General features: G+C 35.3%; 1 protein-coding gene across 1 annotated transcript; it reads right to left on the bottom strand.

The window, feature by feature from the left end:
• Positions 1-50,410: 50,410 nt before the first annotated feature.
• Positions 50,411-53,999, bottom strand: LOC133334747 (conserved oligomeric Golgi complex subunit 8-like). The gene is made up of 5 exons (XM_061543075.1): positions 53,930-53,999; positions 53,392-53,864; positions 53,070-53,283; positions 51,268-51,449; positions 50,411-51,199 (listed from the first exon to the last, which is right to left on the bottom strand). The coding sequence occupies exons 1-5, from the start codon at positions 53,982-53,984 to the stop codon at positions 50,411-50,413; spliced, it is 1,713 nt and encodes a 570-aa protein (XP_061399059.1). The 5' UTR covers positions 53,985-53,999.
• Between the last annotated feature and the right edge of the window lie 18,090 nt (positions 54,000-72,089).

Raw genomic sequence — 72,089 nt, 5'->3', positions numbered from 1 at the left:
ATATCCAAATATGAACCGATTTCAACGAAACTTGCCACATGTTAGTTTATACTAAATACAGTACGTTTTGTTCCTAGCAACCATACATAGGGTCCTTGGTACATTTACTTATCATCGATAGATAATGTGGAAGCTATATCTAAATCTGATGTCGCTATGCCAAAATTCGTGCAAATCGAAGAATATGTAGGGTCTTTGGTGCACCATTTACATTAAATCGGACGCAAATATATATGGGAGCTATATCTAAATTTGAACCGATTTTCAGGAAACTTTACACACATCATTCCAGACTTAATTTAGTACGCTGTGCAAAATTTCGTGCAAATCGAAAGATGTATAGAGACGTTGGTGCACTATATATATATATATATATATATATGGGAGCTAATCAATTTGAACCGATTTTTAGGAAACGAACACATATATATGGGAAATGTTGTGCAAATATAAATCTGAACCGATTTTCACGGAATTTAGCACACAATATTCTAGAATCAATTCAGTACGCAATGCTCAATTTCGTGAAAATCGAATGATGTACATAATTTGGTACATAATTTTCATTGAATCGGACAAAAATATATATGAGAGCTATATCTAACTCTGAACCGATGTTTCCCAATTTCAATAGGGTTCGTCCTTGTGCCTAATAGATTAGCTGTGCCAAATTTCGGATCATAAATGCGACCTGTATTTTGTTTACAATTTAACATGGACTGACAGACGGACGGACATGCATAAATCGTCTTAGAAAGTGATTCTATGCATATTCCCAAAATGTAGACACGTTCGATAACTCAGATATGCTTCAGGCAAAATAATGACGACAAGATTTTGATCGATTTGGATCCTGACAGAGGTTCAAGGTAATAAAAGTTTAAGACAAAAATTAATAAAATGTTTTTTTTTTTTGCTAGCATTTTTAAAATGGGCAATGCGTTCTTATCGAGTATTTGAAAGTGGGACTACTGAGGATAAAATTAATGGATAAGGCATCTTATAGATAGAATTTTGACATTTAGTTATTGTGAAGGCGGATATGTTGGTCCCACAACCGCACATTCCCACCGATGTGGTTGAATTTTGTAATTAACCTTTCAATTGGTAATAGACCTTCGTGCAGATAATTGTTATCGTAGAGACACTTTTTAACATAACCTTGACATTTTTATGTATTTTTGAAGTCCTAGCCGATTTACTAATCGAAGTTACATTTCAATGTATTTTGCATTCCGAGTTCTTGAAAAGTTTAAATTATATTTTCGGAAAATTTGCTATAAATGATTATGTTTTGACCAGGCCCCTTTTAGGAACATTGAAGGTCCTTACGGCAATGTCTTACCAAATTGTCTGAATTTTGACATACCGGGTTTTAGTAGGTACGAAACTTATTCCAATAAAAAATAACACCCATTACACGGGTTATGAGGTGTTCCGAATGGTGTTTGACATTTATGTTTAGTCATTAAACATTGTCGCCATTTTTAACATTTAATAATTTTCATAATCTCAATAACACCCACAATATTACACATTTAGCTATGAGTTGAAACTGCGCAACAGCTTTATATATTTTTACCCCATAGATTCTAATATCACCTAATAGAATAACACGCCATTTTCCACCCTTATGATAACAAAATTTCATAATTCATAAACAGAGGAAATAAAAATATTAACCACAAAAATTGGTAACAACCACAATAGCACCAAAGTTTAGCTTTAACCGACCAATAGCCAACCAGAAAACATTTCAACACCAAGACATGAAACAAAGTTTTCCAAGTTCCACCCATTTTATGAATACATATGAATTTTTCATAGCATAAAGTTATGCCATCTCAACGTCATAATAAAACATAACAATTTCATATCTCCCCCACTCTCCTACCACTCTTAACCAAACTGCCAGTTAGAGTAAACTTTTTTATATTTGCCACGTAAACAGAAGTGAATGAGCCACCCACCACCACCACCATCATAATCACCACAATGTGGCCATGGGGGAATAAAAACGGAAATATTATGGGCAGGAAAAAAAGCTGACTCAAACACTCCACATGCAGTCAGCCAGCCAGCCAGGAATAACAAATACCAAAGGCAAAGGTTTCACTTTGCTCCCACACACACATTCATACATTCTGGCTGGAACAAAAACAGCAAAGAAAAATCGTGAAAAGGCGGAAGGAAATCGAGAAAAAATAGCTCACGTTAATGTTAGCCATAATGTTGCTCTCCCCCCTCCAGGACCACCACTACAAAATGTGAGGGTGAAAAAGATTATGAAAAAAAAAAGAGAAATGTGAAAAGAAAACATTCATTCCTTCATTCGTTCCCATTATATTCAGTGAAGAGGAAAATTTCCTAATGGTGGGTGGGGGGTAGTGGTTGAATAAAAAGGGGGCCAATATATAAATGTGATACAATCGCATTCACACACACACTCATTTATACTAAAATAACATTTGAAGACGGTTAAACAAACTGAAGGGTGATTTTTTTATTTTTTCTTTTTGCTCGTTCGTTCAAATGCTTTGGTGTCATATAGCTCCCCCTCGGCTTTCTATATTCTCGATTGTAGTATTAGCTTAGCCTCAACCCAAACAACCACCCACAATTATAACGTTATATTTCCTTTAATAACGGAAAAAGGTATATTTGAGGAGTATGAGAGCGGCCGCTGTTGCTGCTATTTGAGAACATTTGTGTGTGTGTGAATGTGTGTGGGTGTATTTTTGTGTGTCTGTAGAAAACGACGTGTGGTTATGTTATTGTTCAATTTTGTTGGATTCGAAGTTTATTCGTCTTCCTTGCCTTCCTTCTCTGATTAAGAATGTGACTATTTCATATGGTATTTAAGTTGCAAGGTTGCCCTATAAAATCCACGCCTATATATCTGGGAGAGTCCTTGAGAAAATATTCTTTTAAAAATCCACGCCTATATATGTCTGGGAGAGTCCTTAAGAAAATATTCTTTTAAACATCCATGCCTATATATGTCTGGGAGAGTCCTTAAGAAAATATTCTTTTAAAAATCCACGCCTATATATCTGGGAGAGTCCTTGAGAAAATATTCTTTTAAAAATCCACGCCTATATATCTGGGAGAGTCCTTGAGAAAATATTCTTTTAAAAATCCACGCCTATATATCTGGGAGAGTCCTTGAGAAAATATTCTTTTAAAAATCCACGCCTATATATGTCTGGGAGAGTCCTTGAGAAAATATTCTTTTAAAAATCCACGCCTATATATCTGGGAGAGTCCTTGAGAAAATATTCTTTTAAAAATCCACGCCTATATATCTGGGAGAGTCCTTGAGAAAATATTCTTTTAAAAATCCCCGCCTATATATCTGGGAGAGTCCTTGAGAAAATATTCTTTTAAAAATCCACGCCTATATATCTGGGAGAGTCCTTGAGAAAATATTCTTTTAAAAATCCACGCCTATATATCTGGGAGAGTCCTTGAGAAAATATTCTTTTAAAAATCCACGCCTATATATCTGGGAGAGTCCTTGAGAAAATATTCTTTTAAAAATCCACGCCTATATATCTGGGAGAGTCCTTGAGAAAATATTCTTTTAAAAATCCACGCCTATATATCTGGGAGAGTCCTTGAGAAAATATTCTTTTAAAAATCCACGCCTATATATCTGGGAGAGTCCTTGAGAAAATATTCTTTTAAAAATCCACGCCTATATATCTGGGAGAGTCCTTGAGAAAATATTCTTTTAAAAATCCACGCCTATATATCTGGAGTCCTTGAGTCCACGCCTATATATCCTTCCTTGAGAAAATATTCTTTTAAAAATCCACGCCTATATATCTGGGAGAGTCCTTGAGAAAATATTCTTTTAAAAATCCACGCCTATATATCTGGGAGAGTCCTTGAGAAAATATTCTTTTAAAAATCCACGCCTATATATCTGGGAGAGTCCTTGAGAAAATATTCTTTTAAAAATCCACGCCTATATATCTGGGAGAGTCCTTGAGAAAATATTCTTTTAAAAATCCACGCCTATATATCTGGGAGAGTCCTTGAGAAAATATTCTTTTAAAAATCCACGCCTATATATCTGGGAGAGTCCTTGAGAAAATATTCTTTTAAAAATCCACGCCTATATATCTGGGAGAGTCCTTGAGAAAGTATTCTTTTAAAACTCCACGCCCTTGAGACGCCTATATATCTGGGAGAGTTCTTGAGAAAATATTCTTTTAAAAATCCACGCCTATATATCTGGGAGAGTCCTTGAGAAAATATTCTTTTAAAAATCCACGCTTAAGGCCTTTGAGTCCTTGAGAAAATATTCTTTAAAAAATCCACGCCTTAAAGGTGAGCTTTGAGTCCTTGAGAAAATATTCTTTAAAAAATCCACGCTTATATGTCCTTTGAGAAAATATTCTTTAAAAAATCCACGCTTAAGGCCTTTGAGAAAAATATTCTTTAAAAAATCCACGCTTATATCTGTCAAAATATTCTTTAAAAAATCCAGTCCTTGAGAAAATATCCTTTAAAAAATCCACGCTTAAGGCCTTTGAGTCCTTGATATTCTTTAAAAAATCCACGCTTAAGGCCTTTGAGTCCTTGAGAAAATATTCTTTAAAAAATCCACGCTTAAGGCCTTTGAGTCCTTGAGAAAATATTCTTTAAAAAATCCACGCTTAAGGCCTTTGAGTCCTTGAGAAAATATTCTTTAAAAAATCCACGCTTAAGGCCTTTGAGTCCTTGAGAAAATATTCTTTAAAAAATCCACGCTTAAGGCCTTTGAGTCCTTGAGAAAATATTCTTTAAAAAATCCACGCTTAAGGCCTTTGAGAAAATATTCTTTAAAAAATCCACGCTTAAGGCCTTTGAGTCCTTGAGAAAATATTCTTTAAAAAATCCACGCTTAAGGCCTTTGAGTCCTTGAGAAAATATTCTTTAAAAAATCCACGCTTAAGGCCTTTGAGTCCTTGAGAAAATATTCTTTAAAAAATCCACGCTTAAGGCCTTTGAGTCCTTGAGAAAATATTCTTTAAAAAATCCACGCTTAAGGCCTTTGCTTAAGGCCTTTGAGTCCTTGAGAAAATATTCTTTAAAAAATCCACGCTTAAAGGTCTTTGAGTCCTTGAGGAAATATTCTTTAAAAATCCACGCCTTTATGTCTTCGAATCCTTGAGAAAATATTCTTTTAAAAATCCACGCCTTACAGAGGAGGAGCCTCAAGAAAAAATATTCTTTTAAAAATCCACGCCTATATCTCTCATGGTCCTTGGAAAAATATTCTTTTAAAAATCCACGCCTATATCTCTCATGGTCCTTGGAAAAATATTCTTTTAAAAATCCACGCCTATATATGTCTGGGAGAGTCCTTAAGAAAATATTCTTTTAAACATCCACGCCTATATATCTGGGAGAGTCCTTGGGAAAATATTCTTTTAAAAATCCACGCCTATATATATGGGAGAGTCCTTGAGAAATTATTCTTTTAAAAATCCACGCCTATATATATGGGAGAGTCCTTGAGAAAATATTCTTTTAAAAATCCATGCCTATATATCGGAGAGTCCTTGAGAAAATATTCTTTTAAAAATCTACGCCTATATATATGGGAGAGTCCTTGAGAAAATATTCTTTTAAAAATCCACACCTGTATATATGGGAGAGTCCTTGAGAAAATATTCTTTTAAAAATCCACGCCTATATATATGGGAGAGTTCTTGAGAAAAAAATTCTTTTAAAAATCCACGCCTATATATATGGGAGAGTCCTTGAGAAAATATTCATTTAAAAATCCACGCCTATATATACGGGAGAGTCCTTGAGAAAATATTCTTTTAAAAATCCACGCCTATATATATGGGAGAGTCCTTGAGAAAATATTCTTTTAAAAATCCATGCCTATATATCGGAGAGTCCTTGAGAAAATATTTTCAAGGACCACGCTTATATCTCAGAGAAAAATCGCCATCAAAATCTACTATTTTACCCTGTTAGTCCTTTCGAAAATAGCGTTTTCTAAAGTCGTTTTCCCTTGAAACATGATTCTCCATCTATTGTTATCTCTACTTTTCCACAAACCATCTTTTATCCATGAAAACGTGCCGTTCTTTTTGGTGTGGGACAACGTGAGCCGTTTCACATGTGTGGGTGTCCTATGTAATATGAACATGTTATATGCTTATCATAAAAAGGACAAAACAATAACAATAAAAATCATTCTGACCAAAAACTCTCCCACCACTCAGGTTTAATAGGAAAACTCACACATACCATGTATGGTCTGCAACACCCCACAATTATAACTGAAGGCACTCACACATGTGGAAAACTTGGATCCTTTTATGTGTGTTTTTTCGCCACGAGAAAAGATGGTGGCCACTCACTCACACACACACACACGAGTGCATATAAAAGATGATACAAAGTTATAGTTTATCTCTATTTTATTTAGTTGATTGTTGTTGTTGTCATTGTTGTTATTCCTTTCTGCTGCTTCTGGCGAGTGACCATCAGTTTCTATATTTTACTTTTTCTCTTCTTCCACATTTTTATATACATCTTTAGAGACGTTGTACACATGCACATATATATGTTTGGGCCATCCTTTTCGTCATACATGTATGTGTGTTTTGTATCGGGTCGTTGTCATTTTCTGTGTGCCATTTCTTCAATAATAAATAATGAACATAAAAGTCTACGAAATACGTTTATGAAATTCAATTTATTGAGCGAGCTTGTTGCCTCCTCCTCCCAGACAGCCAGCCTGCCTGCCATATATCCTTCAGAAATGGCAAATATAGTTAAAATACAAACATGGCGTTATCTGATGCAGAGAATACGTGCTCGCTTTATATTTGTTATGATTATATATAGCTGTTATAACTGTACATAAATACATATGTATGTACATATATTTGTGTATAAAGTTCAATTTATGTGGACAGTGTTCCATTTAGAGTTTATTGATATATTAGGGTAGAAAATATTCCGTAGTACATTAATATAAGCTATTATTCATATATAGAAGATATAAATTTTATATCTATAAAAGATCTTATATAACTACAATTTTTAGAATAGCCGCTGATGAAAGTTTACAGGAAAATTATAAATGTGCATAGAATCACTTTCTGAGTTGAATTATGCATGTCGGTTCATGTATTTTTGTGAACAAAGTACAGATCGTATTTATGATCCGATTTAGATGAAATTTGGCACAGCTCAACGCTATTGAAATTGGAGAAAATCGGTTCAGATTTAGATATATCTCCCATATATATATTTATCCGATTTTATCTAAATGGTGCACCAAACACCCAATATTTGTCCGATTGAAACAAATTTTTTACAGCGTACTGATTACAGCGAAGTTTACGAAGTTTTGTGGAAATCGGTTCAGATTTAGATATAGCTCCCATATATAGTTTCATCCGATTTTTGTTAAAGGGTGCAGCAAACTCTCAATATTTGTCCGATTAATACAAAATTGTACACAGCATGCTGAATTAAGTCCAGTTTTATGTCCGTGAAGTTTTGTTTAAATCGGTTCAGATTTAGATATAGTTCCCATATATAGTTTCGTCCGATTTTTGATAAATGGTGCACCAAACTCCCAATATTTGACCGATTAAACAAAATTTTGCACAGCATACAGACCGAATTGACTGTAATTTAGTACATCGAGTTCTTATTAACTAGCACATCTCTCCACTATATATTATAAATATAGGTTAATTTCTTTCGGGTAGCCCCCATATAAGGTACCCCTCAAATTTCGGTATTTTGGGGTTCTTGAACCAAATTCTTTTTTATACCCTTCACCACACTGTGGTACAGGTCTGAGTCGATTTGTTAATAAAATTGTTAACAAAGTACAGGGCGCAATTATCATCCGATTTGGATGAAATTTGGCACAGGTCACTTAATTGGCCCAAGGATGAACCCTATTGAAATTGGAGAAAATCGGTCCACGTTTAGGCATAGCTCCCATATAAGGGTACTTCCAAATTTTCGGTATTTTGAGGTTCTTGAGTGCGTTTTTAACTGAATTCGCTGAAATTCGGTACTTTGAGTTCTTATTGGGTAGCAAATCTCCCTACCAAAAATTTTATAAATAAAGGTCCATAGCCCCCATAAGGGTACCCCCAAATTTCGGTATTTTTGGGTTCTTGGGCTCGTTTTATAACTGAAATTTTGTACATTGGGTTCTTACTCCAAATTACTCCACTAAAAATTATAAATATAGGTCCAGTTTTTCTGGTAGTCCCCATATAACCGTACCCCCAAATTTTTGGTATTTTGGGGGTTCTGATCGTATTTTTCGACCGAATTGACTGTAATTTAGTGCGTCGAGTTCCTATTAGGTAGCAAATCTCTCCACTATTAATTATAAATATAGGTCATTTTTTCGGGTAGCACCCATATAAGGGTACCCCCAATTTTCGGTATTTTGGGGTTCTTGAACCAAATCCTTTTTATACCCTTCACCACACTGTGGTACAGGGTATTATGTCTTTGTGTATACGTTTGTAACAGGCAAAAGGAAACGATATAGAGACATGGTTCCTTTTGAGAATATGCATAGAATCACTTTCTGAATCGATTTATGCATGTCCGTCCGTCCGTCCGTCCGTCCGTCTGTCTGTCCATGTTAAATTGTATACAAAGTACAGGTCGCATTTATGATTCGAATTGGATGAAATTTGGCACAGCTCATTCATTTGGCCCAGGACGAACCCTATTAAAATCGGTTCAGATTTAGATATAGCTCCCATATATATTTTCGTCCGATTTATTGTAAATGTTGTACCAAAGTCCCTATATATCTTTCGGTTTGCACGAAATTTGGCATAGTGTACTGAATTACGTGTAGAATGATGTCTTTTAAGTTCCCTGGGAATCGGTCTAGATTAAGATATAGCTCGCATATATATTTTCGTCCGTACCAAAGTCCCTATATATCTTTCGATTTACACGAAATTTGACATAACGTAATAAATTAGTTCTAGGATGATATATATTTTCGTGTGTTGTACCAAGTTATATCTTTCTGCAAAATTTGGCATAGCGTAATGAATTAGGTCTAGGATGATGTGTGTTATGTTTCCTGAAAATCGGTCCAGATTTAGATATAGCTCCCATATATATTTTCGTCCGATTTAATGTCTATGGTGTACCAAAGTCCCTATATATGTTTCGATTTGCACGAAATTTGGCATAGTGTATAGAATGATGCGTGTTAAGTTTCGTGAAAATCGGTTCAGATTTAGATATAGCTCCTATATATTTTTTCTTCCGATTTCATGTAAATTGTGCACTACAGACCTAAAGTTTGTCCGATCGCCAAACAATTTTGTACAATGAACTTTAGTTAATATAAATGAATCTCTGACAAGTCTCATTGAAGTCGGTTCAAATTTTGATATAGCTCCTACATATATATTTTGGTCAGATTTTACACAAAATTGACACAAATTTTGCAAAACGTACTGAAGTTAGTATAACCTAGAAGTTGAATATAAATGTTTGACCAAGGTGGATTCAATTGGCACAAAATTTTGCATTCGACGTCTGTAAGGATTCATCTGTTGAATGTGCCCAAAGTGGTGAAGGATATCGTACAGTCGGCCCCGTCCGATCATCTGCATCAAATACCCAACGATTGTTCGATTGCAATGATATTTTCCATGGCGTAGCGACATAAGTCTTGAAAGAAGTATATTAAATTTCATTCCAATCAGTTTAGAATAAAATATATTTCTCATACATATTTTCGACTTTTTCTTTGCTTTTTTTAGTATACGTGTTTTCCGAGTGTGGAATGGTTTCCCAACCGTTATAAAGAAATTATTGGCTTAAATATGACGAAAATAAAATCATGCAGGTGTTGATTTTAATGCTCAAAATGACAAAACAATAGGTTGATATTTGCAGAATCCTCCAGCCATAGAAGAGCTTAAGAACTCGTGGAAACCATGTCTTCTATATATAAAATATATGTTTCTTTCTTTTTACCCCAAAAATCTACCCATCACCCTAATATCCGCCATTTAATTTCTCCCCCTTAATAAGACAGACACTAAGTTTCACCAAAGTTATAATGAAACATTATAGGAATTTTCTATAAGTTGATGTGTGGTCAGCCAGACGTCACTGTCTGTATGTGTGTTTGTGTATATTCGTTTTTGGCTCATTTTCTCATTATCTTCATTGCGCCCGTAAAGACAACATCATCAATGAAATGTTAGTTATTTTTGGTTCTACCAACTAACCAATTTGCCATGAAATCCTCCCAAATTATTCTTTCTTTTTGCAATTAATGATTTTGTGTGTGTGTGTGTGTTTGTGAGTCTGTTCTGTACAGTTATCTTTGTCTGTTTCTTTCATTTTTATCATAAAAATTTAATCATTATAAATATTTTACGTCTAGTCCATTTCAGGGGGTGTATATGTGCGGGGTAGGTAATTTTTTTCTCGTACTCTAACCGCCCCTTGATATCAGAAGTAAAATTATTTAGTTTTGTTTTTTTCTGTCAAATTAGTTTCTTATCATTGGAATCGAATGCCATTATTTGTCATCGACATTAGTTGATGATAGTGGTTAATAAATAAGTTCGGGAATGTCAACAAAAAGAGGAAGAAATGAATGAATCCAAAGTGTGCCTCAAAATAGTGATGGTGAATTTAATATATGATCGAATTTCTTTAAAGCAAACATTCGTATAAACAATTCTTCTGATTTTTGTAATTTTGCAAAGTTAGCCCTATATTGATTTCTGTTTCCGGGTAATTTCAATGTGTATATATATATTGAAATTTAGAGATCTATCTAAAATGTTGAGATCTCTAAAGAGAACTGACAGTGATAGGGACATATGCTAGACGTCTGTAATTTTTCGCTATGATATTGTCATATTATCCTTCGACAAATATATCATCAAATATTTATCATCCATTCGCTGACACTAACATATATTCAAACATTTTACTATTTCTTATTCGAACATTAGATGGTCATAAATTCGAATGTAATTGAATTAAAAGAAATATAACAAAGAAAACATACATCTTCTAATGGCTTTCATAAAAAAATAAATACATACATATAAACATACTTATATACTAATGTGAAGACATTTAACATTTTATATACATACATTATTGACGTTCACATAAATGCCAAGGATGATAAAAATACATACATACATACATACTTCCAACGAAAATATAATAAAAATTATACACTCTGTTGCACATGCCACAATTCACACAAAAATCACACTCTCAGCGTCAAGGAAAAAATCCAAAAACAAAAAAACTTTTGTTTGCTTTGAAAGCAAAAAAGAAACTTTAATAGAAATACACCTACAAGGGAACTTGTAAAGTCCAGTCTGACAACAAAAAACACATATAAAGATGTGAACTGACAAGGATAAAAATTGCTATGGGTGTATTTTGTGATGTATAAAGAAAAAGAAAAACTCACTAACACATCCATATGTATTAAAGTATATAGGAAGAAACAAAGATGGCATCATGATAGTAGCGATCCTCCAAGTTTCGGTACAATTGGATCAAAATAGGTGTCAGATCTCGGAATTCTAAAAAACTGAATAATTAAATTTCGTAAATGTTTTCATCACCCTTGGAAATAGTGAGCTGATATGTGCCGCGAGTTCACCCATAAGAACTATAAAAAATGTGTTGAGGCGTCGCGTTAGTTGCCCACACTCGGAAAACCCCACCTACTATGAAAAAGCAAAGAAAAAGAAAACCAAACCCCCCCTAATGTTGACGACCACGATCGGCGAATCTGCATTTGGAATGTATGCACGTTGTACAGAACAGTTTTCGCTTTGGCGGATGTACTCAAGAAGTACAAAGCCGCTATTATTGCCTTACAGGAAATGCGATGGAAAGGGACAGGCGTAAGTAAACCAGACGATTACGCCCTGTATTATAGCTGCCATGAAACGAGACATGAATTTGGCTGCAGATTTATGGTTAAGAGGAGAATAAAATACCTCGTCTCCCGATCGATATAATCCGCATAAAAGCGAAGTTCTTTTACAGCAGTCTTATTTGCATTGAGGATTTTGAAGGAGCATTTTGAAAAGCTTCTGGTATCAAATAGTGGCGGTGAAGAAGATACCCCAGAACCAATAAGAGATGACGGTATAGAGTGTATACCTCCTAGCCAAGATGAGGTCAGAGTAGCAATCAATCGGCTGAAGAGTAATAAAGCAGCAGGTTCTGATGGTTTACCAGCCGAACTATTCAAGACTGGTGGTCAGATCCTGTGTCCCGTGCACAAAAAAGGGACAAAACGATATGTGCAAACTATAGAGGAATTAGCCTTCTTACCATCGCATATAAAGTGCTATCCAGTGTGTTGTGTGAACGATTGAAGCCAATGGTCAATGACATTATTGGACCACACCAATGCGGCTTTGGACCTGGCAAATCCACCATTGACCAGATTCTCACTCTGCGCCAAATCATGGAAAAGACCCACGAAAAACACATCGACACATACCATCTATTCGTCGACTATAAATCCGCATTCGACAGCCCTATCCGGCAGGATTATACCATCAAACTATGATATATGTATGTGGTCTACATTTATACTGGCATTTGTATGCTACGTGTTTTAGGTCTACGGAGACAGTGTCCATGGCTCGGTAGACTTGATGGAAATAGTAAGTGATACGTTTACCTCAAATCGGACATTCACATTTTATGAGATTTACAATGAAATTTAGTATTCCCAAATGGTTTGAAAAAATTTGGAATGAAATTAATTTTTAAGGGTGCGTTTTTTGTCTCAATCCGACCAATATTGGCAGTATGGTGCTCTATTTACATAAAATCGGACGAAACTATATATGGGAGCTATATCTAAGTCTGAACCGATTTCAACAAAACTTGACATATATCAATCTAGACCTAATTCAGTACTCTGTGCAAAATGTTGTCTCAGTCGGACCAATATTGGGAGTTTGGTGCATTATTTACATAAAATCGGACGAAACTATATATGGGAGCTATATCTAAATCTGAACCAGTTTTCTCCAATTTCAATAGGGCTATTAAGTGACGTGTGCCAAATTTCATCCAAATCAGATCAGAAATGCGAACTGTACTTTGTTCACAAAAAAACATGGACACACAGACCGACATGCATAAATCGACTGAGAAAGTGATTCTATGCATATTCTCAAAAGGAATCATGGGTCTGTATCGATTCCTTTTGCCTGAAAAGTCTGTCGCCTGTCTTGCTGGATTGACGAAGTACCTGATTTGAATCTGTAACCCTTCTTAAAAAATAAGCTTTGTGACTTTTGGTTTTCGTCGTTTTAGATGATAAACGATTTCGTCTGTATTTTTCAAATGTTGACCATTTCTATAATGAAAGTACTGGAAGGAATGAACCTATGAATCCCATCTTCCGATTTGATTTAGATTTAATGTCCCATCTTCCGACTTGGATAACATGGAGTCTCTCACAACAATTCAGAGACTTTGATCTGCCTTCTCTCTCACAAAATATCCAACATATAGTCAAAATTAGAATATCAAGAAAACTAATGTCATGCTACAAGGTATATCAATTGAATACGATTACGAAAGCTTCTGCTATCTAGGGAGCACTGTAACAACAAAAGGTGGTGTATGGATAAACTCACATCTGTCAGGAAACCAAACTCAAAATATTCGAAGTATGAATAAAATCAATTATACGGCAGTGGCTTGGGTCTAACACCATCACACATTATAAACAAATGCCTGAGGAGCATATACAGAATATTCTATCTCAACGCCATAGAGCTGTGGAACCTAACGAACCATGAACCCATACAAAAGAAAATGTTCTTGCGTTTAAAATGTTTTTGTATCGGGTTCTGGGTTGAAAAAAGTTACCATAGCATAACTAGAATGACGCTTAAATGTAATCCCCCACAAGTAACGATTAACGTCGATGAAGAAACATGTGGTGACGAAAAGTAACCCAATATAATCTATCATGGGAAGATGCAATACAACGGGAGCTAACCGAGTAAGATGACGATGTTTTGCGGGCCCTAGCTACTAAGAGAAGAAGTCGGTCCAGTCCAACTTTTGTTTTTCTTTTCTTAAAAGTTAAAATTAATTCCCCTATTTCATTATACCCTCCACCATAGTATGGAGGGTATATTAATTTTGTCATTGCGTTTGTAACTCATCGAAATATTCATTTCCGACACTATAACGGTACCTCATAATTTTCAGTATTTTGGGGGTTTTGGTCTTATTTTTCCACCGAATTGGCTGTAATCTAGTATTCTGAGTTCTTAATAGGTAACAAATCTCTCCACAAAAAAATATGAATATAGTTCCATTTTTTCCGGTAGCCCCCATATAAGGGTACCCCAATTTTCGGTATTTTGGAGTCCTTGAGCGCGTTTTTCAACCGAATTCGCTGTAATTTGATATTTCGTAGTCGTATATGGTAAAACATCTCCTTACCAAAAATTATTAATATTCGCCCCCTTTTTGGGGTAGTCCCCATATAACCCCCTTTTTATTTATATGAAAATAGTTATCTGATTTTCCGCGTTTTGGATTTGGTTCTAAGACTCTGATAAAAACAAACTAGAACGTAAGGTTCAATAATGAACTATATATGAAATTTAGTCCGCATTTAGGCCTAGCCGTAGCCCCTTTGTGGGAGGTACCAGAATGTATGGACCGATATTCCCCAAAATCGAACTTGAACTAAGTTCGGAAGAAATAATAAGATGGGATGAAATCAAAATTTTCTGAAACGGATTTGGTCCAAAGAAACATGGGGTCTAGAACCAATATTTCGATGAGGCACTATTTCACCATGTCAAAGTGTATACACTCTAATTAGCCATAAGGATGAGGGTATAATTTTCTATTAAAAATGTATGGTTTACATAATCGGTTTGTAGAAATTTCGGTATAGGTCAACTTTTTGGTATGTTCCCTATATTTTCATTTCAAGTACCTGTGAGTATACTTTTTTGTTGGAGGGTATCCAAAGTTCGGACCGGAGGAACTTAACGCTTTTTCACTTGTTTATATTAAATCTCAGTTTGAAAAATTCTACTCCTCCATTGCTAAATTCTACTCCACCCTAAATTGCTAAGAACGAAATTTCCCTATGTGGGCTTAAATTTACATCAACAAAAATTTAACATTCATTATTAGCACTCATTTCACATCCAAGTGAATGGTATTCGAGTTATCATTCTATATCCCTCTCAACTTGTTGACTTCCATCTCTTCCCTAAGAGCTTTCAAAGTTGGTGGAATTAAATAGCTTTTCAACCAATGATGATAAGAAATACCTGTGGCTGCTGCCACCAAGGCAATGAAGATAAATGACAGGTAAACATAAACATTGAAATATAGTCTATACAAATACAAGTTTATTTACATATATACACACATATATAAAAGAAAACATATGTTTGTATATGTGTATATCCATAAGTGTATATAAAAATATGCTGCTGATAATCAAAATCGAAAAAAAATTTGAACAAAAATCGTGACGAACAAATATGAAAAGAAAATATTGAGAAAATGGCTAAATGGAAACATATCTGTGAGTATTTTCACATATGTATGTATATTTTCTGGAAATATGTATATGTACTTTTGTGTTTTTGTATTTTAAGTACATAAAATAAAATGAAAGAATATCATAAAATATAACCGAAGAGAGGGGAGAAAAGAAAAAAACTTTGTTTTTATGAAATAAATCATGATAAATGGTCCTACGATGAATACAAGGAGAAGAAGGAGACGAGTGTTATTGGCGACAGGGAACATAAAGGTACCTCTACTACTCCATCCTTTTCACCCAAAATGTACGTGCTAAAATATGTACATACATATATAATAAACATTCGTATATAAAAAAAACATGTGGAGATGTATGTTTTGTATATACGGTTATAAAAATGGTTATAAAATGTACAATGTATTCTCGTCTCAAAGAGGTGGAGGAAAACGGTAGTAAGAAGTTTTTTTATAGATTGTTTTCTTCGTTTTTTTTTTCATGGTAAATATCAAATGTGTAAATAAGAGGCACGTGCGTAAAAATAACAGACACCAATGATGTAGTCACTCCAAGGAAATGTCAATGCTATGAAACTACCAATAGGAGAACGGTTTATGAAAGAAATGTCACAGGACAAAAGAATAAAATAATATTTTTATAAGTTCCGAATACGACAAATATAATGGGGAACGAGAAGGGATATTAATGTAGTCCTTCATGAATGGCAGGGCTATATTTGTGGAATTTGTGAACAATATTTTCTGATGCGATGGCAGAGTCATAGGGAGTGCAACTTAAAACATGTTAAAACCAGTAAGGAAAGTAGTAAAGTCGGACAGGGCCGACTATATGACTATATATGATATATAGATCGAAACTTGGCAGACATCGCTCTACGCTCAATTCAATACGTCATGCCAAAATTCGTACAAATCGAAAGATATAGAGGGACTTTGGTGCACCATTTACATGAAATCGGAAGAAACAATATACGGTAGCTATATCTGCCAAATTTCATGCAAATCGAAAGATATAGAGGGACTTTGGTGCCCCATTTACCTTAAATCTATACGGTAGCTATATCTCGAAACTTGGTACACATCATTCTGGACCTAATTCAGTACTCTGTGCCAAATTTCATGCAAATCGAAAGTTATAGAGGAACTTTGGTGCCCCATTTACCTTAAATCGGACGAATCTGTATATAGGAGCTATATCTAAATCTGAACCGATTTTCTCGAAACTTGGCACACATCATTCTGGACCTAATTCAGTACTCTGTGCCAAATTTCATGCAAATCGAAAGATATAGAGGGACTTTGGTGCCCCATTTACCTTAAATCGGACGAAAATATATATGGGAGCTATATCTAAATCTGAACCGATTTTTCCCAATTTCAAATAAGTGACTTGTGCCAAATTTCATCCAAATCGGATTATAAATGCGACCTGTACTTTGTTTACAATTTAACATCTACAGACGGACAGACGGACGGACGGACGGACATGCATAAATCGACTCAGAAAGTGATTCTATACATATTCTCAAAAGGAACCATGTGCCTATCTCGTTTCCTTTTGCCTGTTACAAACATATGCACAAAGACATAATACCCTGTACCACAGTGTGGTGAAGGGTATAAAGATTTTAAGTTCAAGTTAAGATCGGGAGAGATTATGGTTTGTTTGTGTATTTAAATCCAAAGAATACCTGCATCTTTTGGATACAATTTAAAATAATCTGGATAACCTTCTGGATATTAAAGTTATCAATACCGCCGCACAGTGGGTTAGAATACCCTGTTTTCTTGGATTAATTAAAAAATAAAATTTTAAGTATCGTTAAAATTTTTTGCACCCGGTTACAGTATATAAAATTCTAGCACTTGTCGTTAAAATAAATGTCAAAAGTGGTCTGGTGTTTTTGTAGTGAAACTTCAAAGTCAAACTTTATAGAAATTTTATGCCAAAAAAGGCTGAAAAAAGTGAAAAAGTTCCCGTAGAAAATTTTATTTATTTTAAAAAGTATTGTAAAAGTTAAACATTTTTCAATGGAACCATGAAGTTCAGGTTATTTTGCAAATATTTCGTTAACATTTTAGTATCAAATTGTGTTTGGAAGTGATTTAAATGTAGTTATTTATATTGAAAATGCCAAAAAAATTAATATTTTTATATTTTAAATGGATAAATAGTTATTATTCGTCCACATTCGTTTCATAATTTTTGGTTTATCTTAAAGAGGACATAAATCTGTGTCATATTGCAAAATTTTACGCTGCCCTTTTGTGCCTTTTAGAAGCTACGCATTGTTTAATACAAGTGTTGCAGCAGTCAAATTAGCTAAAAGTCACATTGATCTCGTGACTGGTGCTGTTGTTGAGTGTTGTGTTTTCTTTTTTTTCATGTTATTTTTTCTAATTATTTTATTGGTGTTATTTTTGTTTCTTTTAATAATATTCTTTGTTACAATAATATTTTGTTTTTGTTTAATTTAATAATATTCTTTGTTTTGACAAATAGTGATAGTGTTGTGCAGTTTCAAGTAATCGGGTAAAAGGGTTTTTTATTAGCATTTTTTATAGATACAAGTTCGAAAGCTGTTTTTTATGATCGTCGAAGCTTATGGTGAATTCGAGGGCTCAAACAATGAATGACAAGATGACATTTTTAGCTAAAGAAATCAAAAAAAAAAAAAAAAAAAAAAAAAAAAAAAAACGCACCAAAACGCTAAAAAAATCTACCGAAATAACAAAAATAGATGTTAATTTAATAAACAATTCACGTGTCGGTTATAGCTGTATCCAGTGGCCATAAGATTAATAGTGAAAAATTTCAAATATAAGCACACAATACAGGACGACTTTTTATTGAAACGTATCCTTTGTATAATATGCCTACCACTTTGCACAAGTTTTTTATTCACGGATTCGAAATTGTGTCAAATGCCCTTTTACATATTGAGCAGTTATCAGAAGTTGGTGATGCTGCCGACATAGATGGCCTGTCAGAAACAGTGACGTAAATGACATACATTTCCGACGTATAATACATACGTCAGAAACGTCGGAAACCCACTCAAAACCATTAGGTTTTTGATAAAATAACTATTTACATTTATCGAATTCCAAAATTTTTTTCTTAAAAAAGTTCAGAATTTTTTATTAGTTCTAGTAAAGAATAGCCAGATATACAGTAAAAATAATATATGTTCTTGAAAATTACTGTATATGGTGATAATATTGAAATAAATGACGTTTACTACATTTTATACAGGTATATGACGTTTTCGACGTTTACACCTTTTTGACAGTCGAAAACCAGAAAATTCGTCATACGGACCATCCCTGGCTGCGTGGATGATGATGATGTGGATGATTAACTTTAAGATATATAAAATTCAATGTTTATGTATCATATTGTACTCCTTACACTATATACCTACACTGATATTTGGCATTACTTAATAAAACTATACTCAAATATACTTAGAAAACATTTTTTTAACTTATTTTAATGGTATTAACTGAAAAATAAAGAAAAATTATTCTAACATAGCTTCCCTGATTTGATCCAAGAAAACATGGTACTCTAACCCACTGTGCGCCGTACCGAACATATCATTAGAGAACAAGTTCATGATGACTTACCCTGGAACTTGTAGATACCCAGAGAGTTCGTGCCCGATGTTCTGTTTAAAGCCCATTACCCACCTATGTATACAATGGCAGGGTGTAATTAACAAGTCTTTGTCACAAATTCGGATATTCCAGACATTCGATTTGGTTTCTTATTACCTATGTTTAATTCTCATTGGGTAGAAAATCTTCCTACCAAAAATTAACCGTATTGGCAAATTCTTAGGGGTAGACCCCATATAACGATATTATTTGATATTTCAGTGACTTATAGCATGGAGTTTTAAAGATTTTTTTCAGGCAATGAAAAAAACATATATTTTATTCACTTCTCACAATTTTCAATTTCCTTCGTTTGCTACACTTTTATACGAGTTTCATTTTACTGCCACTTTTTGTGCTAAGGTCACCAACTCACATCATCTAACCTGACAGTATGAAAAAATGGCAACGGTCACTATTGATAACTGTCAGTTGGTTGCAATACAATCGAATAGATAGAGGAAATACTTTCATATAAATTCTCCACAGCATCAAAGTGTTTTTTTTTTTTATTTTTTATTTTCTCTATTTCTTTATTCACTTGGTGAACCAATCGCAGTTTACATTTTGCCCATGGCAATATGATGTGGTCAATAGTTATTGGTCCACAGGAATTTATTATTAAAGAGTGGTTAGAATGGTACTGGCATTTCACTTTGTTTAGCAAAAAAATCGATAACTTCATCCTACTTAGGTTAGGTGGCAATAAACATGGATTTAAAACAAATGGAAGGATTCATAAGGGATGATATGTGATATAAGCGTGGATTTTTAAAGAATATATTGGAATGGACTATCGGTACTATAATCGCCGAACTTAAAAAAGATTTCTAGGAGCGTCGATATTGTGCGTAGTTTTCCAGAATGAAAAACCATATTTTGATATCTTTCCATCAAATTCGTGGCCCTCCTTTCTGTGTGAACCATTAGTAGGCTCGCTTTTATATGCCTTTTGAGCTGGGTCATCCTCATCCATTCGCACAACATGACCTAGCCAACGTCGCTGCAGCTCGATACGTCAGTCGACGTCCGTGTATAGATGGTATATCTCGTGGTTAATTTGACGTCGATATTCACCGTCGACGCAGATCGGCCCGTAGATCTTTCGGAGAATTTTTCTCTCAAACACTCCAATAGCAGCATCATCTGCTTGCGCAAGTACCCATGCTTCAGATCCATACGCCAGTTTGAGTTTGGTCTGGTGAGAGGTGGCCTGATTTGATTACTTAGACCATTGTAGTATCTGTTGGTCAATACTGTCCTACTTCGAATTTAATACATATATCATTAGTTTTATTAATGGAGGTATCTAAGTATATAAAATCTTTGACAGCATCGATGCTGTAGTTTTCAATTTCCACAGTTCGTCCGAGTCTACTGTAAGTCTTGCGCGTTGATACCATCAACATGGTCTTCCCGCTATTTACTGTCAGACCCACTTTGGCAGACTCCTTTTCAGTTTGTTGAAAGGTTGTTGTTGTTGTAGCGGCCCTATTGTTTTTACACAATGGGCTGAGGTGACAGACGTGGAAAATATTTGTTGAAAGGTGGTTGTTGCCGCTCGCAATGTTCGACCCATTATATCTAGGTCATCGGCGTAGGCGAGTTACATGTGTTGTTTTATGTACAGAGTGTCATTTCAGTTCACCATTTCCCCTTGTATGACCTTTTCCAGCTAGATGTTAAACATATCACTCGAGAGGATGTCACCTTGTTTGATCCCCTATTCTGTACTGAAGGGCTCAGAGGGATCCTTTCGGACTTTAACTGCTGACCTTGTGTCATTTAAAGTTATCCTGTATTTTGCTGGAATGCCGAACACAGACATTGCTTTATACACCTCTGAACGAATAGAGCTGTCGAATGCGGCTTTCTAGTCGACGATTAGGTGATTTCATTTCAGTTTACCATTGCCCCTTGTACGACCTTTTCCAGCTAGATGTTAAACTTATCACTCGAGAGGATGTCACCTTGTTCTGTACTGAAGGGCTCAGAGGGGTCCTTTCCGACTTTAACTGCTGACCTTGTGTCATTTAAAGTTATCCTGTATTTTGCTGGAATGCCGAATGCAGACATTGCTTTATACATCTCTGAACGAATAGAGCTGCCGAATGCGGCATTCTAGTCGACGAATAGGTGAAATGTCGCATTAGTATTGTCCAATATTGTAACTGACCATTGGCTTCAGTCGTTCACACAGTACCACATGTAATGGAAAGGAGACTAATTCCTCTATATTTCGTGCACGGGGCACAGGATGCTGAGGTTCCAATCATTTGGCATGCATTCCACTAACCAAATTCTACTTATCAGCTGGTGCATGCCATTGACCAGCATCTGACCACATGAATAGTACGGCTGGTAACCCATCGACACCTGCTGCTCTATTATTCTTCAGTCGATTGACTGCTTTTCTGACCTCATCTTGGCAAGGTGGCATACAATCTATACCATCATCTCCTATTGGTTCTGTGGCATCTTCTTCGCCGCCACTATTTGATACCCGAAGCTTTTCAAAATGCTCCTTCCAGATCCTTTACACGCTCTCTTCCTTCTTCATCTCTACAGGAGGATGTGCCTGCACCTGCACCTAAGCCTTCGGTTTGGTGTTTTATTCGTTGGTAAAATTTTCCGAATTCGTTCTGACTCCTGCACATCTCGATTTGCTCACGCTCAAGTTTTTCTTGTTCTTCCTTATTTTTTCTGAAAATACGTTTCTCTTCTCTCTTTTTCTCCCCATAATATTCCATCGCATTACGTGTTGCAACTGTCTGCAGTGTTACCCTATACGCTGCGTTTTTCGACTAAGTAGCATTACGACATTGTGCTTCTATATTATTATCGGGACAAGGAGTGCATACGTCAAGCAAATGGGTAAGTTGAGCGGAGTATGCTTCTGCTCTCTGTTGTGTTTGCAGCTTTTCGACGTCGAGTTTCCGTGTTACATTAGATCGCACCTTTGCTGCTACATTAAGACGGGTGCGAACCTTGGCTGCCACAAGGTTCCCACTCGTCTATCCTTGGATAGATTAAACGTTTGAAACACTGGATGAATGTCTTCCGTCTATCACAACATGATCAATTTGATTTCTCCTTACTTGATCAGGAGAAATCCAAGTGGCCTTGTGTATATCCAGATGCTTGAATGTGGTGCTGCTAACTACCATGTTTATTGATGGGTAAACTCGCGGCACATATCAACTCACTATTTCAATGGATGATGAAAATAGTTAACCCAGGTGACACCGCGATGAGGTCAGTGTCCTCACTTGAGATGCAAGAGATACCAATATAAGCCTGGGCTTCGCCATGTTAAGGCCAATCATAGTCGTTGCTTGGTATCTGTCGTCTCCTAAGTCACACAATCTGCGGTAAAATCATGCATTTTTAACGAATGTTTCCTTACAAAATATTTTCATAAAAACTCATGTTGGATTATTATGCTTTTTTAATGCTCTTCATATACAAAAACACCCCACAAAACAGGGTCACACGGAAAACGACCCCAAATTCCTTTAATGACATAATCTTCATACAAATGTAACTTTTTCGACTTCTATCACCCCTCAAGGATATAACCCGAAGCTATGAAAGAAATACAAATAAAATTAACATATGTATGAACACAATACCATTTGGAAATTGAAACTTTCACATGTCATATCCTGAAGGCATCGCCATCATCGTCACTTCAACGAAGTCAAAGTCTATTGACGACATATCGCCCATCATCATTAGAAGGATGATGATGACGATAATAAAATTACTTACGTCACTACTGGCAATTTCAAAAAGCTTTCAATAATAGCATTAGATGCTCAAAATTGAAAGACATTTAAAAGTTTTGGCTGTTGGTGTTGTTACTGTTGTTGTTCGAAAATATCGGAAACATGATACGGTTTTTTATGTTATGCATGTATGACAGCAGCTTTGTTACTGGTAATGTTTTCCTGAGCTGGGGCATAAAGTTAAATCACAAGAAAATTGGTATGCAAATAAAATTTGTTTGAAAGAAACGAATTTTGGCACAGTACTACGAAACCATTTTTGGGATTCTTATTCATATTTGGAAGGGATGAACAAAAATGGAAAATGTAGATATTTTGAAACAATATTTTCGGAGATTTAGGTTTGGATTTTTAAAGAATATTTTTTAGAGAAATATCTAAACGTTATTCCACTATTAAAATTATTTTATATAAGACTGAATATTTTGAAGAATATTTTCTCAAGGAATATCAGCTCTATATGCATGGATTTTTAATGAAAATTTTTTCAGGGATTATCGACTCTATAAGCATTGATTTTTTAAAGAATATTTTCTCAAGGACTATCAGCTCTATAAGCGTGGATTTTTTAAAGGATATTTTCTCAAGGAATATCAGCTCTATAAGCGTGGATTTTTTAAAGGATATTTTCTCAAGGAATATCAGCTCTATAAGCGTGGATTTTTTAAAGGATATTTTCTCAAGGAATATCAGCTCTATAAGCGTGGATTTTTTAAAGGATATTTTCTCAAGGAATATCAGCTCTATAATCGTGGATTTTTTAAAGGATATTTTCTCAATGAATATCACCTCTATAAGCGTGGATTTTTTTAAAGGATATTTTCTCAAGGAATATCACCTCTATAAGCGTGGATTTTTTAAAGGATATTTTCTCAAGGAATATCACCTCTATAAGCGTGGATTTTTTAAAGGATATTTTCTCAAGGAATATCACCTCTATAAGCGTGGATTTTTTAAAGGATATTTTCTCAAGGAATATCACCTCTATAAGCGTGGATTTTTTAAAGGATATTTTCTCAAGGAATATCAGCTCTATAAGCGTGGATTTTTAAAGAATATTTTCTCAAGGAATGTCGGCTCTATAAGCGTGGATTTTTAAAGAATATTTTCTCAAGGAATGTCGGCTCTATAAGCGTGGATTTTTAAAGAATATTTTCTCAACGAATGTCGGCTCTATAAGCGTGGATTTTTAAAGAATATTTTCTCAAGGAATGTCGGCTCTATAAGCGTGGATTTTTAAAGAATATTTTCTCAAGGAATGTCGGCTCTATAAGCGTGGATTTTTAAAGAATATTTTCTCAAGGAATGTCGGCTCTATAAGCGTGGATTTTTAAAGAATATTTTCTCAAGGAATGTCGGCTCTATAAGCGTGGATTTTTAAAGAATATTTTATCAAGGAATGTCGGCTCTATAAGCGTGGATTTTTAAAGAATATTTTCTCAACGAATGTCGGCTCTATAAGCGTGGATTTTTAAAGAATATTTTCTCAACGAATGTCGGCTCTATAAGCGTGGATTTTTAAAGAATATTTTCTCAACGAATGTCGGCTCTATAAGCGTGGATTTTTAAAGAATATTTTCTCAAGGAATGTCGGCTCTATAAGCGTGGATTTTTAAAGAATATTTTATCAAGGAATGTCGGATTTATAAGCGTGGATCAAGGACTATTAGCTCTATAAGCGAGGATTTTATAAAGAATTTTTTTCTCAAGGAATATAGTAGCTTTCAGCGTGGAATTATTTAATATCTTCTAAAAAAACTTTAGAGCCTTTAAAGTAGATTTTTTTTATCGTCTGAGCATTTTGTAAATGACTATCTGATCATTAAGCGTGGATATTTTAAGAACATGTTCCGAAGAATTCTTTGAGCTTTAGACGCGGATTTATCAACAATATTTTCTAAAGAACTATCTGAGTATTCAGGATTGTTAAATATTATTTCTTATAGGACAATCGCGTGTTTTTTAAAAGTTCCGAAGAATTTTCTGAGCCTTTACAACCAAAACGAGAGCCAATATTGATAATTATTGGTCGGAAACTTTTGCAAAGCCATGAGAAAAAACGTTTCTTCGACGTCGTATGGCGAATGTTCCGCTTGAGTAAAATAAGAGGTCAATTCTGAGTGGTGCCCTACAATTTGTTTGCCTTAACTCACATATCTGCAAAAACCAGTCTTTATGATAGCCCAAAACTAGGAATTTATGGGTCCCCCGCCGCTCAGAAAATGCTGTTGAAGCTTTCATTACAATGAATTAGAAGTCTCTTAATTTTTGTTTGTAGGAAAATTGGTATAGCCTTCAATTTGATTTTTATCAATGTGTGTTTTTTTAATCATTCATCTTAAAATACTGTGTTCTTCTTCTTAATTGAATTACTTTTCAGATTTATTTAATTTTAAAAATATCAATAACTTCCCTTGCCACCCCCTTTTCAACACAACTGCAAAGGGGATAAATAAGAAGAAAAAAAAAATAATGCATAATATCTTTGGGCAATATGACAAGAAAAAATCTATTGTTAACAAAAAAAGAACAACATTATGTTTTGAAACTTTTTTCACCTTAAAGGGATCGTTTTCTTCCACCCCATTTTTCTAACAAACTCCCTCAAGTGTAATTCTCACATGCACACACATGAATATCACATTCAAGTTTACAAAAATACGGTAACGCTTAAGTGATTTGTTTGTCAATTTACATTTTTATGCGCTCGCTGCTGATATTCAGAAAGTGTAACCGATACTTTATGGCATATTTGGGCTGTGATTTAATAAAATATATGAGACCGGGTGGTGTTGGGAGTGGGATAATTTTATTAAACTTCGTTACTTTTATTCTAAACTTATGTTGGGAATAAATTAACATTTTAAGAATTGAAACCCAATTATGTAAAAAAAATCCTGGTTTTCCAACAATAGGTATTAAGATTGTATTCAAAGGAAAATGTATTTATTTTTTTTTAATGAACGGATATGGTGTAAATATTGAAAAACAATATCAACCAAAGGACCACATCGACCACGCTATACTTTCCATTAAATTTTGCATTACCAAATTCTTTTTAGTTATGGCCATATGTCCTCCATATCCACACTACTTATATCTTTGAGGTCTGGAATCGACACTGTTAGGTGAAATAATACAATTTTAATGGTCAATGGTGATCACCTCTTCAACAGATAACATTGTCCATAAATGTTTCTCGTAAAAAACCGTTTCATTGCTTCTGTGGAACATAGCGCCGTCTTGGCGAAAGAAAACGTTGTCAAAATGTATACTATCCAATACTCCGGCCATAACAAATTTGTTAACCGTAAATGTTGATCCAACCTCATTTTGGAAAAAGTAGGGGACAATTACCCAACTATACCATGAGCCCCATTTAACAGTCACATGTTGAGGATGGATAGTATTCCCAACAATAATTGTCTGGTACTTTGTACCACAATTTTTCTTGATGACGTAGCCAACGAAGCAAAAATTTACCTCATCAGTCATGATTTCCATGCATTTCAAGTGTCCAGTCAGTAAAAAGACAACGGTGTTGATGATCGACCGGCATTTTAAACGAACATTATGCAATGTAATGACGTTTGTAGAGAGCCTAGGACCTTCAGCATCGGGCAAATATTCAAAAAGCTGTTTGCAAATAATGTGTTTACCCACCAAGAACCAGAAATGCTAAATTGCAATCGCATTGGTTGGAATCTATCCGAAGGACCATGAATATACGTATAAAAAGACAGGACATTTATATGGGGGCTATGTCCAAAATATAGACCCATTTGGAAAATGTTCTAAATAGATGTTTTTTCTCCAAGAACCTAGAATATCAAACAAGTAAGGAAAGTTGTAAAGTCGGACTGGGCCGACTATATGATACCACTTTGGGGATATTCTAAATATGTATCCTAACAGACGTTCCCTCTTCAAAGGATTAGTGCACCATTTACTTAAAATCGGACGAAAGTATATGCAGATGCTATATAAACCAATTTCAAGAAACACGAAAGGTTATAGTAACTTCAGTACATTGTACAAAATTGTGTGCCGATCGGCCAATCTTTGGGCCATTAGTGCACAATTTAAATTAAATCGGTCGAAAATATATATTGAAGCTATATCTAAATTTGAGCCGATTCTCACTAAACTTAGCACACATCATTCTGGACCTAATTCAGTACCCTATGCCAAATTTCGTGCAGATCGAAAGAAATATAGGAACTTTGGAGCCCCATTTACCTTAGATCGGACGGAATTATATATGGGAGCTATATATAAATCTGACCCGATTTTCTCGAAATTTGGCACACGTCATTCTAGACATAATCCACTACACTATGCCAAATTTCGTGCAAATCGAATGATATATAGGGACTTTGGTGCACCATTTACCTTAAATCGGAAAAAACTATATATGGAAGCTATCAAAATCTAAACCGATTTTCTCGAACTTGGCACACATCATTCTGGACTTAATTCAGTACTCTGTGCAAAATTTCGCCCAAATCGAAACATATATAAGGACTTTTGTGCCCCATTTACCTTAAATAGGACGAAACTATATACGGGAGCTAAATCTGAACCGATTTTCTTCAATTTCAATAGGGTCCTTGGGCCAAATAAGTGACTTCTGCCAAATTTCATCCAAATCGGATAATAAATGCGACCTGTACTTTGTTTACAATTCAACATCTACAGACGGACGGTCTGACGGACATGCATAAATCGACTCAGAAAGTCATTCTAAGCATATTCTCAAAAGGAACCATGTGTCTATCTCGCTTCCTCTTGCCTGTTACAAACATATGCACAAAGACATAGTACCACAGTGTGGTGAGGGGTATAATTACAGCCAGAGAAATTGCGGTTATTGCTTTACAAGTACCGAATATTGGGCCATTAGGATTATCGTTAAAGGGTGGTTCAAATTTAGATATAGGACCGAAAATAATAATTTTTGGTAGGAATAAACATATTATTCTACAAACTGTACTATGGTGCACCATTTACTTAAAATCCAACTAAAATATATATGAGAGCTATGTCTAAATCTGAACCGGTGTCAACGAAACGTTGTACCAATCGGGCTAACTTTGGGTCTTTGGGGCACCATTTACATGAAATCGGACGAAAATAAATATGAGAGCTATATCAAAATCTCAACCGATTTCATGGAAACTTTACACCCGTTAGTTTATAGTAACATCAGTAGGTTGTGCAAAATGTTGCGGCAATTGAACTAACTTTGGGTCTTTGGGGGACTTAAAATCGGACGAAAATACATATGGGACGTGTATCTAAATCTGATCCGATTTTCACAAAACCCCGCATACATCAATCTGGACCTAATTCAGTATGGCTTGCTACCATTTATTTAAAATCAGAAGAAAATATATTGAGAGCATAGGGGATGATAGACGTAACTTAGGCGATGATAGATACCAAACAACGGCTCTGGTTGGCTTTAACATGGCAAAGCCCAGGCTTATAGGCCTACTCCACTTAACTTACCCACCTGCTTGACGAAAGCACTTCTTGTCCCGATAATAGTATAGAAACACAATGACAAAGAACTGCCCGCTCCCTATGACTGCAGAAAAAGCAACACTTGGGCACCAAAAACAACCATCAAGAAACTCATGGTATGATCAGGGCAGGGTAACCCTGTAGACAGTAGCAACACGTAATGGGATGGAGAATTATCAGGAGAAAAGGAGAGACCTGATGACAGATACGTATAGCGTGTTGAGGATCTGGAAGGAGCATTTTGCAAAGCTTCTGGTATCAAATAGTGTGGGTAAAGAAGATAACCCGGAACCAATAAGAGATGACGGTATGGGGTATATACCACTTAGCCAAGATGAGGTTAGAGTAGCAATTAATCGGCTGAAGAATAATATAATAATAACTAGCGGGACCCGTGGCGCTTCGCTGCCCCTGCTAAAGTTATCAAATTAAAATTTAGATATGATCAATTAGTTAGGATCCTATATACGGCTGCAATATTTACTAAATTTAATTTTAAAATTAGGTAAACCCTGGTATTTTTATATGCTCGCATTAACATTACAAAAAGTGTGAAATGTCCATGTTGTAGTAGTTGAATATATTAAATATTTCTATCCCAGCCCCTGACTTTTTCCAGATGTTAAAACGATTTATAATTTGAATGAAATCCAAATAACATTTCGTTTGATTTTGTTCAAAATAAACATGTTTTCACAAAATAACAAAAATGGAAAATTATAATGTCAACCAATTTTTTCCAATTATACACAATTTTTATTTCAATATACAGTGAGTGTAAAAAGTATTTTGCCTCAATAAAAATTTGAAAAAATTCCAATATATACGCCTAAAGCCAGCAAACTAAAGATGTAAAATGACTTATGTATGATGGAGTACATTTGTGGACATATTTAGATCATATTTCTGCAAGAACCACAGCGAAAGACCTATTGGTTCGAAGATATCGGCCGAAATATATAATAACCCAAAAATGTTTATCACAAAAAAGTATTTTGCTTTTTATTATTATTTTAGAAAAAAATATTACATAGGACACGTTTGGTATTTTTATAGTTACCATTGCGGGTAACGACATACTATAAGTGATTTGGCAACGATTCTAATAAACCACGGCATATTTTCTTATATTTACGTTCAATACATTCTCCAGCAATATTTCATTTAATATTTGGTAATTTCTCGTCCTAATCTCAAAATTAGAGAATTAAATATAGTCGTCGCGGCTTCAAAACATTCCAAATATGTTAAGAATAATAAAAAGGTGGTTTTACAAAATATATTGCGAGGACAGGACCTTAAAAACTATTAAAACCAAAATCCGACAAACAAATTATCTAAAAAAATATCGCGAAACCCCATTTATCTAACTTCGAAAACTTTATAGTTCATTTTTACTGATCTAGGAACCAAAATATACGATGAAAATAGCAATAAGGAGGTCAGATTCAAATATATGGACGGTTTTCTGGCAATAGAAATACATCTTATTTCGAAAATGAATACATCGACCCGTTTATTCCCTACTGCATTTTATTCGCAACTGATGGTGTTAATCGGAGATAAAATATAGAATGCGTATTCGCCACCAGCAACCACCGTTTTTCAAAAGATAATAGGATTTGACGAATAATGATGTTTTTTCCCAACTTCATGTATTGTTGTTTATTACTATTGTTTTAGAACTGTCCATATCTTTGAATTGGTATTTCCATTGCATATATTGGTTCCTAAATCAATATTACTGGACCATACAAATTTTGAAGTCAGAAAAATTGGGTTTCGCGAATTTTTTTAAATAATTTGTTTGTCGGATTTTGGTTTTTATAGTTTTTAAGGTTCTGTCCTCGCGTTATATTTGGCAAAACCTCTTCTTTATTATTCTAAACATATTTGGGATGTTTTGAAGCCGCAATGACTATGTTTAATACTCTCATCTTAAGATTAGGACGAGAAAATACCAAATATTAAATGAAATACTGATGGAGAATGTATTGAACGTAAATGTGAGAAAATACCCACGAAAAAATGCCGTGATGTAATGGAATCGTGGTCAAATCGCTTATAGTATGTGGTTAACCGCAATTGTAACTATAAAAAGACCAAACGTGTTCAATGTAACAATTTTTTCTAAAATTATAATAAAAAGCAAAATACTTTTTTGTGATAAACATTTTTGGATTGTTATATATTTCGGCCGATATCTTCGAGACCAATAGGTCTTACGCTGTGAATCTTGCAGAAATACGATCTAAATATGTCCACAAACGGACTCCTTCATACATAATTCATTTTACATCTTTAGTTTGCTGGCTTTAGACGTATATATTGGATTTTTTTCAAATTTTTATTGAGGCAAAATACTTATTACACTCACTGTACATATGTATGTATGTATTTCAAAATATATCATCATCGTTCGAAAATATATCCTCATCGGATAATGAGTATTTGTATCCATGTTACTCAACCATATTTTCAAGCCGCTACCTTAGGATATACCCATAAAAGATATTCTTCATATGTACATTCTTTTAGATGTATGAATACTTTTGATGCTATTACTCCTCAGTTTTATCTAACCTATGTTGCTTTCGTGGGATCGCTTGACTTACTAAGAACATTTTAGAAAAATCTGTTTAGTGGTTTTTAAATCCACAAACAATATGTTTTCTGTTTTAATGCAATGAGGTGTGCATTTTCCCTTGTCCGCGGTCATGTTGTGTGGATGATGCGTATTTACACTCACGTTACTTAGCAATAGTTTGAAGTCGGAATCTGTAACCGTACTTCAGATATACACAATTTACATGTTCATAATTTTTGAGTTATGATTACGTTCGATGCTATAACAACGCATCCTCGGGAAATCTTAGAAGTTTATATAGCATATGTTATTCCCAGGGCATGTTATGACGTTCTGTAAAAATCTCAGTCAAATCTTTTTAGCATTTTTAGAGTCTACAAACAAAATATATTCAATTTTCAATATGCTGATTTTTAAAATGCAGTAAAAAGTGCACTTTCCCTTGATCGTACCATGCTCATTTTTATATGGATGGTTTGTATTCACACCTTCGTTATTCAGGCAAATTTTGAAAACGATATCTGTAACCGTTCTTAAGACAAACGCATATTACATGTTCATAAATTTTGAGGTATGTTTACTATTGATGCTATAACTCCGCATCAGCGAGGAATTTTAAAAGTTTATATAGCCTATGTTACTTTCAGGGCATGCCCCGACATACAGTGTAAATCTCATTAAGATCTGTTCAGCGGTTTTGGCGTCTATCGGTAACATACAAACAAACAAATTTTTTTCTATTTTATATATATAATAATAATAATAAAATAGAAGGCCACGATGGATTTCCAGCCGAACTATTCAAGACAGGTGGCCAAATGCTGGCCAGGAGCATGAACAATTTGGCATGTCCAATGATTGGAACCTCAGCATCAAGTGTCCCGTGCACAAAAAAATAAGAATAAGTCTTCTTCCCAACGCATATAAAGTTCTATCCAGCGTGCTGTGCGAACGGCTGAAGTCAATGTTCAATGTTATTATTAGACCATACCAATGGAGCAAATCCACCATTGACCAGATTTTCACTCGGCACCACATCCTGGAAAAGATCCACAAAAAAACACATATATGCGTCGAATATAAAGCGTGTTTAAAGCCATGTCTGTGTTCGACATTCCTGCAAAATTAATACGGCTATGCAGGATAACTTTAAGTAACACAAGGTACCGAACGAGGATCCAGGCAAGGTGACAGTTTGTCGTGTGACCTGTTCAACATCCTGCTTGAAAAGGTCATACGAGAGGCAAATGTGAACAGAAATGGCACTCTGTACACTAAACGGCATATGTTACTCACCTACGCCGACAACATCGACATAATGAGTCGAACGAGCGAGAAGACCAAGATGAGAGTATATCAACACGCAAGACGTCCAGTAGACTCGGACCAACTGTGGAACTTGAAAACTACAGATTCGAGGTAATAAACGATTTTATATACCGCCATAAACAAAACTAATAACATCAGCTTTGAAATCCAGAGTGTTGGTCAACAGGTGCTCTGAGTAAGCGATTTAAAACTCACACTCTACAAGACGCCGATATTACCCGTGATGTTGTATGGATCTGAAGCATGGGTACTTGCGCAAGCAGATGAGGCAGCTCTTGGAGTGTTTTTAGAGAAAAATTCTCCGGAAGATCTGCGGGCCATCTATTCTCGAAAATCAACATAGTCAGGCGTATCGAACTGAAGCGACTACGTTGGCTAGGTCATGGTGTGAGAATGGATGAAGATGCCCCAGCTCAAAAGGCATATAAAAGCAAGCCATGTGATGGTTCATATTCTTTAAAAAATCCACGCTTATTGGTCCTTGAATAAAAATATTCTTTAAAAAATCCACCCTTAAAATATATTCTTTAAAAAATCCACGCTTATTGATGATGGCCCTTTAAAAATATTCTGCTTATTGGTCCTTGAAAAATATTCTTAAAAAATCAACGCTTATAGATGATATTCCATGAAAAAATATTCCTAAAAAATCCACAATTATTGATGAAGGTCTTAGAAAATATATTCTTGGAAAATTCAAGCTTATTCATTCCTAAATATTAAAATCCCATTGCTATAAATTCTCCCAGGCATATGTTATTGAGTTCCCATACTCATACACACATCGTTGCCAATAAATTTCGCGTAATAATTTTCAGCCTTTTAAAGTTAAATCATTTGAAAAAGTGCGAAATTTGAGGTTATGTGGATTTCCAAACGATTGAATCTGAAGAAATGGGCAAAATCGCGAAATTTCATATTTTCGTGTATACGAAGTTGTGGTCGCGAATCTATAAACTTTCAGTGGGCTGTGGTTTTGTTGTTGTAAAATTTTATGCAAGCAATCAAATATCCTGGCAAAATGGTAGATGAGTGCTATTATTTTTCTTTCGCGGTTCCGCAATGGAGATAAAAGGAGTTTTGCTATTTTTTCCTATAGGCCTTTTGTCATGTCCTTGCATTGACGCCATACAGAAATTTCAAAATACCCGCTCTCTACGTTTCAAGTGGTCTTTATAAATAATATTACAAATTGGTAGGTGGATATTGAATGCTTTTAAGTCTACCACTAAATACAAACGAAAGCACTCAAGCTGAATTTACAATAGGCACTGGCTACCGAACCTGCACCAACACTACTCCACACCACATTTTCGTTTGTACACAAATACACGCATATACAATGGTACAAACATACCATTCGTATCAAGTTAGGCTACTCTCGTCGTGGTGCCAAGCCGGATAAATAACCCAAAATGGAATGAATTGACCCAATCCTACTCTACCTTCATATGCAATCACAATTTAAGCCAAATGCTCAACATATATGGATGGGTAGATGAATGGATGCACTTCCTGCTTCCACCCCACTACAGAATAATGCCTCCTTTTAACCACACACACACATTCATACACAAATCTCTTTTTCCAAATCTCCCAGCAAATGGTGGACTTGGATTTTGTCGACAATTTTGGTATTATCGTTGGCTACCGGCCGCTGGATAGTGGAATCGGTTAGTTTTTATGGCAACTAACAACATATTTACTGAAAAATTTCGCATAAAATCAAAATCGGCCTATTTCGTAGAAGTGGGAGTGGGAGGTTATGCGTTGCGTTGCGGAACAACCACACATACGCAAAACTACAAATCCATACATCCATCTCCCGCTTCATTCTTTTTTTGGCAAGTTGAGGTTTCTGTGTGAATATGGACTTTTGCAATAGGGACAACCAGCCCATCAAAGTGGTGATCGGATGGTATGGGTTATAGTGTCGAACAATCACAACGCAGCTACCCCCTCTTTTGAATTGGGGTTTACAAAACTAACTCAACTTTAATTCAAATGGAATTTAGGATTTTGATTGTGATTTGTATATACGAATGTATGTATGAAAATGTATAGATTTTGTGGTCGGTATGCTTGATTGTGGCTATGTGTTTGTATGTAAGTGTGTGTGTTTATCAGAGAAATGCATGCATTTGTTACCATTCTTTGAGGCAATCGTATCGTTTGGTTGGGTAGTTGCAGTCAAAAGTTATTCGATATTTGAAGGGTGGTCTTTCAAAAATTATTTTTTAAAAAATCCACTCTTATTGGCCTTGAAAATATACTTTTTTAAAAAATCCACCCTTATTGGTCTATAAAAAATGTTCTTTAAAAAATCCACGCTTTTTGGTATTTGAAAAAACCCTTTTTTAAAAAATCCACGCTTATGGGTTCCTGAAAAAAATATTCTTTGAAAAGTCCACGATTGTTCCATATTGGTTCTTGAAAAAAATATTCTTTAAAAAGTCCACGATTTGTCCTTGAAAAAAATATTCTTTAAAAAGTCCACGATTGGTCCTTGAAAAAAATATTCTTTAAAAAATCCACGCTTGGTCCATATTGGCCCTTGAAAAAAATATTCTTTAAAAAATCCACGCTTGGTCCATATTGGCCCTTGAAAAAAATATTCTTTAAAAAATCCACGCTTGGTCCATATTGGCCCTTGAAAAAAATATTCTTTAAAAAATCCACGCTTGGTCCATATTGGCCCTTTGAAAAAAAAAATATTCTTTAAAAAAGAATATTGTTGGTCCATATTGGTCCTTGAAAAAAATATTCTTTAAAAAATCCACGCTTGGTCCATATTGGCCCTTGAAAAAAATATTCTTTAAAAAATCCACGCTTGGTCCATATTGGTCCTTGAAAACAATATTCTTTAAAAAAAAATCGACGCTTGGTCCATATTGGCCCTTAAAAAATATTCTTTAAGAAATCCACGCTTGGTCCATATTGGTCCTTGAACAAAATATTCTTTAAAAAGTCTACGCTTGGTCCATATTGTTCCTTGAAAAAATGTTAGAAAGTCCACGCTTGGTCCATATTGGTCCTTGAAAAAATATTCTTTAAAAAATCCAGGCTTGGTCCATATTGGTCCTTGAAAAAATATTCTTTAAAAAATCCACGCTTGGTCCATATTGGTCCTTGAAAAAAAAATCTTTAAAAAATCCACGCTTGGGCCATATTGGTCCTTGAAAAAAATATTCTTTAAAAAGTCCACGCTTGGTCCATATTGGCCCTTGAAAAAAATATTATTTAAAAAATCTACGCTTATGGGTTCCTCAAAAAATATTCTTTAAAAAATCCACGCTTATTGGTCCTTGAAAAAAATATTCTTTAAATATCCACGCTGGTCCTTGAGTAAATATTCTTTTACTACATTCAAAAATATCAAAAAAAAACTTCCCACCATACTCTCGTTACAATTTTAGAGACCTCCACCCCAAAAATTGTTCTATATATTCTATTCTGCAGAGGGCAAATTGCATTTGGATAAAGGATCGCTCTTTTACTTGCATACATTCATGGCATACACGGAAATTTGAATGCAATTCGCACTATTTTTTCTTTCTTTTGGTAAATTGCATTGCGTACGCGTAGCCCTACCATACCCCCTCCAACCCCTCCCTCAACAATTCAACTTGTTTATTGCACACAAAGTCCAATAAATTGGAATGTTGGCCTCGATGTGGGGGTGTGTGTACGTCTGTGTGAGTGTGCAACTACTATTTTTGGTGATTTGGCTTAGATAGGCTACCCCTTTAGTTTGATTGATTGAGTTTTTTGTCCTCCTGTCTTTTTTGGGTTTTTGGAGGAGAATAGGCTCCCCGCTCTTGATGATGTCAGTTGTGCTGTTGTTTTTGGGGTTTTAGTTTTCTTTGTTGCACTCTCGAAAAAAACACAAACATTCGCGCACACACACACATACGCAAAATGTTTCTGTTTTATTTATAAACCTTTACCAAAGTACCTACCAATGGAATAGATAGATGGACTAAATGACTGACTAGGTGGCGAACTGACTGACGGACTATCTGAATCAGAAAACGAACTGACCCTAGGTCTGATTGTGCACCATTGCATTTGTGTATATTTTTTCTGGTTTGCTGTGCTGCTTCGGATTTGAGTGTGTTGTGTGTGTGCGTGTGGTAGGCACATTCCTTCAATGTCCAAAAACGAGTCCTTTTATGTTTTGTTTTTTGTTTGGTTGGTTAGGTGGGTGTCCGTCGACCGTTCGTATAGTTTTAATTCAGATACAAATTTGATTTTGTTAACCTGAAAAAGCTGATTTACGCAAATACTACTCCTCCACTACCATTACAGACAAAATCTAAATACAAAGAATAAAATAAAGGATACAACATTTTGTTTCTAAACACTCTGTGTGGTATACAAAGTTTGGTTTAAATGTGAAGGTTTCAAAATTGTTCTTTTTTGGTACCGAAGATGTTTTAAAGGCAGAAGACTTAAAAAATAAGCATGATTTTGGCCAAAGTTTTTTAACCTATTCCTAACTTGTATATGTCGCATTTATCTGAAATTTTTGGTTCCAAATAAGTTTCTTTTTTTATACCCTTCACCACACTGTGGTACAGGGTATTATGTCTTTGTGCATATGTTTGTAACAGGCAAAACTAATCGAGATAGACCCATGGTTCCTTTTGAGAATATACATAGAATCATTTTCTAAGTCGATTTATGCATGTCCGTCCGTCCGTCTGTCTGTCCATGTTAAATTGTAAACAAAGTACAGGTCGCATTTATGATCCGAATTGAATGAAATTTGGCATAGGTCACCTCTTCGGCCCAATGACGAACTCTATTGAAATTGGGAAAAATCGGTTCAGATTTAGATATAGCTCCCATATATATATTTAACCGATTTAATGTAAACGGTCCCTATATATCGTTCGATTTGCACGAAATTTGGTACAGCTCAATCATTTAGGTCTAGAATGATGTCTGCCAAGTTTCGTAAAAATCGGTCCAGATTTAGATATAGCTCCCATATATAGTTTCGTCCGATTTCATGTAAAAGGTGCCCCAAAGTCCCTATATATCTTTTGATTTGCACGAAATTTGGCATAACGTACTGAATTAAGCCTAGAGTGATGTCTGCCAAGTTTCGCGAAAATCGGTCCAGATTTAGATATAGCTCCCATATATAGTTTCGTCCGATTTCATGTAAATGGTACCCCAAAGTCCCTATATATCCATCGATTTGCACGAAATTTAGCATAACGTACTTAATTGAGCCTAGAATGATGTCTGCCAAGTTTCATGAAAATCGGTCCTGATTTAGATATATCTCCTATATATAGTTTCGTCCGATTTCATGTAAATGGTGCCCAAAAGTCCCTATATATATTTCGATTTGCACGAAATTTGGTATAGCCTAATCATTTAGGTCTAGAATGATGTCTGCCAAGTTTCGTGAAAATCGGTCCAGATTTAGATATAGCTCCCATATATAGTTTCGTCCAATTTCATGTAAATGGTGCCCCAAAGTCCCTTTATATCCATCGATTTGCACGAAATTTGACATAACGTACTTAATTGAGCATAGAATGATGTCTGCCAAGTTTCATGAAAATCGGTCCTGATTTAGATATATCTCCCACATATAGTTTCGTCCGATTTCATGTAAATGGTGCCCCAAAGTCCCTATATATCTTTCGATTTACACGAAATTTGGTACAGCTTAATCATTTAGGTGTAGAATGATGTCTGCCAAGTTTCGTAAAAATCGGTCCAGATTTAGATAGATATAGCCCCTTTTATTATAGATTGATTTTAAGTAATTGCCGCACCATATATATTTTCGCCCGATTTCAAGTAAATTGGGCATCAAACTCCTCATGTTAGTCAGATTGACATCAAAGTTTGCACATCGTACAAAATTGAGCATAAAATTATATAGTTGCGTTTTCTAGAAGTACAGACATAGCCCAACGGATGACCTATTTATATTTGTTTGAAGTCGATTTACATACTTTATGGATAGATCTAGGTAGATTCACATTTAGATAAATATCACATATTTTATTTCATCCAATTTCATGTTAATAGTCCTGTTTAATATACCCATAGTGGTGAAGGGTATCATATAGTCGGCCCCGTCCGACTTTACTACTTTCCTTACTGGTTTTTAATTGACACATTTTCCCAATTCTATAGACCACCTGAAATCGACACTCGTGCATTTGCGTTTTTTTTTTTTTTTTTTGCTTAAATCTATTTTAGGCTTGTTATTCTCTATACTTTTATACCCTACATACGACAAATACAAATTTTGTCGACCAATAATTTTTTGTGTTTATGAACTTCGATGGTTTACGATCTCCAATATACGGTATTTTGGGAATTGTGGGCATGTTTGATTAAATGTATAGTGTAGTCCCATATAACGGTACCTTCAAAATTTTGTACGATTTTGGATACGTTTTTCAACCGAATCGGCTGTAATTTGATACTTTCTCTTTACCATGGCATAGCATCCATATACAAGTTTTAAGTACACTGATCTATATAATATTTCGGACCCATTTTAAACTGAATTCTCTGCAGCTTGATATTTCGGATACCGAAAATAATTAATATAAACGAATTCCCCATTTCCCAACCGAATTAGCAATTACGATTAAGTACGTTTGGGCCTAGCCCCTTATATCCCAAACCATTGTTCGTATTTTCAAGGTCCTAGACGTTTCAGTTTCAAAAATTAATTCACCTTACAATTGGATTTATAAAGGCCAATAGGCCTGCAGAGAGACCGCATGCCTATTTAAAGAATAATTGCTCTGTATGGTGGCAATTAGTCTGTATATAGAATACAGGTTCTTGTCGTAGTACCCATATAACGAACTTTCAGTATTTTGTCGATTTGATGGAATCTAATTTTGCAAGGTATCAAATTGATTTATTATATTGTGAAGGGTATGAAAAATCTACCCGACCGAAGAGAACTTATATACCCTCAACCATAAGATGAAGTATATATTTAATTTGTAATTCCGTTTGCAACACCTCGAAATATTCCCCGGAGACCCCACAAGGTATATATATATATATTCTTGATCATAATAAAATTTTATGTCGACTTCGTCTGCCCGTCTGTTGAAATCACGATAGGGATCGCAATATTTAAGATAGAGCTATAAAATTTTACACAGGCATTGCTTATACTCCTAGCATGTTTGGTATTGCAAATGGGATATATCTGTCCATGTTTTGGTATAGCCCCCATATAAAACTTCCTCTCAATATTCGGTATTTAGGGGATTTTGGACACGTTTTCAACCGAATTGACTGTCATTTGGTATTTTGGATTTTATCTAAAAGATCTTTTAGGGAATTTTTCTCTCAAACACTCCAAGCGCGGCCTCATCTGCTTGCGTTAGTACCCATGCTTCAGATCCATATAACAGCACGGGTAGTATCAGCATCTTGTAGAGCATGAGTTTGGTCTGGCGTGAGGTGGCCTTGTTTCTAAGCTGCCTACTTAGACCATTGTAGCATCTGTTGGCCAACACTATCCTTCTCAGAACTTTAAAACTAATGTCATTAGTATTATTTATGACGGTCTACGGTATATACAATCTTTGACTACCTCGAAGCTGTAGTTTTCAAGTTCCACAGTTGGTCCGAGTCTACTGGACGTCTTGCGCGTTTATACCATCAGCTTGGTCTTCTCGCCATTTACCCCCAGACCCAGCTGATGCATGCTCCTTACCAGCATCTGACCTCCAGTCTTGAATAGTTCGGCTGGTAACCCATCGGCACCTGCCGCTTTATTATTCTTCAGCCGATTGATTGCTATTGACCTCATCTTGGCTATGTGGTATACATACTGTCATCTCTTATTGGTTCTGGGGTGTCTTCTTCGCCGCCACTATTTGATACCAGAAGCTTTTCAAAATGCACCTTCCAGGTCCTCAACACGCTGTATCTGTCACAAGGTTTCCTACTACATCTCTACTGGAAGATGTGCCTGCACCAAAGCCTTCGGTTTTGTGTTTTACTCGTTGGTAAAATTTCCGGACTTCATTAATTTTGTTCGTGTTATATCTTATTTTTCCTGAAAATGCGTTTCTCATTTTTCCCCATAATTCTCCATCGTCGGCAATTTTTGCCATTGTGCTTCTATGTTATTATCGAGACAAGGAGTGCTTTCGTCAAGCAGGTTGTCTTTGTAGCTTTTCGACGTCGAGTTTCCGTGTTGTGTTAGATCGCACCTATTAAGACGGGTGCGAACCTTGGCTGCTACATGGTAGTGGTCGCTCCTCGGATCGATCGAACATCTAAAGCACTGGATGATTGCCTTCCATCTATTACAACATGATCAATTTGATTTCTCGTTGGTCGATCGGGAAAAATCCAAGTAGATGCTTGAATCTTGTGCTGCTTTCTACCGTGTTTTTTGCTGCAGTGAAGTCAATCAACCTCATGACATTGTCGGATGTTTCTTCATGGAGGCTGAATTTTCCGACGGTGGGGCCAAAAATATTTTCCTTTCCGATTTTTTCATTAAAATCTCCTAGCAGAATTTTAATGTCATGACCAGGGCAGCGGTCATATAAAGTTTCTAGACCCTCGCAAAAAGTGTCTTTGGTCTGTTCATCTATGTCTTCCGTTGGAGCATGGACGCAAATAAGACTGATGCAGATGAATTTCGTTTTTATACGGATTATTGCAATTCACTTATCAACTGGAGTGAATCTGGACACGAGATGTTTTATTTTCCTATTAACCATAAATCCGCAGCCAAATTCATGTCTCGTTTCATGGCAGCTTAATACAGGGCGTAATCATCTGATTTACTTACGCCCGTCCCTTTCCATCGCATTTCTTGTAAGGCAATAATATCGGCTTTCTACTTCCTGAGTAAATCCGCCAAAGTGAAAACTGCGCCTGTTCTATACAACGTGCGCACATTCCAACTGCAGTTTCGCAGATCGTGGTCCCTGATACCTTTGCGGGGGGTCGTTAACATTAAGGATTTGGTTTTCTTTTTCGTTGCTTTTTCATAGTAGGAGGGGTTTTCGGGCAACTTACCCGATGCCTCAACCTATTTTTTATAGTTCTTATGGGTGAATTCGCTGCACATATTAGCTCAATATTTTAACGGGTGTCCACAATTGAGATGAAAGAGGGACCAAAGCCAATCAGAACCGTTGCTTGGTATCTATAATCCCGTACGCCACCCATCCACTTAGTTTAAAAATAATCTGCTCTACCAAATTACCCAAGTACATACATCGATATAATTGGTATTGGTCTATGTTCTTCAGGAATAAATATATATGCTATAGAATACAAATATTGACATTTTTCACACAAAAGTCTGGGTCCATTTAACCCGCTAAATATTGACCGATCGTCATGAAAACAGCCATGCTTATTCTTTGGTCCGATATCTTTTTCCGTATAAAATCTCTTGAAGCTCGGGTCATAATTGCGACGAGAAAAATAGACAAAAATGAAGTGTGTGGTCCAAATCATCCCCTAAATTTTAACCGGTCATTACTAAAAAAGGAATCTTCTTTCGGGACGATTGGACCATAACTGTGGCCTGTAATATGTTTACAAATTATAATGAACATACGGCTGAAAGTTAATGTTCAGTTATATAGGGTACATGGTTTGCCCGTCTGATGATTTTCATTTCTGATCAGTCCATAAGCTTTCGAATAAGTGTTAACTGTAGAGCACTAAATAGCCGATGTCGCCTGCTCTTATTCCTTTCTACTTGTTCATAGTTGTTTTTGTATTCATCCTATACTATTGATCTTTTCACTTCCATTATGCGTTTTATTTTGTTTTGCTTTTTTGTATTGAATTGTATTGTAAATAGAAAATAGTGTTAGATTGTTGACGAGTGACCACAACGACGTCGACATAGGCGTCAACTGTGCGACTGTGCTGGTAGTCCAAATGTTTTTATCCACACACATATTATATACTTACATATATTTGGGACCAACAAGCTCCGAAGTCTTTCTTGTCTGTTAGAACCTCAGTTCTACTACAATCGGGCCACAAACATATAGGAGATCAGATTGTATAACAAAACGCATTCATTTATTGTATTTGTATACAACACTACAACAACAGCAACAACTACACTAACAAACAATAAAACAAAAAAACAGAAGAAATGTTACTGAACACAAAAACACAGAGTTGTTTATTTAACCATTTTTCAATTCACTGCAATTCGAAACGCATTCGAATATTTTGAAACGGAGCAACGAGCAAAAAAACAGAACAGATATAGACCTCAGTTCTTCTTTGGGATTACAAAATTCCAATGATGGCGAGCTTGATGATGAAACTCGGTTAACAAAATAAATGGATGGATGAATGAATGGATTTGTGTATGTTTTAGAATGGAGTGTCCAGTAATGGATTCGTAATGTTGTCCATGTGATGAAGGGATCATCACATCCAGTATATAGGTATGTTTATGTTCGATTACTACACTTGATGTATTGGACACACACACGAACAACCACATCATTAGAATCACAGGCAGTTAGGAAAAAAAAATCATGTAAATTAAAATATTAATTATTTAAAATTCTTATAAATTCTATGTTTCCACAATTAGATTTAGTTTATTTACATCGATGTTTGTTTATTTGCTTTGTTCCGACATTGTTTGCTTTCGAATTAATCGAATTAGAACAAATAGTTAACTTGATTGGCTATTGACAAAACTTTCAAAACAGAAAGCGTGTGTATTTTATTGTAATTAACAATTGTTTATTACAAAAGCCATTGCAATATTCTGTTTTATAGTGTTGTTGTAGTGGGTTAAATTTAACAACAGACGGGATGCATTTATAGTAATGGTAACACACTCTTCATATACGCTCATTTATATACATAAACGTTTCAATCAATTTTGTGTCAATTAAGCCATATGCTCCATCATAAGGTGAGGATCCACGTTTCGGTATAGTCCCGCATTTTCGCCTAAAGAGGTTGTAATTTAGCATTTTGGGAATCATGGTCCTGTATTTAACATAGACTCGACCCCATTTAGGTATTTTAATTATTCTAGCCTGATTTTCTAAACAATATGACAATAAGCAGTCATTTTCGGTTTCCACAGGAAAAAGCACGGAAGAATTTGTAATTTATTTTCCATTCTATATTCAATTCTTCGGTTTTTGGGGAAGAGTCTCGAAGGAAATGACCGAGAGGCCTTAAATCCACATCAAATAACCCATGGGTCTGACCCAAGAGGGTATCCACATCTACCTCTGGGATGATTCACCCGAGGGTCAACACAAAGGTGAAGCGGGGGACTCCCACAATCGTCAAAGGTGGTAAGTACATTTGGCCAATCTAGTTCAAGGTGCGGATCTATCTTTCTCGTTCCTTTTTTAAAAAGGAACTATTTCCTCAATATAGTTCCGACTTCTATCTCTCTCTCTCCCTCTATCTCTTTCCTATTCACAAATCGAAGCAATCGATCAATCACCAAATGTTTTAAGGAAGCATCAGACAAAAAAAAATTTCCCGGAGAGCGGTAAACTTCTACATCCGGTTCATTGACCTGGACAGAATCACAATAACCGTTAAAGAATTCCTTCAAATCAAGAGGAATCTCAAGTGTACTCGGAAGTTCACAAGGAAATACTCGATTAGCACTGTAAGTGACTTCTTGATTGAATAAATTTCAACATCGCGTACAAAGGTGGCTCAATAAGAGGAGAAGAAAGAAGGGTAAGGCAACCACTGCTAGGGAATTTATACCAAGAATCTATGATCAATCAGGGCCTTCCAGGGGATCTCTAAAAGACGAGATATTTCAGGCATAATCTACCATTACAAATGGTAGGTAAGGTTATTTGTAAGTGGGCTAGAAGGAAAATGCCTTCATAAAGGCGACCTCCTAGCAACAATCCCAAACGGTTCGCGAACAAACTAATTCAGATGAACTATTCAGTTGAAAGAGCAAGTGAACTAGTCCGTTCTTTATAGTTAATTTGTTATTTTTCAGCTATCCGTTCGTTCAACCACAAACGTTTGTCTTGATCCAAAATTAATGAAATGACCAATTGCTTACATATATTAAAACCACTAAAGATATAAAGAAACATTTTTTAATCATTGACCGAGTTGGTTAATCGGTGCATCTCATTGGTTGTCCGGTAATGTACTTCTTACCAAACTTTCGGTTCGATAAAAGGTGCGAATATCGTTTCGGACCATTACCTTGTGTCAGCCAAGGTTCGCAACCGTTTTAATGTAGCAGCGAAGGTTCGATCTAATGTAACACGGAAACTCGACGTCGAAAAGCTGCAAATACAACAGGTAGCAGAGGCCTACTCCGCTCCACTTACTCACCTGCTTGGGGATAGCACTCCTTAATAATAATAGAAGCACAATGGCAAATAATTGCCCACCCCCTACAAACTGCAGCATAAGCAACACTTTGGTACCAAAAAACCACCATCAAGAAACCCTATGGTACTATCAGGAGTGTCGTAATGCTACTGATGTGAAAAACGCAGCGTATAGGACAACCATACAAGCGATGGAGAATTATAGGGAAAAATAGAAGCAGGAGAAACGTCGGAGTCAAATCGAGATTTACAATAGTCAGAATGAAATCCGGAAATTTTACCAACGAATAAAACACCAAACCGAATGTTTTGGTGAAGGCACATCCTCTTGTAGAGATGAAGAAGGAAATCTGGTGACAGATACAGACAGCGTGTTGAGGATCTGGAAGGACCATTTTGAAAAGCTTCTGGTATCAAATAATGGCTATGAAGAAGATACCCCAGAACCAATAAGAGATGACGGTATAGGGTATACCACCTTACCAAGATGAGATCAGAATATCAATCAATCTGCTGAAGAATAATAAATTACCAGCCGATCTATTCAAGACTGGTGGTCAGATGCTGATAAGGAGCATGTATCAGTTGATTAGTACAATTTGGCTAGTGGAATACCTGCCATGATTGCCATCGGCATATAAAGTGCTATCCGGTCAATGACATTATTGGACCATACCAATGTGGCTTCAAGCCTGGCAAATCCACCATTGCCAAATTTTCACTCTGCGCTAGATCCTGGAAAAGTCCCACGAAAAACACACCACCACATTCCACCTCTTCGACGACTATAAAGCCGCATTCGACAGCCCTACCCGTCCAGATGTGTTTAGAGACATGCCTGCGTTTGGCATTCCTGCAAAATTAATACGTCTATGCAGGATAACTTTAACTGGCACAAGGTCAGCATACTATACTATCTATTCTCGGACATCGACATAGTCAGCTGCAGCGACTCCGTTGGCTACGCCATGTTGTGAGAATGGATGAAGATGCCCCAGCACAAAAGGCATATAAAAGCGAGCCAAGCGTTGGCCTACGCAATGGGGGAAGGCAACGAATCCGATGGAAAATCAAGTTGAAGACAATAGCAAAACTTGTACCGGTCACATTTTCAATTCCAAATATCGTAGGTGTATTAACGAAAATTTTATATTTTTAATCCTATATGTATATTACATCATTCAGTTTGTTCAGTACGTATTTCAAAATACCCAGTCTACTTTACCTTTATTGAAACCAAAAACAATGATTATTCCAAAGTTCGGAATTTATATTATTCTTGTAAAAATTCGCTGAAAAGCAAATTGAATTTTTGAGACCATGCTTCCTCGGATATCACCTAGTCATTTTCAAGGTCTATACCATTAAAAGGAACTATTTTCTGTTGGTTTGTCCAAAAGTTTTCTAATTCATCGAAGTAATATATAATTATGTGAACTGTTACATATACACTAATAAAACATACAAAATTACCTCTATGTATTAATTTTGGATCCTACAGAAACAAATTTTATAACCAACATAAAATTCTCTACAGTCTTACTGGGAACTAATTTAATGTTTTTCACAATTTTCACGTTTATATTCCTAGAGGTATTGTTCGGCAGCTTCAAAGTAATTACAAATTATAAAATTTATTACCTTTATTTTCTACACATGTATACATATGTGTACGCCACCCTTATATTAACCTGTAGCCTTGTTCCCCTCAAACTATTTCAAAATCAAAAACTTGTCGATTAATGAGAAAACGTCATTTTGAAATTTTGTAATCCTGAAATGTGTCTACTTTTCTATCTCTCAAATTATTTACAGAAAATACAATATATTTTTGAACACATAGGATAATATACACACTTTTAGAAACAATAGAAATTCTTTTATTTTTATATTGATACATTAAATTTACAGTGTGGGGATTTAAAATTAGAGAGGGTGGGAATGGAAACTAGATTTAGATTTATTATAAAACAAGTAAAACGTCGTCGAACAACTCTAGTTCATTAAAAACGATCAGATTTTTTTTTAATTTTTTTTCCAGAGGTAGCTGTTTTTACCCTAACTATATTTTTTTCTTAGGGGACGTACCAAAAAATCAGAGGGTTTTTACTAAACTAGAGTTAAGCCAACTTCTTTCACCTCGACTGAAATTTCAGGTGGGGAAAATTCGGCTAAGACCATCAGCAAACCAAAATTGATAGAGACCCTTATAAGGTAGCTATTATGTCAAAATATGGACCTTTACCGAAATTATTTTCTACCCTCCAAGAAATCCCTAAAAAAATTTCAGAAATATATTTTTTTCTCTCCTAAAGCCTTAATACATGATTCCGATACTGTATTTAATTCAATCTACTTATCTTCAAATTATCCTTAGTCTGTTGTTTTTTTTTTCAAAGTTTTTCCCTTTAATACACCACATATTATAGGTCTGTCTGCCTACCACACTCTACTATTGAACGAACAGTCGCGTTATATTTTCATTCGTTTTTCCCCTCACTACATACATGTGTACATAGAAGATATTTTGATGTCCTTTCCCCATAATTCCCTTCTGCCGCCAAAGAGGGATATAAAACAAAACTAGAAAGAAACACCAACAGAGCATCAAGACGAAGAAACTGGTCACTCTGCTCATTTATTTCATTTTGATGCCACCATTGTTCTTTTTCGCTATTCTTGTTTTTGTGTTGTTGTTGGCTACTGCTAATTTATCGCTATAATTGCCAAAATGACCAAATGGGGAGTTTTATTACACCAGCTGCAAAAATGATGACCAAAGCATTGGGCAAAAATTTTCATCTGACAATGACCATCATCAGTACACCATACCAAACACCCACCCTTTTCCCTCAAAACTGTAATAATGCCTTTGGCACAAATGGAAAATTATCGACTCTGTTTTCAAAATGTTTTCTTTTCTTTTTTAATTTTTACTGAGGAGGGTTTGAATTCTGTCTGGGGCTTCATGTGGCTAATTTTACATTTTTAATTGTAATTCATAAATTACATTATTTACTTAAGTAGTTCGTGGGTGGGAGTTTAATTTGAGTGTATGTGTGAGGGTCTCTTTTTCAAATACATATGTAGTGTCTATTTGTGTACAAAAGATAAAGGAAATCATTAGCAGCGTTCTATATTTTAACGACGGTTGAAAGTAGATTTCTCTTTTTGATCCTAAGAAGCACGGGTGACGTACATATCGACCAAAATTCGGAGATAGGTGGGAATGGCAGAATAAGTGACAGGATATTGCTATGCTCACAGCAGAAGCATCTATCTTGGGTCAGATGGTAAGAAGGATATCCCATTTATCTAATAAGATCCTACATAAAAAGGAGCTATCAGATTATTCAATTTGATTTGTCAAAGATATTCAATGTGTTTTGGAAGCTGGTAGCAGTATTTGCCTCCCAGGGAGCAAATCAAACTTAAAATACAGAGAAATAAGAAGTCGGGGACTCATTCACGTTCTCATTGAAAGACCTTCTGTTGGAAGTAGGGTCGGAGACCCGATTATCAGAATAAAATTCTATGTAGATTTACTTATGCCCGCCTGTCTGTTGAGCTCACAATAGAGTTCCCAATATTTGCACTGAAATTTTACATATACATTGTGCGAATTAGAAACGCGCAAACCCCTTCTAAATACCTTAAATGAGACGGGATTTTTATATGGACAACGCTAGAGTGTTAGGCGACTTTGAGCCCATCAGAGTTTTGCGGTTTGCAATCAAAGTACCGACTGTATTTGAACGGAGCCTTGTTGATACCAGGGCGGTTTGAAATCAACAAGTTATTGATTTATTATTGATTATAATCAATAATTATTGAGGCTTAGTCACCAAGTCTTTACCATGGTATGGACCGGGCTCAGATGAATACTCGAACAGGGGTTGTGTGTGTCGTATTTTTAAACATTATTATTATATCCCGTGATGCCTGCTCCGAACACTTTTGGTCCACGACGGGATAGAAAGAAGCCTCGGACCTTGGTTCTGTTCCGTTGTCGGAACCGCATCTATGTCGGTGCGATGCATTCGATGGGTGCATTTCCGCGGCTGTTGCATAATGCCTTGGCATTTCTTCCAGTGTGTCCTCATCATTTTCACCATCAGCTTTATGGTCTCCACAATCTCCTCTACAACAGATGCAGGACCTGGCACCACATGTTGCTGTACAACGGGGTTTGCCGTTTAACTGCAATGGACTGCGAAACAAAATCAGTGAAATCGTAGATTTTGTGAATGAGAATCCAAATTGAAAGATACCTTTAGCCTTTCCGATGATTACAAAGATCGAGAAGGTGGACGACTTCTTTCTTGTTACACCATTCGGTAAAGTAAAGACCTATCTCGCCTGAGCAATTGACGGTTCTACATTTTACAGGGTGAATGAGAATGACCCCACGATAATTAGAGAAGATTGCCACAGTCTGATAAATGAGGTAGTCTGGCAACCATTTCATTTCTCTTGGTTCAGACCTCATCCCCATTATCGTCTCCGTAAATATACCACCTGATGTCATTACCTCTAAACGCCGAACTTTCCTTAAGCATGCTAAAGCTGATTGGCAAGGTTTCATAAATCTTGGCAAGGTTTCATAAATCGTCGCGGTATTTGCGAATGAGCATGATGAGCTTCGTGTCATACAACATCTGAAGGTCCAAGTGCACCATTGAAGTCAACAGATTAGTATGTCCCGGAAGGACGATAGAACGTATGTCCCGGTTAGCGACGTTAGAGACCCTCGAGCCGAGGAGGTACCACCACAATTTAATTCATCTAAAGCGTTGGGCCCGAAAAGAATTTCAATGGTAATGCTTAAGCAACTGGATGGACCTGGAGTAGAGTACTTAACTGTACTCAACCTGGAAAATAGGCAGAGTGGTCCCTCTACAGGTCCACGACGGGATACAAAGAAGCCTCGGACCTTGGTTCTGTTCCGTTGTCGGAAACGCATCCACCGCATCTAAGTCGGTGCGATGCATGGAATGGGTGAATTTCCGTGCTTATTTATGTTATTTCGCTGCATGCTGCATCAGCATATCTTCCAGTGTGCCTTCATCATATTCACCATTCGCGTTATGGTCTCCACAATCTCCTCTACAACAGACGCAGAACCAGGCACCACATGTTGCTGTACAACGGATTTTTCCGTTTAACTGTAATGGACTGCGAAACAAAATCAGCGAAATCGTAGATTTTATGAATGAGAATAACGAGAACCTAAAATTGAGCAGAGCAACACCTCTGCTGGCATCATTGCCAGTCTTCAAGAATTGCTAAATTTACACGCCGTTAGTGGTTACATCTCATATATGTTCGATGAAGTAAACAAAAGCTCTTAAATATAAGTTTTGAGATTGCTATGACGTTTTCCTTGAAATTGCTGTCTTTCATTTTTTCCATCTCTTCCCCTTTCCTTTTAAATTAATGATAATACATTTTTTAATAATATAACTTTCAGTTTCTCAAACTTGTTTATAACTATTGGAATATCTTTATTAAATGTTTCATAATAAAAACTATTAAATACTTCTTTAAATTATACATAATCAAATCAACCAAACAGTATAATATGCTCAAAAAATATATTTTTATCCTTCTGCTGTAACAGCAACATTCGTTTCTTCCAACTTGGGCGTTGTACTTTCTGATTTTGCAATAACTTCAATTTTATTTGGCACCAAATGTTTCAATGGTTCCAAAATTTCTTTTTGCTGTAAATAAGTAATTTTCATATTCTCCAAAGTATTTAAATTTACACCCAAATGACCACATAATGCCGTTGGTGGAAATATGGCGTGGATACAACGTTGCAAATAGGGTATCATTTCATGGGCAAAACAATAACATAACTTTGAAAATGTTTCTCGTTCACTTGCGGTAAATGCTTGTTGTTCCTGGCGATAGAAAGCTAAGATGCGTTTAGCCACCAACTCCAGTGATTGTTGTAACGACAGAGTAACATCATTTGCCAGTGCTGTCGGTGCACATAACCTCAAATCATTAAGAGCATTTAAATAGCCATTACACAATGCAGCTAATGGATGGAAATCTAATAAAGTTTCAGGTGGTGAATATGATTCAATATCGTTAGTGTCATTTTTCGCAGCTGTCGATGGTTGTCGACTAGTGTGTACAGTTATTTTATTAATGAGGGTGTATTTTTCCAATTCTCTTTCGAATTGTTCATTAACATTGCCGATTGCATTGAAGAATTTCTCCTTGATAACACGTACAAAAATTGGAGCCATCAGAGCACGAAAATCAGCACCAACTCGACTAAATGATAAACCAAAATACATGCATTGACCCAACACAGTGTCGAAGGAGGTTATACCACGTTGTAAATCCAGTTCCAATGTTTTCAAAAAGTCGGAGATCTATAAAAATTAGAGGATATTATTATAAATTTGAAAGTGTAAATAGCAGGGAATTATTTTTAACTTACTTTCTCATGTAACCAACTTTGGAAGAGACGTTCTCCATCACAACTTACACCCTGTAGAGGTTTGTCGTTTTGTGGTATGGCCATACTGTTGTCTTCATCAGGGAAGATAGCCTTGTATTGTGTAATAATGTTGAATAGATTTACCCGGGTAACTTCAATAGTTTTAGTTAGATGTTGTTGAGCTAAAAAAATACATATTGAAATATAAAATATTAAACAAATGAATTAAAAAATTGAATTTAAAATTTATTAAATAGCCCTCTGGTGGTGTATAGTTGTATCACAATACAAATTAGACATCCTCCATATATTCGAACATAGCGAAGTTATTAACCTACACTTTATTTCGAAATAAAATATAATTTATTTTCGGCATGTAGATGGCGTAGTCTACAGGTAAACAAAGACGCAAAATATATTATATAAATAAGAAATACAAAGATGTACAATGTTTCTATATTTATAAATAGTGACCGATGTGAGGATATATATTGGTCCTAGACCCATCTTTTAGTATACCGATAGTCTCGACTAGTCTGAGTCGACCTAGATATGTGTGTTCGCCCGTCCAATATAATTCGTAAACAAAGTACATCACGAAAGTGTACACGGAGAAGGAAGGAAGGAAGCCGGTACATTTTTAGCAGGTCAAATGATACGAGACCAGTGTTAAAAAATACAAAATTTGCATTCTATGTCGTTTTAAACATAAACCAAGGAAAGTAGGCAGTATATCCATTAGGTGACGTAAATGATGGCTAGAGAATTTAGCATAAAGTTCCGGTTCAAGAACGACACCCATAGTTTTCGGTTGTGATCGGATGATATTGATGAGAGGAATGGATCGAAAACTGTTTGACCGAAATGTTTGTCCGATTTTCTAATCGGGTCATAATTGTTACATTCTGCAATTATTAATTGTTACATTACAATTATGATCCGAATGTAACGAATATACACATAGTGGGGGATCTGGGCAACAGATAAGCATCACTCTTTTAAGTACAATCGATCACTATTTAGCCGATCGACTGAAGTAGAATATTATGGTGTATATGTTCACTGTTGGAAGTTATCAAATCTATTGATGTAAGAAGACGGATATGGAAGATATACTGAAACTAGTAAAGGTATATGGTTTAATATTATCATTACCATAACAGAGAATGTAAAATGTTTGCAAGGCTTTGGATTTAGCTCCGCAGAAGTTAAAGGCAAGGATGCTGAAAGTTCGGACCGTTGGACTATACTACACCTCTAACTGGTTTCAGAATGAGCTGTATGATTTTTTCTTATATTATGATACAGCAATGTTTTCCGAAATGTTTGGCATTGCGTACCACGAACGTGACCGACACTGAATCGATGTAGATCCTTTTAATGACGAAATGTCTTGAATAGAAATTTGTTCCTCTACGAAAATTTTTTCTATAAGACTTCACATTGTTAAATTAAATATCATATATCAATATTATTTCAGTATTTTGAAGGTTTTAGACGCATTTACCATTCAAAGGGCTGTAGTTTCTCATTCCACTTTCTTATTGGAAAACTATATTTTCGGGAAAAAGTTCAGTACGGCGACCGTGCAACTTTAATTGAGTGGGACCTTGACCACTCAATTAAAGTTGCACGGAACTTGGGATCAATATTTCATCCTTAAAGTTTTTGTATGACACATACGAAGCTAATCGCTTCAAAATGACCATTCGATCAAAATTATATAGTTTTAGTTAAAATCTGAGGACGCCAACTGATATTAAAAGGGAGCTATTATTCTATTACTATCATATATCACTTACCATCATCTATTGGTATTGCCTTCAACGATGCCGTTAGCCAAGAATCTCTTGCTTGTAGGAATTTCAATTTTAATTCATTGGTACCGAAGGCTTGCATGCGTCGCAAGTAGCCAACAATTTGTAAACATTTCGGCAATTGTAAATCAGTACGAAGTTGTGCAACCAATTGGACCAGCATTGTGTGCCACAACGATTCCACAGATTGGACGATACTCTAAATGGAATTGTAAATGTTAAAATTGTGTTATGTTGTGTTATTGTGTTATAGATCAATTAATCACAATTTGTACGCAGTGGTTCCATATAGCAAGTTAAAACTTACCTTTACAACTAAGATATGCCCCTGGTTTTCACCCATTTTCTGTACATATGCAGCCAGCTCAAGAGCTTCTTCATATCGACCCTCACGTATACAACGTTCCATAAGCTGAGGCAATTCCAATATTTCCAAAAGTTGTGCATTCTTTTTGAGTGTGATAGAATTCAGACGTCTTTGTTCGTTGATCTCAACCGATCGTTCAAGGAATGTTTCACATTTCTCACTAAGCTCTGGTAACTTTTCCACCACGGTACCCACTTGTGATTCAGCCTTCTGGAATTCTTTGTAAATAGAACGAGAATTTTCTGCTGTCTTAATAAATGTCTTATAATTTGATATTGCCAAATCTTGGGTCTGTTCCACAATGTGTTTAGTTTCGTCGGCAAGTCGGGATTGTTCCTTCTTCAATTGATCGACTTTGTAAGAACCCAATTTGTTGAGATAATTGAAAAGTTCCGGATTGTCGGCAAGATTTTCTGTAAGGAAAATTGATTTGGGTTAGTTTGGATTTGTGATTTTTGGAAAATGTATCGGTACATACCAGGCACACCATCTGGAAATATTAGTTTAAGGATTCTTTCACTTTCCAAATCCATTATTTTGCTCAAGTTTAAAAAGAGATGAAAATACGAATGCCAACACTGCCTATTGGGAAAACAACGAAAAACAGCTGTTCAGCGCGATAGAGTTTACTAGTTCGCGAACTAACAAGTTCAATTGAACGATTCACTGAAAAGAGCGTATACAGCAGGTCAGGTTTATAGTTTAGTTCAAGGTTTTAGTTCAAGAACTAAATAATGTCAATAAGGTTGTTGTAGCAACTATCTACAGTTCCAGAACCTAAAAGAATCTACTAATTTTAAAAGTTTTACAGCTTTTTACTCGAAACCCGTTCCTGAACCCACGAAACTAGTACTATGTTCAACCCAATTTAAGGGAGCTCAAAACAAAATGGCGTTCTCCTTGTAAACTTTTTACTAGAAAATTTTGTCCGAGTAAAAATGGTGAACAGGAATGCCAACTTATGATTGGCTGTTATGTTGATTTGGAAGTATTGCCTTCTAACTTTGGCATATTCCCTAGATTTGCGTTACCGAACTTCTAAAATTATTTTGTACTCAGAGAGCGATTTTGAAATGTTTCCTTTTTACTAGCTTTACTATTAAAAAAAGTACTCCAACAGATATACGGCGTATCGTGAGGCGTAAGTCCACACGCAGAGCATGCGTATGTTAAAGCGCTGCCAATTCGGCTGCACCATCCTGAACTTCATTGGGTTAAAACTACTCTCGTCTGTAGGCAGTTTCCTTTATGCTATAGGTGATGGGTGGACTCCAAGAACTGCATTCATTCACCTTTCATTGTCTGTGTCACTGCTTCCGTGTGAATGCGGTTTATTGCTGCCCGATAAGCCTGTTGATCAAGGGATTCTCTCTTATATCGTTGGACTTATCTCTCTAGATCATGTAGGGAGAGACCTACATACCTGCGTTGGGGAATCCTGTCCATAAGGTGATGGTGTGAATGATTCGTACTGCAGGGACAATATACTGTTGTGACGATTTGCGGGTATAAACAAACATTGCCTCCTCGTGTAAATGATCCGTTGGTGTCATGAGGAGGTACACTGTCGCGTTTCTCAGTGCGAAATTCTGACAGGTATCGCTTTCATTCGCAAACCAAACTGTCGCGTCATAGCTTATCAACGGCATACCTATTATTTTCTAGGAGGTCAAACTTTTTTAGTTATTTTTCGAATTTTGCTAAATACTTCAGACAAAGACCATTCAGAATTGGTCGTCCTAGGTTGTTCAAGCGGAATAGTTGTTACATGATCATTTACTTCGATTCGCTTGATTTAGCTCGTCTTCGAAAGCCCACAGGTAGATCTATGATTCGTCACCTGTAAAACTAGTATAAAAATTGTTTTTTATATCGATCGATTTGAACATCTTTTTGACAATTTAAAACCACTGGAAGTCGTCTACCATGAATTCATTAGCGGTTCTTGACTGTAGAGGTGATCTGCATGATATACGTTGGCAGATGGTCAGCGGAACATGGATGCAGGAATTCAAAACCTATCGGGTCTGAGTTCTCAATTAATAGAACTAATTCGATGCTTCTTATAGTAACAGAGATATATAAATTTCACTGTAGGGTCACTATAGATGCTCATCGCTATATAGCAGAAGACATCGGCTGTTTGGCAAATATGAAATTGACACTATAGCATTCTTCTCAGGTTGGCTGGTGATCTCGACATCAGCTACACCCGGACCTTAATTAAGAATGCAAACGCGATCTTTTGACGCCTGATGGAATGAAGTCCTTTTTGGGTGTGTCTGTGCTACTTAGGGTACGACACGGCACATAGCTAGGGGAAACAATTTAATCAACTCATTTGTCATTTGCAAACAACCCATTGTACTTCGAACGCATTATATTGGTACGTTTACAAGTTTATCCAATTTACAAATATTTTGTATTTCTGTTCAATCTAAAATCAATTTGCCTGTTCCCGTACTGCAAGAATCTACAATTTTTTTACTAATGAATTTTCCTTTATGTTATCGAAGAAAACAGTAACATCTAGTAGATTCTTTCAGCAGGGGAACAGACCAAATGTTTCATTTCACATCGTTTATAATAGATCTATGTTTCCAACTCTGCATTCGATAACCTGGTAATCGCATATAAAAACGATAAGAATCGATATTTTGCACCCGACACATATCGAAAATACTACCATCTCAATATCTGCAGCTTTGTGTTGTTTGTTGTCGGTGCCGTCTGTCTGTTCGTTCGTTTAATTGTCTAATCGTTTTTGTGTGTGTCCAATAGAGATTTATTGTAAAATTAAATTTTCGCAATAATTTGAAAAAATCGAAGAAATTCTGCGTCTCTTCGTTGCCAAGTAACATTCCCAGCTGCTATGACATCGTGGGGAAATTTATGCCGTGTCTGTGCTAGCCCTGCCGATTATGATATCTTTGAGAAGATACCTGTATATCTTCATGCAAATTCCAAGGATTTTTTGCATTGGCAAACTCCCATTTATGAGCTGATGCAAGATACGACGGGATTGCGTGTAAGTTGTTTATTAATTGAAAAAATATGGTTTTATAAAGTTTAGGCTCATCTATCTAAGGATGTATACAAAATATATACGTATTAATGTTCTTAAATTTTAGTCATTTAAAACAACAACAATGCCAATAAGCATATAACTTGCATAGAAGTTATTGGAAATATCCTATGTGGGATATGTACATATATAGAGTAAAATATTCTCATAAATTCGAATGATCCAGAAATCAAAACGCAACATCTTACTGCATTTCTAGAAATTAGAAGATGATGCTCAAAAATTCGGCATTGAATTAAACGGAAACGGGAAGCATATTGATTCATTACCGTATGTGTATGGTTTTGAAAAAATGTCCCACAAGAGCCTTATAACGATATATGTATGTACTTTATTCTTTCGGAAATTCATACTCAATTAGATATCGGTTGAGCAGCCTTTTGCCTGCTGTTTCAACTTTCTCCCATGGACAGATGCCAACGCCTGAAACAAGACAGAATCTCATTTTAAATATAATAGTTTGTTTGAATGGACGTACTTCGGCCGGGGATTTACAACTTTCTAATATGAACATATAGCCATTTCCGCGGTCAATGACACGGTTTTCGGAGGAAAAGTAAAAGAAGAATAACACTAGTTTAGTAAAAACGATCAAAATTTTCTGATATTTTGTCCAGACTTAGGTATTTTTACCCTAACTATGGGGATATATTTTTTCTTGGGGGAGGTACTCGGTTATTTGACCCGGAAGTTCGGGTACCCGGTTCCACGGATCCGGTTAAGGCAAATTGTGGCCTATCATTTAAATAAGGATTGGTGAGGGACAATGGTGGACCCATGGTCGACTTTTAGGCGTTCAAAAAAATCAGGGTCCAAAACCCAGTTTTTAACTGTATCTCCAAAAATGAATTTTTATAAGCTATAAGATTATACCCAGAAAAAGTTTCAGAAAAATCTGATCGTTTTTACTAAACTAGAGTTAAGCCAGTAAAATTGTAAATGTTAAATTGAACACAAATTTGTTTTTAACAAGTCACCCTCAATACATTTTTGAGTACCATCAGTGGTAATAAATGAAAGCATCAGGTTTTTAACTCTTGACATCCTTTTTGTTTATTGAAAACTAAACAAACTAAAACTACTTATGGTAAGAATTTGAAAACGGTTCACGACCGGACCTTAGATTAGAAGTAATAAAAAAAAAAATATTTGTTCCTAATTTGGTGTCTATTTTCAAAATTTTCCTAATTGTAGGCCACATTGCTCAATAGGCGAAACGAGTCACACAATTGTGGAATTGTATTATCACTCGCCCTTTTCATTGCAACTTCGATCATGTAGCTCATCTCAAAAGGTAAATAATAAAAAAATAAAGTTTAGTTGTTGCCTTGTCTTTTATTAAAATATCGGAAAACATATAGTTCTCATGCGCCATCTGTATTCTCATACCCTCCACCTTATGGTTTGCAACACCCATATATATTCTTGATCAGAACACAATTTTATGTCGATTTATGAATGCCCATCGAATGATCGATATTCTTAACGGTATCCCTCATTAAATGGTATTTTGAAGAGTTTGAGAACATTTTTTTTAAACAAAATTGGCTCTAATTTGGTTCTTATTGGATGTCAAATCTTCCTACCAAAAATGTATCATGACATACCCCGCCATTTATGAAGGTCCTGAACGAATGCTGATATCTTAAATGTCCACTTCATGTCGCAGAGTATAACAGGACCCGAATTTGTTATTTCTTCATGAATAACACTTTCTTTTAAAGTAATATATTATTATTAATATTAGGCATTGGACTAGGATTTAAAAACTTGACTATATAGACATGTGGAACATAGGGCAATATTGACATGTGGAACATAGGGCAATGCAAAAAAAAAAAAAATGCATAAAAAAATATTTTTTAAATAAAGTAGGAAAAACTGCAAAAACTTATTTTGGCTAATTCGCGTATATAATCGCGTTTTTCTTCGAATTGATTTTACCTAAATTCATGATTGTATTATCATATTCGCGAATCTGTGTGAAAATAGGTCAAAAATACATCGATAAGCGAATAATATGCATCTTTTACCCAAAATTGATTGTGGTGGCACATCCGCAGTTCTTAACCAATTCTTTTAAAATAGGTGTGCTTTTGTGTATATTCAATGGAGATTATTGAAACCCGATGCGCATAAAAATCGTATGTACGTTGCGTCATTTTTAGCCATTTTTACGGTTTTTGCATAGTAAAGTGCATCGAGCGGCACACTATGTCCGCTAAATGAAACACCCAAAAATTCATAATTATTGGTAGAAATTGATTTAGTTTATACGAAAACCGCATGCGCAACAACTGATTTCCACGAATTGCATGCTTTTGAATATTGACCATTTGTATGTATTGTAAGTGCAATATAATTAGTCATTTTTAAAGTCGAAACTCTTATCCGATGAATCTACCGATATTTAGCAATCATCTAAAAGAATTTGCAGAAGAAAGCGTCGTATATTTTAGAAGATTAAGACAAAACCGTATCCCCTTAACCATGATAAAAAATCGAAAATTCAAATAAACATTTTGTCTTTATTTAAAAAAATAATTTATTTTATTTTCAGATATCTTCATGCTTCTATTTGTTTTTCGCGACTATTATACCGTATTTCAATGTGATTTGACAATTATGCAAAGAAAGCAAATGTGTTTATCCATTTCTGAAGAAATTCGCGAATTACAACGAATAGGAATTCATTTAATTTATATATGAAATACAAATACCGCTATAATCTTTGTGCGCAGCATCCGAATTTGTGAACGCGAACAGATTTCGAATCAGCATATTTTTCTTAACCTATGTACCAAAAATCATAAATGTGCTCGCAAAAAAATAGGAATTCATTTAATTTATATTTGAAATACAAATACCGCTATAACTTTTGTGCGCAGCATCCGAATTTGTGAACGCGAACAGATTTCGAATCAGCATATTTTTCTTAACCTATGTACCAAAAATCATAAATGTGCTCGAAAAAAAATTTTTCAAATTTTTTTTAATGGAATTTTAAAAGAATTTTGTAATTTCCCATATTCACAATATAAAAAATATCGACAGATAAAGGCTTTGATTACCTTTGAGGAGAACCATCCTAAACTGAATTCAGTGACAAATTCAACTAGGCTTTAACTATTCGCCGAGGAAAATATTTCGGCCGAAACCTTTCAAATAATATAAAAATAAATGACACAGGACATTTAAATAGGGTTTTTATTTGTTTTCACTACAGTCATGGAATGCTCAAATCGGTCCTGACCATTATGTTTTTTGTTGGGGTTTTTTGGTCAGCTAATTTTTATGAAAATAAAACGATTTTTATTTCATATTTGCTCGACGTTTCGTTGGCTTTTTTCCAACATTTTCAAGAGCTGATTGATTTTGATTATTAAAATACGGGACTCCACCATCATTTATATAATAAAATAAATAATAAATAAAAAATCACAGTTTAAAATTAGGTATATCACAGAACTGGTGTTAGCTAATTGCATTAGAGTACCTAATTGCTATAGATTATTAGAATTATTATAAATAATATTTATAATATAGAATTGCTCTCATTGATAGACCGCAAAAATATATCACCTACAAAACATTTGACAGCTTGTTCAAGCCGTATGCGAAGCTAGGATCTCAAGCCTCTGGTCAACAGCACTTGGGATCTTGTTGACCTCTTATAAAGCAATAGTGCGGTTTCCTTTTCTAAATATTACAAATATTTTATTTCAATACAATCTTATACATTGATTCTTTCCCTCTTCACAGATCTCCCGAGATGATGGACTTCCACAACATATTTGTGCCCTTTGTATATCATATCTGAAGCATGCCTTTACATTTCGTGAAAAGGCAATTGAAATATGTTTAAACTTCTTGGCTGTTAAAGAATACAAAGAAATTTTAAAAGGAAAAACCGAATGGAATTATACGAAGGCAATTAATGATATACTAACAATACGTCCTGATAAAAACTGCCTAAATGAGGATAATGCCAACAATGCACAAGCCCAAAATACGAATAATGAAGATGACAATACAACAACAAATTGTTTTTATAAAGATCAAAATAAAGTGAATAAGAGACTAATAACAACGACAGCTGACAATAGCAATATGGCTAGAGTATTAACTAACCAAACGAAAAGTTGTCTCTTGTATTTGAGCCAATTGTATGAGAATCCCGAGATGCAGGAACGTATATCGGGTGGTGGAGCAATTGGATTTGGTGGACAGGGCCCGTTAGCAAATAGGGCTAGACATAGAAAACATAATCTTATGAAATCGGCATCATTTGATGTAGCCGCCGGAGGTGGTGGTGAGAACACTAGAGGTGGTGCTGGCTATGGCAGAAAACGACAAAACTATGAAGACGAATATCCCCGCAATATATCAAGTGATGAATATGACGAGCCGGAATCAAATGGTGATAGTGGCGGCAATGGTGGCGATCAGAACAATCATAAAAACTCAAATATCTTCTCGTATAAAGAGAAAATATTCGAAGAAGATGATATCATGGATTTGGATGAATTGAAAGATCTGATAAGTATGAATATTGAATCGACTTGTAAGGAACACAAGTGTAAATACTGTTCCCGGCGTTTTATGTTCGAAGAGACCATACAGGAGCACTTAAAAACATGTGTTGATTTTAAATTCACCGAATTCTACGAGGAGATTAAGAATCTAATGTATATAAAACGTTGTAAAGAGATTTCACCACATGAATTTATACGTCGTATGATATTTTCTATACGTAAGACGTGCATATGGTTGAAGGAGAATTTAATCGATACCACATTGCCAGATTTGTTAGAAAGTAAGGAGGCGACAAACACCAGCACTGCGGCGGAAACAACAGAGCAAACTCGTAAAGATAATAAAATCGATAATTTATTGCATAATTTAGAAGCGAATAATGTACAACCGAATGTTGTACGACCCAATCCCATTAATGCCAGTAATAATATTTTAAATGTTGTGGCCAATGCCACAAATACCAAGAATACAAATCACAAAGTAAATAAAACCGTTATTGGTTCATCATTTTTACAAGATGATACGGTGCCTCTGTTTCCGGCCACTGGATCATCGACGGCTTTACGGCAGACACCCATTAATATTAGTAATAACATCTTACATGAAATTGAAAGATCTGAAATGAAGTTGAAGAAGCCCATAGCCCGATTGGCCACAACGACAATAAATAATACCATTGCGGCTAAATCGCCCATTGAAATATTGGCAGCCACAACATCACAAAATCCAGAACGTAAAGCATTTTTGGAGAAGTTGCAAAATGCAGCAAAAACAATAACACCACCACCTCCAGCCCACCACTTGGTAATGGGTAGTAGTTCGAGCCCAGTTATCGTTGATAGTCTTCCACCTCTCATAGCTGTACGTCAAGATCTACTGGAGACAACGACTACGACAACAACCACAACAAGAACACGAAGAGCTCATGTTTCTCCACTTTTGGAACTTTTACAAAATTCTCGGAAAACACCAAACAATGTTGGAAGCAGTGGGTCCTTGGTAAATCCTTGTGCCCGTTGTCCCACGTGTAATTTGTTATTCGAAACTTTAGATGCTCTTGAAATACACAATGCTCTACAGCATAATACCAAAGCAGACAATGTTGTTGCCAATGTAACTGTTGCTATAGATGACAACGACCTCGACAAAGAGGCTGAGCATAGACGTATTATAGCACTATTTGAAAATGAAGATGAGTTTTAAAATTCCTTAACAAAAACAAAATTTTGAATGTATTATTATCGAAATTAGTTTTATGATTTATATTTTTTTAAAGACTGTAAATTCGTTATTATTGTCCATCTTTTTTTTTAAGAAATATGATTATCTCTTAACAATTTTTTTTATTTATGAATGTATATTTTTATGTTTTTTATGTTATATTTTTTGTTTTTCCTTTAAAATTAGAGTATTTTATTTCATTTTATCCTCCTCTCAACAAATTACGTAGCTTTCAATACGTATGTATTACATATATTTGCCAATATTTTTTCTATGCATTGACGATTTCGACTTCAATACATAGTATATGTTTCCTAAGACTGTAATATGTGTTTGTAACTATTATACATACCGACTATTATTATTAATATTATTATAAAATACGAATAAAAAACGAAATTAAAGCAAAATATATCCAATGTATATTAAATAAAAAAAATAATGTTATTTGAATTTTTGTGATCATTTTGAAAGTGATTTTAAGTGATTATTTATACTCTTTCGAGTCGAGCTTGATGATCTAAAAAAAAAAAAAAAAATTATTTAAACCAAATTGTTATTTTTTCATGTGGTTGGGATATGATATTGATAAGCCTAATTAGATTTGTATTGGGCGAAAGTATAGTTCGTATTGTGTGGAAGAATATATATAACATTGTGATATGTTGTATCGGAATATGCGTTTAGTTAATGTATAGGTCTAAATCCTTGATGTTTAGTTGATGGGCTTTTATTTTTGATATAGAGTATATCGTCATCTCAAATGCAAACGGACGTAACTACACTTTTACTAATTTTACAGGAGAAGCAAAAAACGTTATAAAATCTATAAAAATGGAGCATGGCTGGACATTTTTCAACGTTTAAACGCACTATAGAGCCGTATTTAATTTTTTAATTTTTTTTTTTTTTTTTTTTTTAAAGGATTTCTGTCAGTTACGTCTGTTTTACTTGACATTTTCTGAAAAAAGGACGTAACTACAACACAATTGTAGTACAACAAAGTGAATAATAATTATCCGATTGAGACTAAAATTTGTACAGCGTACAAAATTGAGTCCGGAGTTACGTGTCTTAAATTTTATTGAAAACGGGTCAGATATAGACGTAGCTCCCACACATATTTTCGTCAGATTTTGCGTAAATGGTGCATTAATGCCCCTATATTTCTTTCGATTTGCAAGAAATTAAGCATAGCGTACTGAATTGAGTCTAGAGTGATGTGTGTGAAATTTCGTGAAAGTTGGTTCAGATTTAGACATAGCTCCCACATATATTTTCGTCCGATTTTGTGTAAATTGTGCATTAAATCCCCTATATTTCTTTCGATTTGCACTAAATTTTGCATAGCGTACTGAGTGATGTGTGTGAAGTTTCGTGACAATCGGTTTAGATTTCGATATAGCTCCCATATACAGTTTGGACCGATTTTATGTAAATGTTGCTCTAAGTCCCAATTTATATTAGGCGAGTTTAATTGCGGCTAGTCTTTGTTTGAAGGAAAGAGGGGCAAGGGGAATAGAACTTGAAAAAAATTGTTCGTACCGACAATTGTCTGGCAATTCGTTTTGTGAATTTTGTTTGTAGTGTCAGTAATTTAAAATACCAATCCAGAACATTTAAAAAAAAATATTTTTGAAATCAAATTGCCTTGTATAGACGAATGAAGCAAGTTCAAAGGAGAACGATAAAAATTGCCGCAAGTAAATTCGCCTAATATAAGTCAGGACTTAGTCTCAATTTAGATTGGGCGAGTTTACTTGCGGAAAGGAGAGAGGGGCAAAGGGAATAGAAATTGAAAAAAAATTGCCCGTACCGACAATTTTTGGGCAATTCGTTTTGCGTATTTTTTTTTTGTAGTGTCAGTGATTTGAAATACAAATCCAGAATATTGTCACAAAATGTTAAAAAAATATATATTTTTGAACCCGAATTGGCTTGTATAGACGCATGAAGCAAGTTCAAAAGAGAACGATAATAATTGCCGCAAGTAAACTTGCCTAATCTAAATCAGGACTAAATACATTAAATATTTCTCCGATAGCGATAGAACTTGGCACAGGGTACTTTTCCACCCAGTGGGAAACAAAAATTCAATTTCTGTAGTTACGTCCGTTTGCATTTATGATGACGATATATAGAAATTCAGAATGGGGGCGCATTTTATGTGTTAGATTAAAACAAAGATATGGTTTTGGTGCACTATTATTATTAAAATCTTGAATCTCGGTATAGGTCTCACTATCAGCCTTATTCTGGATATTAGCTAGGGAGATATCCCGCTTTTGAAATTTTTTTCGCTTTCACATACTTGCCTTATTTTGAATGAATTGGGAGAAGCACCAAATGCGAAATGTGGATTCGAATTTCGAAAATGGTGGTTGAAAAAAGATTCGTGATGCCATATTGTAATTTAATTTTGTAATATTTTTCAACTTTAAATTTATTGATTGTCTTTTTATACCCTTCACCACATTGTGGTACAGGGTATTATGTCTTTGTGCATATGTTTGTAACAGGCAAAAGGAAACGCAGGGTTCCTTTTGAGAATATGCATAGAAATGCATGAAACTTGGCACAAGTTACATTTTTTAACAGTACGCCGTACCGAATAGCGTATATCAATTTTGTTATAAAACGTTTTCCACAAATTTGTCCCATGTTACGCAGACGATTCTAAATCTGCCCGAATGAAATTAAATTTTTAATATAGTCTGTCGGATTGTTTCGTGACCAAATTTAACAATTTGGAAATTTAAGGGCTTTGCATAATTTTTCTACTAGTTTTTTAATTGTAACATTACAACTGTAAACACCATACGATCTCAATCGGACCAATATTGGCAGTATGGTGCTCTATTTACATAAAATCGGACGAAAATATATATGGAAGCTATATCTAAAACTGAACCGATTTCAACAAAACTTGACACATATCAATCTAGACCTAATTCAATACTCTGTGCAAAATCTTGCCTAAATGGGACTAATATTGGCAGTATGGTGCACCAATTACATAGAATCGGACGAAAATATATATAGGAGATATATCCAAATCTGAATCGATTTCTTATAAATTTTTGTTGGCGCTATGAATTTTGCACAGAAAAATTGGTCATTTGACCTATAGTGCTCTGTAGAGATTTCACATTTATTCTAACTGGAATGTTTTCTATCAATTCTCAGCAATAAGGTACTTGGTTTTGGCCATTTCGGTGCGCTTTGGTGCAGGTATTGCCCTTGTGTATTTGTTTGTAACAGGTAACAGGAAACGAGATAGTCAAATGGATTCTTTTGAGAATATGCATAAAATCACTTTCGTAAATCCGTCCGTCTGTTAATATTAAATTTTAAACAAAATTTTATCCAATTCGGATTGTAAATGCGACCTTTACGATCCGAATTGGATGAAATTTGGCATATGGACATACCGTATTAAAATAGGAAAAAAATTGGTTCAGATTTAGACATAGCTCCCATATATATAGGATAACTTCGGGTAATGTGGACTATGCGTCTAATGTGGACCATATGTCAATGCCGCCTTGATAAATGTTTTCCTAATTAGTGAAAACAAACATTAAACTTGGTTTTTAATAAATAATTGCAATGTTGAAAATTTAGTAGTAGAAAATGTAGCACTGATTGCAAAAGTGTGATTTGAACATTTTTTAGCATAATAGGTTAACGTTTTTGCAAAATAGTCGAACACTTTGTTTTTCTCGAATATAAAGGAGTTATGAGGTTTTCTTGTTTTTTTTTAACAAAATATACGTACTGTAATTACAATCTGTGATTTTTAATTTTTATTCATTTTTGAAGCCGATAATTATTTAAAAAAAATATTAAATGTCGGGTAATGTGGACCACTATAAAAAAAGTGGGACCTTTTCATGAGGACGAGTTCGAAACATGGGCGCATTTAACATGCGAGGAGGTATTCTATCCTCTGAAAACTCGATATGCGAAATTACAGGTGCTTCGGTTGGATAATGAAGCAAGGACCTTCAAAATGGTCCGGATGGTCCGTTTGGCGAATTTTTAGGTTTTCGACTGTCAAAAACGTCATATACCTGTATAAAATGTAATAAATGTAGTAAACGTCATTTATTTTAATATTATCAGTATATACAGTTATTTTCAAGAATATATATTATTTTTACATATATCTTACTATTCCTTACTAGAACTGATGTAAATTTTTAATTTTTGTTTTTTGAGAAGAAAATTTTGAAATTTTATATTAATTTGAGTAAAGAATGCGTAATTTCCAAATTGATTAATGGAAATAGCTATTTTGTCAAAAACCAAATGGATTTGGGTAGGTTTCCGACGTTTCTGACGTATGTATTACACGTCGGAAATGTATGTCATTTACGTCACTGTTTCTGACCGGCCATCTCTGGGCGGTACCCTTAAATGGGGGCTATTCCAAAACATGAACCCATGTATTTTTGCATTCATTGTTACCCAAGAGTGAACTGAAATTTATCACAACCCATCCACAACATTAACTTTAACAACCTTTAACTTACTGATCCTCATTACCCACACATACTGGTCCACATTACCCGCCAAGTTATTTTTATTCGCAGTTTAGAGTATATATAATGTTTGACCTGGAATATATTTAGCCAACAAATCTAATATGTTGTGAAAACAATTTGTTTTTATTTTTTACCGTTGTTACGCCCACAATATCAAAACAAGAACATTACCCGAAGTTACTCTATATTTGTCCGATTTTATGTAAAGGTTGCCGAAAACTCCCGATGTTTGTCCGATTGAGACAACATTTGAAATTGCACTAACGTGTGTTTTTCTGATTGAGACAAAATACTGTGTAACTACAGGATGCCGTCCGTGGAGTTTTGTTGAAATCGGTTTAAATTTAGATATGCCTCCCATATATAGACTCGTCCGATTTTTTTTTGTAAATGAGGCAGGAAATTTCGATGTTAATAGTCCAAAGGTATATATATATATATATATATATTAAACTTTTACATGTAACTTTTCATCGAGTATTTTATATTATCGGTTATCAAGGCCTTGATTGATTAATGGCAATATGTTCTGAAACTAAAATTTTTTGGGAAACAAATATTTTTCAATTTCATGCGTATGTGTACGATTCATGCGTATGTGTACGATTTTATTCACCTCAAAAGTAAAATACATGTATTTTAATGGATGTTACCCAAATAGGCATTGATTGCATATCAAAATATAACGTTGTAAATTTTCATCATTGACGATGCGTATTTTGGATTCTTTGTTTTTCGAAAGTAGATATATAGTCATTGAAAAATGTGTGTGTCTTTAAATGTAAACATTTTTCGATTTATTAAAAAAAAATGTTTTAATTTTCGGCGTATTGATTGACACACATTTAAATAATGTCCTTGCGTATTTGGATAGAAACGGAAAAAAAAGCTGGATGTTTGTTTCAGTTCTCCGATAATTTCACTTAAGCGGAGTTCGGTTAACTGAAAATAATGTCAGTTATCCGAACTTCTCATAAGGGGAAACATCTTCAATTTTTAAAAATTTCAATAATTCATATTTTATATCGAATTCGTAGGTATCTAATTTTATGAAAATAAAAAATGATAAAAATTTAAACTGGTTGACATGTTCACTGCTCAAAGGATTTTTGTTACGAACAGTATTTTTTATGCGTAAGGTTTCATACTAGCCGATTTAAGTCGATTAAGTCACATTTTTTACATTGTTCCTATTTAAAAATTGGTTATCATCATGAAAGTGGACGACCTCCTCAAAATTTTGTTAATTTTATCGTTTTGGCATTTCCCCTATGAGCGGTGCATTATGTAAAATATTTTGGTACATCTTTGTTACTTGCATATAAAATATGGAAATGCGGAACGGAGTTTTATTTATTAATTTTTTTAATTTCCAATTGGTTTTAAAAGTTTGGCCGAACGAACTTAAAGTTCATCGACGTCAAATTTCTATATACATGATACACACGTTCCATACGTCGAAAAATCAATAATTGCAGAAAAATATCTGTTAGGGTGGGCTTTGAAGATGTGCATTCCTTAATGCAAAATATTCCGTCATTATCCTTCACTCTCACAATTTTCAGTAATACGGAATGATTTGAAAGGAAATTGGAATATTGGACTCTAAAAGCTATTTCAGTTATCCGATATTTTCAGTTATGCAATGTTTCACTTATGCGGAGTAAATTGTGGGCGATTAACCTAAAATGTCTTTCTATGTGCACGAAATTGTAGCGCACTAAATTAAGTCTAGAATGATGTGTGTTATGTTTCGTGAATATCGGTTCAAATTTAGATATAGCTCCCATATATATTTTTGCGTCCGATTTAAGGTAAATATCTTTCGATATGCACGACATTTGGCATAGCGTACTGAATTGAGTCTATAGTGTGTGCAAAGTTTCTTGAAAATCGGTTCAGATTTAGATATATATTTTCGTCCGATTTAATTGAAATGGTGCACCAAAGTTCTTATAAATATTTCGTTCAGTGTTTTTTCGAAAAGGCGACGTCTTTTAGGAGACTATGTAGAATATACCCAAAGTAGTGAAGGGTATCATATAGTCGGCCCAGTCCAACTTTACTACTTTCCTTACTGGTTTGGTTGGACATTGTCCTCTTACAAATTCCCTAGTCGCATATTCCAGCCGATAAAATGTAATTTGGCATTTTGGGTTCTTTTTGGGTAAATAATTTCTTCGCAGAAAATCGTTTTTATGGACTAAAATTTGCCCCTCCCCTGAGAATTTTATATAAAACTCTGTAAAATACAAATAAATAATTATAACAATCATGTTTCAAAATCTACCAAAAGTACATTATGTGAAATCTCTTTGGCAAATGAGAAATGGGATGATACAAATAATGATCACCGGCAATTTGCTGATGATGTTGATGATAATAATGATAATGATGGATATCATTTGTTAAATAGATAATATAACCGACGTAATGTAGCCCCCCAAATGAACTCTTCATAAGAATAGTTTCTAAATTCTTAATAACGGTACTGTGACTCCAGCTGTGGAGACAGGTTAAAGAACAAAAAAAAAAAAACAAAAGACTTAAGAAGCAAACTTTGCAGTGGCAAACAAAGCGGTCAACCACAGCAGAATAGAATAATCTGTCTGTGGTACTATTTGAAATATGTAAGTATGGGTAATTGATCCAATTTTATTTTTTCCTCACTCTCTCACACACAAAGAGAAATTTGTGGAATTTTCAAAAACGACAGAAGAAGAAAAAAATCATTTAACAAACCAAAAGGAAAACGCAAAGCAAACAACCTTCATTATCTATAATTAAGACCGAAAGACGCAACGCATTGGTTTAAATGTAGTTTCTTTTCTTTACAGGTCCGAATAATAACAAACGACTATTAATGTGAGGGGAAACCTATCTAACCACCGTAAATCCAAAAAATCTTCTTTTTTTGTATTTTCTATCAAAAAGTAGCAACCACAACAAGAACAACAACAAATTCTAATCAACTCAACAATAAATAATTGCTTAAATACTGGGTAGCTTATGCAGATCAAAGGAGAACCAGTAGACACAATGGTTAGTAAACAAGACGCCACATAGTCTGTGTTGACTGACTGACTATCATCATCTAGAATGGCTACATCCAAAATAAAACAAAAATCGAATCAAGCATAAGTAACGCGAACGAAGAAGAAGTCACACCAAAGACAACATCGACAACAACAGCAACAAAATTTTTTGCTGTACAAAATTGCATAGAAAAGAAAGTGTTCACACACTCTTCTGTTTGTGTGTGTCTACGCACCTTAAACCGCATTTGTAATCTTTGGAAGCAGAAAGCTGCAAAAACGAAAAAAAAATCGCCACTCCATGACAATCCCATAAAAAATAATAACAAAATTGCAATTATTTGAAAATGCATCGGAAAATGGTCTTTCCTCCCCTCCGCTTTTCTGCACTTCTGCTGTTGGCTTGTCTCAGAATGTAGTGGACAGAATTACAATGACAATGCAGATAACATGGACTACAACGGTCCATATTAACATCTGCTGGAGAAATAGGAAAAAATAGCTGTGATCGTGGCCAGGTTGATTGTCGGATATGCTACAAAATGTTAAAATCAAGGAAATTTAGGAATATAAACGTATTGTTACTATTAAGTTCAATGCACAAGTTCCGATACAGACGTATGGACTTGTAGGGGTTCTAAATCTACAGAGTAGTTTTAGAGCCGAAAGTTTTGTTTATTTGGCTAGAGGAATGCATGCAAAATGATTGGAACCTCAGCATCCTATGTCCCGTGCACAAAAAAGGAGACAAGATAATATGTGCCAACTATAGAGGTATTAGTCTCCTGCCCATCGCATACAAACTGCTATCCAGCGTGATGTGTGAACGACTGAAGCCAATGGTCAATGAAATGATTGGACCATGCCAATGCGGCTTCAGGCCCAGCAAATCCACCATTGATCCGATCTTCACTCTGCACCAGATCCCGAAAAAAAGCCCATGAAAAACACATCGACACATTCCACCTATTCGTCGACTATAAAGTCGCATTAGACAGCCCTATCCGTTCAAAGGTTTTTAAAGCCATGTCTGCGTTTGGCATTCCTACAAAATTAACACGGATATGCAGGATAACTTTAACTGGTACAATGTCAGCAGTTAAAGTAGGAAAGGACCTCTCGGAGCCCTTCAATACCGAACGAGAATTCAGACAAGGTGACAGTTTGTCGTGTGACCTGTGTAAAATCCTGCTGGAAAAGGTCATACGAAATGCAAATGTGAACAGAAATAACACTCTGTACACCAAACAGCATATGTTACTCGCCTACGCCGACGACATCGACATAATGGATCGAACAAAGTGCGACTGACAGTAAATGGCAAAAAGACCAAGCCGATGGTATCAACGCGCAAGACGCCCAGTAGACTCGGACCCACAGTTGGTCCGAGGTAGTGAACGATTTTATATACCTCGGTACCGCCATAAACAAAACTAATTACATACTTTGAAATCCGTAGGAGAATAATGTTGGCCATCAGAAGCTACTATGGTCTGAGTAAGCAACTCAAAAGCAAGGCTACCTCTCACCAGACCAAAGTCACACTCTACAAGATGCTGATATTACCCGTGCTGTTGTACGGATCTGAAGCATGGGTACTTGCGCTAGCAGATGAGGCAGTTATTGGAGTGTTTGAGAGAAAAAATCTCCGGAAGATCTATGGGCCGATCTGCGTCGATGGTGAATATCGCCGTCGAATGAACCATAAGCTATAACATCTATTCTCGGTCATCGACATCGTCAGACGGATCGAGCTGCAGCGACTGCGTGGCCATCTTGTGAGAATGGATGAAGATGCCCAACCTCAAAAGGCATCATAAAAGCACAGAAGGGCAAGGCCACGAATCCGATGGAAAGATCAAGTAGATGACAACATCTCGGAAAATGGTCTTTCAAATTGGCCATCTTGTGAGAATGGATGAAGATCCCCCAGCATCATAAAAGCACAGAAGGGGAAGGCCACGAATCCGATGGAAAGATCAAGTAGAAGACAACATCTCGGAAAATGGTCATTCAAATTGGATGAGATGCGCACAAGACCAACGCGCATGGAAATCTTTTTTAAGCTCGGTTTATGGAACAACCGTTCTGTCATAAGCCAGCTAAGTAAGTAAGATTTATGTGGGAGGTATCAGAAGGAGTGAGTACTTTCGAACTTGATTCAAGTTTGGAAATTCCATTCGCCTGGTAATCGGTTTATAACTATTAAAAAGT

The sequence above is a fragment of the Musca vetustissima genome, unplaced genomic scaffold (assembly GCF_032173495.1).
Source record: "Musca vetustissima isolate MV318-11 ecotype Yass unplaced genomic scaffold, APGP_CSIRO_Mvet_v1 utg14130, whole genome shotgun sequence".
Classification (NCBI taxonomy): Eukaryota; Metazoa; Arthropoda; class Insecta; order Diptera; family Muscidae; genus Musca; species Musca vetustissima.
Note: the sequence above shows the minus strand (reverse complement) of the source record. Positions and strands in the feature narration are given on the sequence as shown.

What these genes read in the sequence shown, in the direction of transcription:
- LOC133334747 (XM_061543075.1), bottom strand. Translation starts at nt 53,984, where the DNA reads ATGGATTTGGAAAGTGAAAGAATCCTTAAACTAATATTTCCAGATGGT. An exon ending in GGCATATCTTAGTTGTAAAG is followed by an intron (nt 53,284 to 53,391) that starts GTAAGTTTTAAC and finishes AATTCCATTTAG; the next exon opens with AGTATCGTCCAATCTGTGGA. An exon ending in GGCAATACCAATAGATGATG is followed by an intron (nt 51,450 to 53,069) that starts GTAAGTGATATA and finishes GTATTTTTTTAG; the next exon opens with CTCAACAACATCTAACTAAA.